This window comes from Vicia villosa, linkage group LG5, assembly GCF_029867415.1.
Source record: "Vicia villosa cultivar HV-30 ecotype Madison, WI linkage group LG5, Vvil1.0, whole genome shotgun sequence".
Taxonomy (NCBI): domain Eukaryota; kingdom Viridiplantae; phylum Streptophyta; class Magnoliopsida; order Fabales; family Fabaceae; genus Vicia; species Vicia villosa.
This window is the reverse complement of record NC_081184.1, coordinates 151,526,434-151,598,522: the sequence shown is the minus strand read 5'-3', so window position 1 is coordinate 151,598,522 and position 72,089 is coordinate 151,526,434. Positions and strand designations below refer to the sequence as shown.

Genomic DNA, 72,089 nt, shown 5'->3' with positions numbered 1-72,089 from the left:
AAAATAATTGGAAAACTGATTTTTGTAAACAAGGTGTTTGTTGAAATGCCACAATGAGTTTACTTATATTGATTTTGAATATAACTCGATTATAATTGTCGTACCAACCAAATTCAAAGCAAACATCTACTACGAGTGTCTTTGCATCCTTATTTTGAGTCTTACAAATCTTTATTGTTTTTTGGCCTATATAGTAGTGATGTATGGACTTGTGGATATATGGATATATGGACAAATGAGATGTCCAAACTAAGGGAAAAGGAAAAGCTTCAAATTCAGAGTATTCATTCTACTGGCTCCATTCAACATGAAACTAGCCAAAATACCAAGCTTTAAGTTGCATAAGTGTCTTTTTTGATAATTCTGTTGCGAAGAATCAGTAAAGCCTTCTCCCTGCTGGTCCCATGCTGCAGAGAAGTTCTATGAAATAAGGTGAGATATTGCTCACTCTTCTAAATTAAGAGCATAATCTATTATATCTTAATATTTCAAAATTGAATATGGTTGGCCTACAACCTAATTTGATTGAAACTAAAAATCAAATTGAACTCTTGCGATATATTCGGCTGTTGATTTGTTAATGTTTATTATCCTTAAAACAACTTATGACCCTGCTTGCCTAATGATCATCATGTGTAGTCCGCGTGCAAAAGCTTACTCCTTCCTTATCCAAACGCTGCATTCAACATAGATATTATAAGCTGCAATCGATAATATTCAGCAAGATTTGTTCCTAACATTCAACACTACCTCTCTAAAAAATACTACTCACAAAATCCAACCTTGATGACCTATAATATAAATTCTGACATAAATGTGCCCCTTATTAGTACCAGTGAATGTAATAATATAGATCTTGAGATCCCACAATCACTGCAACAACCGTAAATTTCATCTCTTTCATTACACTTTACTCTTCAGACAACAACAACATCACACACAGACACATACACACTCTTTCAGTTTCAGCACAACCTTCAGATTCATCAATCTTAATTCAAGGTTTATTCAATACCCTTTTGTTTATCTTATTCAAAAGTTTAATTTTTTTGTTTTTGTTACTGTTTCTGGATTAGTATTGACTTGGATTTGTATGTTTTTTTGAACGGGGCCTTGTTGCTATTATTGGATTAGGTGAAAACATGTGGGGTTACAAAAAGATGTGTTTTTTTTCTTCTTTTTATGTGATTAGATATTTTGGGTGTTGAAAAGATTGTATTTTGATTAGTTTCCTTGAAGCTCACAAGAGTTGAGTTATTCAATTTGAATCCCAGTGTGGTGTGTTGATTAGTGTTTCAAGGTTTTAACTTTAATTCAACTGTTCTTGTGTTTTTGTGTGTTTGTGTGTGATTTGAGAGAAACCTAGAAGTTTTGAATTTCACTTTTTGAATTGTCTTGTACTGCATAGTGAGTGGTTCATCAGTTTTCAATTTTCCATCTGTTTTTTTTTACCAGGTTTTATACCCCGATTGTGATACTAGAGACATTGAGAACCATTATGTTGCAGCATAGATAGCTGTCTTTAGTGTTTGACAAAATCTATATAGTCTTTGGTGTTTGGCGAAGTGGAAGGTACGGCGCAGCAACTTAAGAGGTGAAGGTATAAAATGGAAGCTACGAGGCGTTGGTTTAGTAAGTTCAGGTCGAAAAATAAGGAAGCTACAAGCAAGGCGAAAGAAGGGTCGAAACCACCGATCAATGAAGATCCGCCTTCGAATGCAACTCAACAGAGAGTTGAAGCGGCGAAACATTACATAGAAAATCATTATAAGAAGCAGATGCAGAGCCTGCAGGAGAGGAAAGAAAGGTATAACTTATATTTCGGGTCATAAACCGTTCTCTTTGGTTACAGTTAATGCTTATAGTTATTACTCCTCTTGCTGTCAAAAGCTTCAAGTAGCGGTACTGAGTCTTTGGAAAAGCATAATTCTAGCTTTTTTGTAAGCACATGCGAAGAGGATCGGTGTGTCTGTGTCCCTCCTCCAAGTGAATGAAGAATATCTTCAAATAGCAACTCATCACAAGGTATAGCCAGAGGACCACTCTCGTTAAATCCATATCCTTCATATGCTTGGTCTAGCAGTTGTTGAAGCACTGGATGATTCAGGTAGTCAGCTCTTATCACAAACCTCCTGTTTTCCTCTCCTACAGTCACAGCCAGGTGACCTCTCGGTACATCTGACGGTGGTTTCTTCCAACTGCAGGCATTCTTGCGCCATGTGCATGCCATTTTTTATCAGGTAGTGTTAATTTTGAAAATGAGGTTCTTAGTAGTGGATTATACTGCACATCTTGATACAGTCTACACTCTTATATTAAGCACTTTATTTCTCATCTGACAAGTTTTGAGACACCTCGTGTGGTTTGGAAAACGACCAAATCGAATCCGTAATGTTTTTTTGACAAAGGTTGGGTATAGTAGTTTGTTGTAGTCCTTTTTGTTTCATGCTTACATGTTAGTTGCATTTTTCATTTTTTTTTTAGACCTTTAATATGCATTTAATGAAATGAAAAGGATGTAGCTGCTCTTAATAAGTGTGTTTGTTGGGTATGCCGGTCAACAAGAACCCATGTCCACCCCTTCTAAATTAAATTATTTTATACTTCTTGTTGAATTATATTTCCAGCATCTATGTTTGTTTAATTTCATTTGTTAATGCTGCTAGTTTTGTTTCGTTTTATTGTTTTAAAAAAATCAATAAATTGTGTTAGTTCAATTTTCTTAGGTCAGTTGATTGATTAATAGGGTTTGTGTTGTGTTTTTTTCCCAGAAGGAAAGGTAGTGAAACTTACGCATGAATCTATTCATGTTGTGCTTGGATTTGCTTCGGCAATTATAAGTGAGAAGGATATCAGGGCAGAGTTTGTGTACAAAATGGTGAGCTTTTCCCAGGAATGTTTTGGTTATATATGTATGTTGTTTTAGTATTCAGAAGTGGTGATGTGTGGTTTTTATTTTTGTAGAAACACAGGCATGAAGTGTATGCGAGCAACTCTCACAAGCAGACATGTGATAAAGGTTGGAACCACAATACAGTTTTTGGCCAAGAGGTGACATACTCTTAAATTGACTCAAATAAGATTAGATTTGTTCAATGCATCTTTTTGCCTTAGTTTTTGGACAAGGGGAATGTTATCTGATGGTATGATCTATTCCATACAACAAACACTATATTATCTTATCGCAACTTAACAATTCAACATTTTCCTCTATATGCAGGTTATGGACATTCTTGGTCCAAGTTTGTGGGATGTATGGTATACCTCAGACCAGTGATTAGTATAAGCTTAACTGATGCGGGTCATGATTCTAAGGAAAAGGTTTTGACGATTCATCCTACGAGTTCCGAGAATTTCTCTGTATGTCTTGTCTTCTCATGTCCTTTTATCTGCAGTTGTTCTTTTCATAATATGTTAGATGGAATCAAATAAAGTTGTTTTTTGTGATTAATTATTTGAACCATAGAAATGTTAGACAATTAGGATTAGGAGTCTTGTTAAATAACAATTCCAGTAATTGAAGCTAAGTATACTTAAACATAACAATATCTATGTTCATAGTTAAGTTAGTATTGGTAATTATTTGACTAACATTTTTCCATTTTTGCATAGAAAAACTAAGTAGAAAGCTGAAGATGTTACCGGTACAACATGTGCTTTTGTCTTGGCAAATCTCAGCTGTGTTAGAGTCACAATCTTGATAGTTCCATATACAAATAATGCAAGATCATGTGTTAAGGGAGGCTATGGTAAAATCACAGAGTGATTTGTGTCACAACATTCTTATCTTCAATTAATTTGACTTGTCGGGGTATGAACTATTCCATCAAGTGGAGCCATACATTAACCAGGTTCAGAAACAACTTTGACTTTAAAGCCTTTGTTTCCATAGAGATTTATGTTAGATTACCAATTATCATTTTGCATCTCAAGGGTGGTTAGCTGAAAATGCAAACGGTTCATTCTAGGCTACCTATTTTGTAGGTTTTAACTTATGCGGGTATACTCTGCTCTATTTTGTTTATTGACACAATGAAAAAATGTTTATGAAATGATGGTTTATTATTGTGTCTTACCATACAATATTAGTATTTATAATGAGGTTTGATGCTGCAAATTGTATTTACTATTGTTATATTTTATACTCATAAAACATGTTTGTGTGTGTATACTGTACATAGTTGAAGTGGAATAAAAGAATACAAGTTATTTTGTTTATTTGATATCATTAATTTTAATCTTTTATGAAGTAATTTTGATCAATCTTTTTCTATTATTTAAGGAAAAATTTAGATGAGTTTAGATGCTGAAACATGAAAGTGAAGATTCAAGAACATTGAAAGTTGTGGATAAATTAACATATGTAGGAATTTTATATTTTATATGAAAATTCAATATAAAAAATAGGAACATGGAGTTTGATTTATAGTAAGATATTGATTATATGATTTCTTTTGTAATTATTATTTTTTAATATAATATGAAATCAAACTTTATATGTTAAACTATATGAATTTATTTAATAGAAAATGGTATAATGGTTTAATTTTAGTTATTTAGCTTGTCTTGGTTCAAAATGCATTGTAAAACATTTTAAATGAGTAAGTTTTTTATTTTAATAGTAATATTTCTCAATTATATTAAAAATTGAATTTATATATTTATTATATATTTAAATAATAAAATTATATTAATTGAAGTTATAGTGACGGCTAGAAAAATCTGTAGGTAGAGTTTCTATTATTACATGCTAGTATACAGTAACATTCACTGTAACTGTAGGAAAATGTTTGGCCGTAGCTAAAAACTACTGTGACATTCAATTTAGTGTCACACTACGGCCCCTTAAAGTTGACGCCAAAGGTGGGTGTCACTCAAAGTCCAATAGACATTTACCTACATATTATTGATTTTTAGTGACATTTTTTGAGTGTCACTGAAAGTCAATTTTCTTGTAGTGATAATTAGAACCTTGTTTGAGGTTGTTAATCTCAACGCGCAAGTTTGAGACACGAATTTACTCATCTTTCACAAAATGCTCTTTGAGATCATTCCACACACTGAAAGCATTTTCCAAGAACACGATTGTTTGAGCAAATGGAGCTTTGACGGAATTTAGAATCCAATAATGCACAAAACAGTTGCATCGTTCCCATGCAGAACGATTAAGATCAAGCAAATTAGGTACAATAATGGAGCCATCAATGACTGCAAGCTTAATTCTTGGCTCAAAGGGAACGTTGCATTGATCTTGACAGAGTTAGGACCTTCACTATGATGAACATAATACACCGAATTAATATCACAATTGATAATTCGATTTACAGCGGGATCAACACGTGGTGGCATGTTGGAATTGGATCAAAACATAGATTTGCAAGTGATCATAGAGAAAGATGAAGATGAATCATGAAAATTTTAAAAACTAAGAGAAATTGGATCGAAAACAATGATAGTATGATACCATATTATGATATGAAAGTTAACATGCAGAATATTAGAAAATGGAATAAGCTCTCATGTATTGATAGAAGTGAATGTGTAGTTTATATACAAAATGAGTTACATGCAAATTGCTGAGAGTAGAAAAAACTATCTAACTAACTAGAATGTGAGAGTTAAGTAACTTGTACATTGATAGCTAAAGTGCGGAGTGGGTTTTGGAATGTAGCCTTAGAAAAAGAAGACCTTAACAATGCTGAGAATTCCCAACTGTTAGAACTATCTCAAGTTCTTTTGCATGTGCAGCCGGCGGTAGATCTTGAAGATTCATTCATATGGTGGAAAGGAAGTTGAAGTTAAAAAAATATTTATCACAAAAAATAAGTCCGTTAAATAGATCTATGAACCTAAAAAAATGATCAGTCTCTAATTTCGACTGGGATATATGTTATACAACAAAATTAATAAGAATGGTTCAATTAGATAATAATCGAAAAAGGATTGAAAAAAAGCTGAATAAATTGATTCATGATAAACAAACATGTTGCAAGATGTAACAAAACGATCAATATGAATTAACAAGGATTACAAAGAAAAAAGCACTATTAGATTGAAATTTGAAACAGCAGATAAATTAATATTTGATGATCCAACAAATTTCTTTAATCAAAGAAACACAGTTGAAAAAGATAAAGAAAGTGAGATGAATCTCATAAATCCTCAACTATGATTTCCTTGATTAATAAAATTCAATGGATCAAAGTTAATACCGATACTCTAAATGCTGAACAAGATGAATATTTTTTGAATCGCAGGTAGAGATGTATTTATATGATGATATTAGGGTTTTGCTTTTAAATAGCTAGCTGGAACCCATAAATGGGTTAATGGGTTGGCCCAAAACCTGATTATATTGAGCTTAACTAAATATCTATGCATCCAGCTTATTAAAATAATAATTTATTTTTATAGAAATATGAATTACTCTTGTATTGTTTTTTTTAATCTTTTTTTTCCTAATGACAAAATAATACATCAAACACATAAAGTGACTAAAAGACTATCAAGGATACAAATGAAAAATTAGAAAACAACAAAACAATTAAAGTAGACTGAAAAAAGCAGTCAAACAACAAAAGACCAATTCGGAGAAGTTAGGTTAGACCTCATACTACCAGAATCACTATTAATAGGTTAGAACCCACCAAGAGAAGACAAAACCACAAACCAAAATCTACCTCAGAACTAAGGCAAACACTCTATACACTGCTATTGGTTAGGACAGAGATATGATTTTGAAGCCAGTGAGAAAAAAATAATTGAGTTCACACATGATCTACCTAAAAACCATTTCCAGGATAAAAATAATATATTTCTCCTCCACCTCTTTCATAGTTTTTGAAACTCTATTAAATATTACATCATTACGGGCTCTCTAAATGGTCTTGGCTACAACATTGCAAATCATAACAAAATCACTCATAGACTCACTACAACCTAAAAAAATGTAAGACTCGACAAAAGGTTATGGTATCTATATATGAAGAATCACCTGCCAATCCAACCACTTAAAGATCTTATTCCACTAAGATACTACTAACTCACAAGTGACAAAAAGATGAGAGATCGATTTAATCAAATCCCCACATAAGTGAAAAGAAATTCCACCAGGATCAACAATCTCTCCCCTTTTAGATAGGTTCTCTCTCTAATAAGGAGTATATCTTAAAAAAGCTACAAAGAGAAAACCAATATCTTAGAAGGAGTTTAACTAACTCAAATAAAGGAAGGGGTCAAGTTCTCACATGAAATAGAGGCAAAGAACCAACCAACTAAAATGGTAAGCAAAGGTAATAGAGAAAAAGAAAAAAAAATTCTCTAGAATGTTTCCAAATTAAATTATCCTTATTCAATGAAAGAGTAACTCTTCTGAGTAGAGAAAGAAGATTATCAACCACAAGTAACTAACGAAGAAAAAAGGATCTCTTCCATCTGAGGTCTTAAACTAGGTTCCCTTTATCCCCCACATCTCTCACACACGCCTATCAAATTGCATGGGGTTAGAGAACATGTTAGAGAACTTAATCTTTAAGGTAATGAGTACTAATTAAGGTTTCTTTTAAAAAGTGAGTCTAGATGCATAACCCTACTTTTCTTTGAATACCATCAACAAACCAATTAGATGAGTCATCTTATTTAGACCCAAGAGGAGACACGTATTTCTACGAAGTGGATACATTCTTGTATAATGATATATGTGTGAGAGGGGATGAATACATAAGTGAGAGAGAGAGAGAGAGAGAGAGAGAGGGAGATATGTTGTATATTCCCTAGAATGAACCACACATCACCCTAAAAAAAGGTCCTTATGCTTCACAAAGTCCCCACTTCAATCTCTTGTTCATAAAAGCACACATGGGAAAAACATTGACCACACAACAAAATGACTTGTGAATTCCACACAAAAGAAAGACCCACATAAAACTTTTTTTTTCCAATAAGCAATTGATTAAAGGAAGAGCACTAGGGGTGCAACCCTTACAACAAAGATCCTACAAAACTGATCAAAAGCCTACTAAGGGAGCCTTAAACCAATCATAATAACCGTAAAAAGCCGAATCTTGGCTTGAATACAACCACCTCCAAGAGGAGAAAACTTAAGACACTAAAGAAGAAAATAGAGGTACCCTAGAGCTATGCTAGATGGAGAAAAGATCCCAAATATTTCCAACAACTTGATTAAATTATAAACATTGAAAGAGTTTTCCCAAGTAATAGGAACCACAAAAATAGGCATATCGACGAGCTATAAATAACATCGCGATATCATTTGTATTTTTATTGACAATCTGATATTTGAATGAACAATACAAAAACATTATACTTTAACAATATATGTGAATACCTTGTATAGATCTATCTCTAAACTTTAGCTCACCGTACATGATTCTCTAGGTATAAATCTAACAACACTTATTGACATCATCTAACTCCACATCTACAATATAAGAAAATCATATGTTCTGGAAAATACCATATTGTCCTTTTGTCTACAATATAAGAAAATCATATGTTCTGGAAAATACCATATTGTCCTTTTGTTACCAAATTCAGCCACGTGGATACCTTAACAATCTTCCTTTTCTTTTTTCTCTTATACTACCAACCCTAATTGCTTCTATTTTTTTTGTTGAAAAACCATCACGGGTTCTCTCTCTTCCTCTACCTCTCTCTTCCTCTTCCTCTCTATTCTGAAAAATCTTCTTCTGCATCTTCCTCCATACCCATAAATTGTTATTACAGTTTTATTTTTGATTTTAATAGGTGACTAAATCATACATCGAGTTTAACAAATCTCAAAGGTGGATCAAGTATCAGATCTATTTTTACTCATAAATATTATTTTCTCACAAATCTGTTTTTACTCACAAATATTTTTTCAGATCTGATTTTACTCACAAATCATACATCAGATATGTTTCTTCTCTCTCTTTCGGACAAGTTCGATTTGGTTTTTGAATTCAATTTTGTTGTTTCAGGTGTGGTGATATTCGTCGCTGGGTTGTTTTGACGGAGCCGTTTTCTCCTATCAGAAAGCACTAACAGTGTACAAAACTACTAAGAGTAAGAATCACAGTTCTGTTACTCTGGTGTTTTCTATAATATTTTTTTTAATTTGATCTGTTTGTCTCAGGCTCACTTAAGATGCTATGTGGTTATGAGATAGTGAAATTTGTGTGTGCTATTGGCTTCCTAAGCAACATTTTCATCATTGTTTAGGATCATGTGACAGAAAAGAATGAAAAAAAACTGGTTTGGAAAGGATATAAATTTAAGTCCTTTGGATAGGTAATATTGGATGTTAAATGACATGGATCAGATGCTATATGTTTGTGTCACTTTACACAGAACTGAAATGTATGTATTTATATCAATGAAGTCTGAACTTTTTGATTTTGTGGGTTCAATTTATGCATTTTCATTTTAATGGTTCAGTTTATACGTTTTGCATTTCATATGTTCGATGAAAGTTCAGTTTATGTTTTGCATTTCATAAAGATGTCAGTAAAATGCCATATTATACTTATTAAAATATCTATTTGTTTATTTTTGTCTTCATTTTGATACTAAAAATCTCAACTTTAGGTTATAGAAGATTTGTCGGTGTTGGTTCACGGCAGGCGACGGAGTATTCTGAAACAGGTTCGGTTTCAACTTTCTCTTTTTTTCTTTGAATGTTGTTTATATGTTCAGATTCAATGGGTTTCTTACTGTGAAATTCAAAGTGCAGAAATTCAAGAGAAGACATCGCACCTCCCCACTCTATCGGTGTACTATGGTTGGTAAACCGCGTCTTTAAAAGTGTTTTGAATTTCACTTATTTACTTTCAGTTAGAGATGAATGGCCAAGATTAAATACGATGGAGGTTAGTTATCAATTCTGTTACTCTTTTCTCTCTCTGCAATTTCTGTTTGTGAGTTTTTTTTTTTTGCAATATATGTTAAAATGGTTCTGTTATACAGATTTTTGTTTTGCTTTTGTGCAGAATTTTGGCTATGATTTGCTGTTAGTTTTGATGCGGTTTTAGTTTAAGTGCTGGTTGATTTATTTGCACTTCTCGGTATGCCTAGATGTATGAACCAGTTTGTATTAATGGGTTGCGTGGCTCGGTTTTGGTAAGGAACCGGTTTGGGAGTTGTTATTACTTATTGGTGTAGATTTTCCTGGTTTGTGGATCTGTTAATAGCATCTTTGTAGATGCTTAATACTGGTTGTTTGGAATTATATTTTCAACCAAATGGAAATGGAGATATATTTTAGTGGTTATATGGAGATTTGGTTTGAGTCTCCAAATTCATGTGCTTTCTATTTAGAGATTAGTTAGTTTAATTTTCTTATTTTACTCTATCAATTGTTATCAGACTAAGAAGAAATTACTTAAATTTTGATAGAAGAAAGATCATGAGTTTTACAAAATAATTAGCATTGATGATATTGATAATTTTGCAGATTATAAAGAGGAGGTTGTTTTAAGCTTAGGGGATCTTAAAAGTTTCGGTTTCAGAGAACTCCAACATGCAATTTAGAGTTTCAGCTCCAAGAATATACTGGGTGCTGGAGGTTTTAGCAATGTTATTGATTTTATGTTTTAATGTTTTTTTTTAATTTTAAATATTCGAAATAAATTACTTATGGAATTGAAAATTTTAATTTATTACTATTTAATGTCAAATTGTTATTTTTTATTAATGGGAGATAATGATAAATTACACCAATAATGTTACATAATTTTTTTAGATTCTATTTATTATTAAATTTTTTTAGCTTCTATTATTCACCTATTTTATAACAAAATTATATTTTTTATTAAAACATTTTATTGATCTAAATATTTTTACAGGTGCCAGACATTTTTCTATATATTCAATTGTTATTTTTTCACGGGTACCATACATTTTTCTATACATTCAATTATTATTTTTTCACGGGTACCAGAAATTTTTCTATACATTCAATTATTATTTTTTCACGGGTACCAGACATTTTTCTATACATTTAATTATTATTTTTTTCACAGGTATCAGACATTTTTCTATATATTCAATTATTATTTTTTCACGGATACCATACATTTTTCTATTAAAAAATATACAACTGAAACAAATGCGCGCCCTGTACCAGAACCCGTGCGAACGCACGGGTTTGTTACTAGTTTAATTTTATAAATAATCATGTCCTTCGAGGCATAACCATGAGTTACCATTGGTTTAGATGTAAAAGAACCTTTTGGCACCTTATTGATCCAAAAGCCTAATACAAATATAACTGACATTAAGAATAAGATTAAAGATCAAATATACTTGATAGATAAATTTGGGCATAACACAATGATCACATCAAATATATAATTTAATAAAAGTAATAAATGTGCAAACTTGTTGAAATATGTCTTGATTGGGTTCTTTTAATTTTTCTGTTCAAATGCTAAAATAATTTCCCTCAAAGCGAAGTTGGTTGCTTATAATTTGAAATGATTTTTAAAACTGAATTTTGTGTTTCTAATAAAAACTATTCTATGAAAAACTAGTTGGTAGAATGAGTTATTCTTTTGGAGAATCATGCCTTAAGCCATCATATGTTTTTAGGCCAAATTCGATGGGAGAACTACAGATATTTTGCAATCTTAAGTTTTGCACCATCATTTTGATTTGTGTTGTACAAATATTTTAAATTGAAAGGAAAATTGTTTAAATTTAAAATGTTGGATAACCTCATAACTAGCACTTGTTTGATGTCATTAGTTTGACACATTATTATGAAATTTAGGGTAGATCAAATTACATACATGGACTAAGCATGGTGCTTGACCAATTTAATTTTTACGCCATTAGCTTGGATGATGGCACCTGACCCTAAGTGGTGCTTCCATTTATTTTACCAAGGCTTTTGTCTAATTAGAAAGTAATGCTTTGTCTATGCCATTTTTCCCCTTTATCAAACTAATGGAATACTTCCTCTTGATAATGCTTTTTGATTGAAAATTTATTTTTTTCTTTGTCATTATTCATTCTTGCAGTTTTCGTTTACCATAAGAGGAACATTTAGACCCTCCTAGATATCCATTATCACAAAATCAACTCGGAAGGATAATGTGTCCACTTGTTTTTTTACATTTTCTTAAACATTAGTTGGCCGTCTAATGGAGTTTTCTATGAACTGAAATACTAACCTCGTCTCTTTAATCTCTAAACAATTAAGCTTTTGGACACTAGGTTAATTCTTGATCCTAAATCTATAAGAACTTTCTGAATATCCATGTTCTCAATTGAGACTAGTAAGGGGCTCTCCCAGGATCATGTACCTTCTTTGATTATTATACTATAATTTCCTTCTATCTAGACAGGTCTATGTTCAAGATATGAATATTTGTGCATGATGAAATCTAAGAGCCTTTGTTTCTCCTTGGTCCAATTTTCGTTAAACACCTCGCCAGAGTCTTCAACATGTTGATTTTGTTCTGTAACAAAAACACCATAATGAATTAGTGTATTCTACATATAGGCCTCAACTTATTTTTATGTGCTTGACTAACTAACCTATTTGAATTTCCAAACTCCTCATATAAGCCTCAACTTATTTTTTACAAGCCATAAATGTTTTTGATGAATTGATTTAGAATATTTTCCAGCTTCTTTACCGTTATTGGTTAACTTTAATAGCTCTGAAATTGTTATCTGTTGAATGGTCCAACGTCCTGTCTCCATCGATGACCATAATTATTTCCTCTTGGAAATTATTGTTTTTCCCTAGTAAGGATTTTTCCTTTGGTTGTTCACATTATTGATTTACTCATCACTAAGGGGACAATATCTAATTGTTCACCTGCTCACAATCAACAAACATAAATTTGTTTGGTCTTACAAAAAAATTATTTTATTTATTTGAATTGTTGTGGAAGTTTGGATCGTTGCTTTGATAGTTTCTCCATATTTGCGTCAATAATTTGTTTTGTGGAAGTATTGCATAGTTTGTATCCAACTATAATATCCATGGTTTTATTTGACTATTGCCTCAATTGTATTAACCTTAGTGGTTACTAAATGACATTCTATCAATGGTATCAAGTGATTCTTCAAAATCTTTGGCATTAATGAACCACATGTGGCATCTAGAAACCAATTTAGTTGTTGTAAAAGATCATTTCTGAAGATGTGGATCTGAATTAAGTCATCAAAACTTTCATTTGGGTAATTCCTTAGCATTGACGGGTACCTTTCTCATACTTTACACGGGATCTCATTTGCACCTTTTTAAAAGACTTACATCGTTGTTCTAGCTTCCATAAATTTATTTTTAAAGAAAGAATGGTTAAGAAACTTGTCTTTCAACACATTAATTTGTCTTAGATTGTGTAGCGTGATTAAGGTACTAATCCTTTGCCTTCCCTGTGAAAGATTGGGGAGATAACCTTACAAACAATGTTTATTTTTTAAAAAGCTGAAAACACTTGAAATTGCGGGGATGTTATACGTCCTCTAAACAAACTCAAAAATTTTAAGAAAATATTGGTTCATAACTTTTGTCAAGCACGCAAAAATTGGTTTTGAATATTACCAGCACTTCCAGCACTTGGGTATCAATTCCTTTCGGTGAATCAAGATACTGAAACTTCTTTTCCTTATTATTGATAACACCTGGGCACCAATGGATATTATGTTGAATAGGTACAAATATCTGGATATAACAACAAGTCGGCAAAAAATCAGATCAGAGCTAATTGGTCGTAAGCAAAACAAAATTTGTTAAAGCTTCACAAGGAGTAACAGGCCCCCAATTCTTAAAGAATTAGCTACATAATGTGAATTTATTTTTACTAAAATTTATAGTAAGTAATCATGACAAGCAATATTTTCAATCTTCAACGCAAAACATTTGAAGGTATTTTATTCCAAAAAATTCTTATCAACAGTGTGTTGCTTTCCATGAAAGCTGAAAAAGTTTTACAAAACATGTCTCCAAACATGTTGGCCTTATATCAGTTCGTCCCAACCAAATGAGCGTGAAGCGTTAGATATGGAATTCCATCTTCTTAACCGAATCTAAACATTCTCTCAATCACAAAATTAGGATTTTGAACTTCTCACGATTCCAATGATGAAAGAAACCAACGGAAACAACAGTGTTGAAAAGCCAGATCAAGAACAAGATCTAGGTCTCTATTTCCTAGAGCTCTGTCGCAGGAAAGTGAAGGAAGAATTGGAAGATTACGACGGTGATGATGAGAAGGAAGAATCTCTGATTGAGCTCAATACTTTGAATAGTTCGGGAGGTTTTGTTTTGGTGGCGACGAATACGCTTTCAGGGAAGTATGTGAATGTTAACCTTCACGGTCATGATGTTGGTGTTATTTAAGCTAATAGAGTTGCTCTGATGAAGTGGATTGTTTACTATTTTGAGATTACTATTAACTAGTAGGGGTGTGCAAAAAAACTGATTCACAGGAACCATTTTCAAAAATCTGGTGCACCTATTTTAAAAATCCATATTATTTAACTTAAAAACTGATCCAGATCCATTTCATTAAAACCACAAAAAAAAAATCAATACCCACTTTTTAAAACCAATATATGAATGGTTAACCAATGTGCTCTTCACCTTGTCTCTGATTCATGGTCATAAAATATAGATATCAAGGCAACATTTAACTACACATTAGTGCATTGCCATGAGTTTTAGCGGTGGTTTTCATTAATCCTCTCTCAAGTTGAAATCTCCCTTTATAATATTATTTTTTTATCGTGACTCTCAATTTATGGAATAATGGTACTAACACATACTGAAATGCCGCTACTTACCATCTATGCCACATTTACACAGGTTGCAGTAATTCATATTTAATTATGTAATTTTATTACTATGTCATTCTATGCATTTAAAAAAAATCTAATAAAAACATTTAGATTTTCAAAATCACAGCGCATTTTTGATTTGTTACTATGTTTCTCGCCCTTTCTTATTATTTATTATTTCTATTGACTCTATATTCTTTTGAAAATCAAACTATTGTTGATCGGATTTCTTAAATATCATAGTTGAGATTTAAGACCCACCACCGTCGAGAGGTTATTGCTTTCAAAAATGGATTTAAAACGATTCGATGGAGTTAATTAGGAAAAAGTTGTTTGAATTGAAAACTGAATTTTAATCAAAACAAGTTTGAGAAAAATTTGGTTTTAAAACTAGTCCAACCCAAAACTGGTTTTTGGTATAAACCGGTTTTGAACCAAACCAAATTAAATATAAACCAGTTTTTTAAAAATAAACCAATTTCATTAAAGTGGTTTTAAGAACCAAAATGAACCATACATTTGGTTCAATTTGGTTTGGTTTGTAAACCATGCACACCCCTACTGTTAAGAATGTTGGTGTTAAAGGTCAGGTTTCGATTGGGTTTACATCGGAGAATTTCAAGATGAGGAGATAGCCTGGGTGAGAAACTCTCTATTTCTGAATTTTTTTAGAATTTTCATTTCTTGTTTTCACCTTCAATTGCAAAACTGGTATATGTTTTTGATATAGATAGAATAAGATTTTTTGTGTGAATCAATTGGATGAGGATATGTTTGTGGTGAACTTAATGTGTTCTTGCTATGTTTACCATAACATTGTTTGTGTGGATCAATTGGATGAGGCAAAGTTTGGTTCTTGTAATATAATCGCTGTAGCGAAATTTGCTCACAAGGTGTTTGACAAAAGTTCAGAACCAATGTTTTCCTAAAATTTTCTGAGTTTGTTTAGAGGAGGTTTAAAACCCCCGCAATTTTCAAGGGTTTTTTTTTAGCTTTTTGCCAAGTTGGTTTCCATGTGGCGTGCCACATCAGCTTTCGTTAATGAAAGTTGACGACAGGAACCTGGAAAATTTTATGAGAACCATTGTTTGAAGGAAAATTTTAGAGAGATTAAAAGCGAAAATTGAGATATTTATAAAGACCACAAACATATTTAACTCTATCATAAATAAGTTAAATTTTTCCTTCTCAGGTAACAACGCTATTTTGTTGGTTTTACTTTTGCGGTATTTAAATAGAAAATATTGTAATGGTTGTACCAACAAAAAATTCTAATATAGTTATTAAGATTATCAAATCCACGTGAAATGAAAAATATAACATAATTACAATGATTAAAATTCTAAATATGAAATAAGGTTTAGTTTTGAAAAAGATTTGAAGTTCACATAGAGAGAAAAAATAACATAATATAAATAAAAGTTATGGAGAGTGTTGGTGTTAGATGTTGTAAGTAATGTTTATTATAATATAGAATATAAAAACATTATGCTTCAATAGTATATGTTAAAACCACGTCTAGATCTATATCTAGATTCTAACTCATGATAAATGATTCTCTATGTATAAATCTAACAGTACCTTTCAATATTAGTTAGATCCACATATCATGTTATAGACGATCATTTTATTTAAGGATCATTTATTCAAGGTATAACTGTGAGTTAACCTTGGTCTAGACCTAAGAGATACTCTCGACACTTCATAGATCCACAAGTATAATACAAATATAATAGGAATTAAGAATAAGATGAACTAACATATATGTTGTATAGATCAATCTAGGCATAACTCCATGATCACATCAAATACATAAAATAAATAATAATGTACAAACCAAACCCTAAAAAGAGAGAAGTTAGATACACATGGCAATTTTAGCTAGATACAAAGTGAAGAAGAAGAACCTCCATATAAGACAATATGACATTCCTAGATTGGCTCCTTTAACAAATCGTCGATATTATAACAACTTCAGCTTTCTCTCATTGATAGTTTTACTAAACTATAAACTAATACATACTATGATTTATTTATTTTTAGAAAACAAGATATCATTAAAGGGAGAACTAAGGGTTCTCCAACCCGATTACAAAAGGTGGAAACGGGAAAACCCCTCCAAAAGAAAAATTACAAACCAATTAAATTACGAGATATAGTACAACGGTTCCTTACTAAACTCGTAGAAAGAATAATTGGGTTGAGTAATTTTTCCACAAAAAGACCATCTCCAAGCTAACAACTTAATGTTCCAAACAACGTTGTTAACACTCCAAGCTTCTTTACGAAAACAAACCCCGTTCCTAACCAACCAAAGGCACCAAGTTGTTGCAAACCATATAATATTCGATTTTCTATCCAACACCAATTTACTATGGAAGAACATGTGCCAATCCATAAAACTCGATAAGCACTCTTCTTCGTAACAAACCCCTTTACCCACCCAAAACGCTATATCATTCCAAATATTTTTCACCACCAAACAACCAAAAAACAAATGATCCCTATTCTCCTTACTAATGCCACAAAAAATGCACTTTAAATCCTCCGAGGGTAAAGACATACCTCGATTCTCCAAGAGGTCCTTCGTAGGGAGCCTATTGTGAAATAACCTCCAACCAAAAGCCTTTATTTTGAAAGGAGCATCCATAACCCATAAAAGATCAAAAACTTCCGCGTGTTTAACTTGGGGACCATAAGGAATGAAAGACTTTTCGTATTGCTCATAACAAGATGCAACCGAGAACTCTCTCTCCACATTACCATTCCAAACCACGGTATCCTTGCCTACCGACCAACCATTGAAATTCTTCAAGCGGTTCTTTAAAGACAACAAAAAGCCCCTAAGGGCCGAATCATCCATCACGGAACCGGGAAGACCTAAATCCCCCCACCTCCATTCATACTCCAACCACCCTCCCATTGCCGCCACCGACACCTTTTTAAGGCGAGAAGCAAAAAATAAATCCGGAAAAGCCTCTCTCAAAACTATATCATCCAACCACTTTGATTACCAAAATGGGGCATTATATCCATTGCGAATAACAAAACTACAACTACCAACAATCGAATCATTCATACCAAGGGAAGAAAAAGATGAAGAAGAATTAATTTTTAAGATGTCTTTCCACCATAAAGAAGAGAGGGACGATAAAGGTACCTTACTATCCGATTCGGGCACCATGGAAGAGAGATCACCGTACCGCACTTTCAATACGTTATACCACAAAGAGTTATGACCTTGAAGAATCCGCCACCTCCATTTGTTTAGAAGCGCCAAGTTGAACAAAGCCAAATTCTTCACCCCTAAACCACCATATTTCCTCGGTAAAGTGACAACCCCCCCCCCTTTATCCAATAAATACATCTTTTATCTTCCATGTCGCCCCATAAAAATCTACTTTGAACACTAGTGAACAACTTCACCACCTTCTTCGGCATCTTGTAAAACGACATAGTAAATATGCATAAAGAACTAAGCACCGATTTAAGAAGAGTAATTCTACCTCCCAAATTCAAAAACCGATTAGACCATCCTTCCAAACGATTCCTCATTTTTAACAAAAGAGGTTTCCAAGTAGCTTCCTTTCTTGGATTAAATCCAATAGGAATGCCCAAAAAGTAAAAGTTACTCTCCTCCACCTTACAAGAAAGAAAATTGGAAGCCGCCTCCAAAAAGTGCTCATTAGTATTAATACCAATCAACTTGCTTTTATTATAATTAATACCGAGACCCGAGACTATTTCGAAAGCCCGGAGAACCGCTCGAACCGCCCACAAATGTTTCCAACTTCCTTCCCCCACAAGTAACGTGTCGTCCGCAAATTGGAGAATATCCACTTTGCAATTAGCATTGAAGGAGTAGTTTTGAAATTCACCCAATTGAATGGACTTCTTCACAAGACCCGAAAGACCTTCCACTACTAAAACAAAAAGAAAAGGTGAAAGAGGATCACCTTGCCGTAAGCCTTTATGCACCTTGAACTCCTTAGTTGGACTTCCATTTACTAGAACCGACATGTTACTAGAAAAAACCAACATCTCCATCCACTTCCTCCACTTTTCCCCGAACCCCATCCTATTAAGCATGTACCTCAAGAAATTCCAACCTACATTATCGTACGCTTTTACAAAGTCCACCTTGAAAAGAACACAATTACGCCCTTCTTTTCTCGCATGATCCACCACCTCGTTAGCCACAATAACACCATCCAATAATTGCCTACCGGGAACAAAATCATTTTGAGAAGGAGAAATAATAGAATTAAGCACTATTTTTAATCTTCCCACCAATAGTTTGAAAACCGCCTTATACAAACAACCCACCAAGCAAATGGGTCTATAATCATTTAAATCCACCGGATTTTTTGCCTTCGGAATTAAAGTCAAGAAAGAAGATGCAATCCCTTTAGAAATCGGTCCTCCTTGGAAAAAGCAATTGAAGAAATTGATCACATCCTCTTTGATAAAGTTCCAACAATTTTCAAAAAAAGGAAAGAGAATCCGTCGGGACCCGGACTCTTCACCCCACCACACTCCCAAACCGCCTTTTTAATCTCACATTCAAGGAAAGATTTCTCAAGATCCTCCGCCTCTCCCCTACTAATAGATTTAAAAGGGATACCATCCAAAGTAGGTCGGAAAGGTTCCGATTCGGAAAACTTCTTCTCAAAATGAGAGAACACCTCCTCCCTAACCTCTTCCACCGTTTCTACCAATCCTCTCGAAGAATTAATAGGACCTATATGGTTTTGTCTTCTTCTTTGTCTCATAACTTTATGAAAAAAGGCATTATTCGAATCACCCTCCTTAAGCCACAAAAGTCTAGATCTTTGCAAAAGCATATTCTCTTTCATCCTTACATTCCTCCAAAATCTACCCGTCGCCTCCTTTCTAAGAACGATGTCATCATCAAAAGAGGAAGGAGATAAAGGATTGAAAACTAATCTTTCATCCACAGAGTTTATGTCATGAACTCCTTCATCAATCTCAAGATCAATCTTCCTGAATACTTCTTTATTCCAAATCTTGATTTTGTCTTTAATAAGTCTAAGCTTCTCCTTCAAGATATAATCGCCTCTCCCGTGGACCACCATATTTTTCCACTCCTTTTCCACAAAAGGCACGAAAGAGTCGTTGGAGAACCATTCATTGTTGAATTTGAACGGTTTAGGCCCCCAATTGTGATTATCCGTCATAATCCAAATTGGACAATGATCCGAGATATCCCTATCACCAATCATTTGGCCAACAACATCCCACCTATTCACCACCGTACTAGATAAAAGGAATCGGTCAATCCGGCTCTTAGAATTACCATCACCGCTAAACCACGAAAACTTTTTTCCCTTGCAAGGAACATCCACCAAGTCGCTCAAGAGAATGAATTCCGCAAACAACTCATCTTCTTTGCTAAAGGCCCTAGCCTCCATACCTTTTCTCTCCCTATTATTCTTTATCGCATTAAAATCTCCTCCCATAATCCACTCCCCATCAAAGAATTTCTTCTTCAAATCAAGCAACTCGGCGCACAAAATCTTCTTCTTCACTAGATCGCAAGACGAGTAAATATTCACCACATAATAATACTCATCTTTCCACCGCACTTTTATCCCCAAATAACCTTCCCCTCTAAAACTCGTTATCACCTCCATATTATCCTTTTTCCACAAAGTGATTAAACCCCCCGCTCTTCCCACCGAATTTGTGGAAGAAAATCCAATCTCCGGATGGCTCCAACAACTAGAAGCAACCTCCTCACACATGTTAGACACTTTCGTTTCTTGAATAAGAAAAATATCCGCATTTCCTTTTTTAATAATAGAGCTCAATCTCCTCCTTTTGAGCATATTTGCTCCCCCTCTAATATTTAATGATCCAATAATCATTGCACAAGATTTGATAACTCCTTCCTTCCTTCCACTTCTAATCCTCCTCCTTGAATTCCTTCTACACCCCGGCTCCCACTATTCCTTCCCTCGACATCCACCACTCCCATAGCAACAATTGCCGCCCACAATCTATTCTCCACATCCCTTTTTAAAAACTCCCATTGTCTTCCATTGTTTCGACGGATATCCGAGTCTTCCGATTGATTCCCATAAGACCTTGAAAAACTATTATTAAGATTACTAATGTTATTCTCCTTATTCTCTACCACCGTCTCTTTCTTCTTTCCCTTGAGACCCCCCTTTAAACAGCTCCCCCCTTTAACCCTCCCCTTCTTGCTTTTTCCAGCTTCCCCACCATTTAAAGAAAACAGTTTGATTTTTTTCCTCCCCCCTTACCAAAATTCCCTTCCTTAGAACATTGCCTCACATCCTGATAGTGGCCCCCCGTGTTGCTGACATAAGAATTTCCTGCACAGTTTTCATTTCCTTCCTCACGAGGAGTAACCGCCTTAGAGTTATCCTCCAAAGTAGTACCGCTATTGTTTCCTTCGATGTGGCCACCACTGCCTCTAAGAAAACCACTCTTGCATCTTCTTTCTGTAACGTTTCGGGCATTAGAAATACAACAGTCGAACAAACCACCCTCCGCCTTGCTGTCCTGAGCAGCTGACGCCCCTTTGGCTGCATCCGCCATCACCCCAACACTGATCGGACCCTTCAGCACAGTTACATCGTTAGCCAAAAACTGCTGGATACTGTCCGAAGATTCCTCACCGCCAGCATTAGATTCAGGAACAGACGAGACATCGTGCCAAGCAAAATCAGAATCAGAGGAGGAAACGTCGTCATCCGATTGAGTCTTCTGTTTGCGAATTTCCTTCTGGTACCATCCTGCTGCATCTTCCCTAATGTACAATTTCCAACAAGAACCATCGATAATAACAGAAATAGTGTCGGGGATCGACAACGATAGGGGTATATTCACCATAATTCTTGCAACATCCAACACCTCCCGTTTGGCCGTGTCTTCGTCCACGCAAATGAATCTTCCCCAAGACTGAGCCAAGGCCTCAAAAAAATCAGAGCACCAAGCATGAGTCGGTAATCCGTATATCCTGAACCACGCGTCCCTTGACGAGTCAATCATGTTAGGCTCCCACTTCTCAATATGCGTAAACCACGACTGCCACCATCTTTCACCTTCCTTGGTCAGATCGTTTATGAAACCTTCCTCTCTTTCTTCAAGTAAACAACTATTACCACCTATCGTTTATAATGAGTCTGCACATTATAAGCGGAACCCAAAATACATACCTTCCCGACATAAGCTTTCTCAAGTCTGCCTCCTACCTCACTGTTGGATTGGAACTTAAGCACAGCTCTCGCAACCACATTATCCTCTTTCTCCTTCACCGATACTCCCACAGCTTCAGCATAAGATGAAAAGGGCATGTTCTGCCCCACAGATACCGCAACCCTCCGTACCTCCTTACCTCTCCAACCGTCCCTTTTAATTAATGATGACGTCGCGCCCCCGTTCGACCACACTTCTCTATTGAATCTGGGCAGATTAACATGGATTTTCTTGCCCTCGATCAGGATGTTGTCCAACCGAATAGCTAGAATCCTTTCGTCTTCCACCTCGGTGAATCTAGCAAAACCGAAGCGCTTTCCAAACTTTTTTCTCCTCGGAGAAATAGCAACCTCAACGACATTGCCGGAGCATCCAAAAAGTTTGAATAAGTTCTTCGCAGAATAATCTTCTGGAAACGCTGAGACATACATCGAGGTTACAGCACCAGAAGAAGCGTTCTGATTCCTCCCTCCAAACGAAAAAGTGTCCCATCTCCCTCCAGTACGTTTCGAGTAAGATACAGTTGTCCAACCTCCCTTCTGCATAAGGATAGAAAAGACGAAGCGGAAGAAAAACGAAAAACCCAGACCAAACAGAGTCAGATGCCGTTAACTCCACCTGCGTGTTACCAAAGGTATCAATCAACCCATGAAGCTGCCAGACACACACAGCCCCTCAACAAGGTCCCTGACCCTAGAGCCAGGAGTTTAAACCAAAATCGAGAAAGTTGTTGTATCCCAACGAAATCAGAGCTGACTCAAACCCATACCATGCGCAAAATGAAACAAGGAGTAAACAGAAAGAAGCACAGACAAACCGCCGGGTGAGAAAACAGAGACGCGAAGTTGGAGAAGAAGCCCCAAAAACCTCAATCGCCTTAGGGCGCACTATAGGAAATCTATAAATTCTACCAACGAGATCTCCTTTGGTTTGCTTAACTCTTAAGTCTTTCTTATCAACCACCTGTGTTTTGCCTCCTTAAATGTTCAAAGCGAGCTATAACTTCACCCAACAAATTTTCCATGTTATTGACCCTTTATGTTCTATCTTAGATTCTCTAGTCAAACTCAAATTCACTTAATGAATTCTACTTATTTTTCTAGTCATGACTGATGTTTCATTTTCCTTGATCAAGTCATAAAATTTTCAACAAATTTGACATGACTTTGACTTCTAGGTCTCAGGTCAAATGGTATACTATGGCTTGATAAGTGCCAAAATGTACTTATTTTGTGTATGTAAATAGTGGCACTTATCGATACTTTTGTTAATACCGTTTGAATAATTCCCCGTTTTATGTATAAATACGTATACTTTGTGAATAGTTGTATTTTCATATACTTTTGTACCATTTGATAGTTTTTCCTTTGTTTTTAGAGGTATTCATGCTTATTGGAGCCTTGAGGAATAAAGTGTCAAAGACACGTCTTCGATTTCGCAATTTTGGTGAAAGCCCGCTTAGCCACCATCAAGCGGACTTCCAAATACTCAAAATAAGGATGACCAAAATCATCATTTTGGTTTCCATTCATTCATTATTGGATAGAGCATTGAATAAGCTTTCCAACGCTTCGAACCGGACGCAATTCGGAGTTACGGTTCTCGAGTTATGGCGAAAACAAAATCTGATTTTTAGCAGACTCCGCTAAGCGGAGGGGGTCCGCTGAGCGGAGCTCCAGCGGAGCAAATCAGCGTCTGGAAGCAATTTTGAGTCCGCTGAGCGGAGGGGGTCCGCTAAGCGAACCTGCTAAGACAGCAGCTCGTTAAAAGGGGCCAAAATCACATTTTTAGGTCATGGTTTGGGTATTTTTGAGTCCCAACACCATCAACTTCATTCTTAGAGTAGAATTGGCTTAGAAAACAACTTCCAAGATTGCATAAGGATGATCGGGGGTGGATTGAGCGTCGAACGGAGCTGACAAACCGGGAGATTTTCGGTTCATTTCTCTTCTTCTTTGTGTATTTCTCTTTAGTTGGGTTTGTTTGTATATTTACTTGAATCTTATGTATATTTACCGATTATAATGTTATATTTAACTTGCTTTACGAATCTGTGTTGATGTTATCCTGGATTTTTGCTCTATGCTGGGGATTTGGGGTGCTTTAGAGATAAACTTCTTGAATCCTTATCTAGGATGATAATCTGTTGGTTCTGAACTCTAGAGATAGATTTAGAGCTAGCATTCACTGTTTGTATCTGTTCTTAATGCTTTCGTGTTTGAGCGGCGCGCGAGAGATCGCCGACGCGAGAATACGGATGTTCTCGCGACTTCGCGTTAGAGATAACCTTAGTTGTGAGATGATCTCATTTGTGCTCCAGAGATGGACGCTTATGTGAGAGATACGTGATGGCATAGATGAGTATCGTAGGTTGAGTATAACAGGTTGGTAAGTGTATGTTTGTGAAGAGTGAATATATTTACATTCCTGATAAGTTATTTCTCTTCTAAGAATGTGTTTATTCTTTTCCTGTCTATATCTTTGTTTACTTTTTGCTCATTCAATCCAAAGCTTGAAACCATAGAAACTGTTGAATGGCATCTCTCCATCTCTGAGGACGATAATTCCCGGATCAATATTTCCAAATCTTTTTTGTTGCTTGCCCTATACTGCATTCAACAAAATGGCGCCGTTGCCGGGGATGGTTGTGATTGCATCGCAATAGTTTCCGTAGTCTTGAGCTTTGTATATAACGAATATATTGTATAGTTTCACTTGTATATTTTCACTTGTATATGTTTACTTGTTAACATTCACTAACTTTTCTCTTTTTGTATGATAATAGTTGTTTTTGTTCCATACTTGTGCATATGTGTTGGTTTGTGTACATAGCTGTATACTTGCGTTTTCTTTTATGTTCGTATAATTGTTGTATATATTTGTACTCGTAATGTTTGTTGAGTGGTTGGTTAGGACACTTTCTTTAGGCTTGCGCGGTGAGACGTCACCGTGGCATGACGGGAGGAAGCTACTTTCCAAACACCGAAACAATAAAGGCGTCGAGCTAACGACGTAAAACAAGCGCTTGTTGGGAGGCACCCCAACGGTTGTAAATATTGTTTATATTTCTGTTTATATGGTATTTAGGTGAAGTGGAAGAAAATTGGAACAGCTGTTTCTGTTCTGATTTTTCAGGTTTTTCTGTCATCCGCTAAGCGAGCCTAGCTCCGCTAAGCGATGACAGTAAAATTTTGTTTTCTTGCTTAGTATCAGTGGGGTTCCTATTCCACTTGGTTCACTCCTTTTTCCCACTCTCACCAAGGCTAATTAGTAGTATATACTAGTTTTGTTTTTCTAATTCTTTTGTTGGTTGTTTGTACTCAAATTTTGTCGGTAATTTGAAGATTTTTGAGGTGATTTTCCAAAGCTTTAGTGTTTCAACTTGCGGATGTATGGTAGGATATTGTTTTTGAATTCGTATAATTCAAGGTACTCATTTATCGCTTTCTATAGCATAACATGTTTAAGAAACTTTTCATTTGTACAATTACCATACAATTCATTCTTTTGCATTACTTGCTTGTTGATTGAATCACTTTAGTTCCCAAACCATAAATGTGAGGAAGCTTTCCATTATTCACATATGCTGGAGGCCACAATCTTTGTTTTAACTGGATTTTATTATGCTTAATCTTTTATTTATGTTGATTTTATGAAAGCATGAAAAGGATCAAGGCATTTTGTTTCATTTTGAGCACAACCACCATAACCAAATAGTTAAATTCACCTTGTGAGTGTGTGATCATTTGTTAACCCTTTTGAGCCTTTTTATCAATGTCCATGTTGTTTTTGCTAAATGCTTATCTTTGAGTGTTTAGTTCTCATTTTTGCATGGATGATTGATTCTTTGTTTTCTTGAACCTCAACCACGATTTTTGGTATGAACTTTTACCTTGCCTTAGAAAGTAGGGAGTATTCACATGATGATGTGGTTGAATTCAAGTTGGGGAGAGAAATGGTTGTGTACTTATTTGGTTGTTGCTATGAGGTTGAAAAGAAAGAAAAAGAAAAAAAATGTGAAAAGAAAAGAAAAAAAAAGTGAAAAAGTTTTGAAAAAAGAAAAAGAAAAGAGAAGTGAATAAATGTGCTAATAAGTATTGTGATTGGTTTGAGAAACTTATGGTTATGGAAGAAGTTTAATCGAGGTTTTGTTGTTTGAATCTTTGGTGGATTGATCACTCCCTTAGGTTTAGGCAAGTTTTTGTTTCGATTAGCCTTAGGATATATCCCTTGTTTGTTAACCAAGCCACATTGCAACCTTGAAAAGTCCTTGTGATTCTTGCTTTTGTATCTTCAATGTGATTTTTGGATGAATGCATAATTTAATCTTTTGTTTGCAAGATTGTTGGATGAGTGTTAAAAGTCCTTCACCTTTGTGTGTTCTTCATCCATTGATGAAATTTTGCTAGGTGTGATTCATGAGATAGCATGTATTGGTTTAGAATGTTTTGCATGATTTTTGTACTTAGGATTAGTTTCATTTATATGTTGTCGTTGTAGTATAGTGGTAAGTATTTACTTTGTTTATACGTTTTTATATTGAGCCATACATTTGTTTTTGGTTTTTCTAAACTTGTTGATTCACAATTCTTTGGTTTATTACTTTCAATTCTTTGATTTATTTGACATTGTTTGAGGACAAACAAAGTTTCAAGTTGGGGAGAGTTTGATAAGTGCCAAAATGTACTTATTTTGTGTATGTAAATAGTGGCACTTATCGATACTTTTGTTAATACCGTTTGAATAATTCCCCGTTTTATGTATAAATACGTATACTTTGTGAATAGTTGTATTTTCATATACTTTTGTACCATTTGATAGTTTTTCCTTTGTTTTTATAGGTATTCATGCTTATTGGAGCCTTGAGGAATAAAGTGTCAAAGACACGGCTTCGATTTCGCAATTTTGGTGAAAGCCCGCTTAGCCACCATCAAGCGGACTTCCAAATACTCAAAATAAGGATGACCAAAATCATCATTTTGGTTTCCATTCATTCATTATTGGATAGAGCATTGAATAAGCTTTCCAACGCTTCGAACCAGGCGCAATTTGGAGTTACGGTTCTCGAGTTATGGCGAAAACAAAATCTGATTTTTAGCAGACTCCGCTAAGCGGAGGGGGTCCGCTGAGCGGAGCTCCAGCGGAGCAAATCAGCGTCTGGAAGCAATTTTGAGTCCGCTGAGCGGAGGGGGTCCGCTAAGCGGACCTGCTAAGACAGCAGCTCGTTAAAAGGGGCCAAAATCACATTTTTAGGTCATGGTTTGGGTATTTTTGAGTCCCAACACCATCAACTTCATTCTTAGAGTAGAATTGGCTTAGAAAACAACTTCCAAGGTTGCATAAGGATGATCGGGGGTGGATTGAGCGTCGAACGGAGCTGACAAACCGGGAGATTTTCGGTTCATTTCTCTTCTTCTTTGTGTATTTCTCTTTAGTTGGGTTTGTTTGTATATTTACTTGAATCTTATGTATATTTACCGATTATAATGTTATATTTAACTTGCTTTACGAATCTGTGTTGATGTTATCCTGGATTTTTGCTCTATGCTGGGGATTTGGGGTGCTTTAGAGATAAACTTCTTGAATCCTTATCTAGGATGATAATCTGTTGGTTCTGAACTCTAGAGATAGATTTAGAGCTAGCATTCACTGTTTGTATCTGTTCTTAATGCTTTCGTGTTTGAGCGGCGCGCGAGAGATCGCCGACGCGAGAATACGGATGTTCTCGCGACTTCGCGTTAGAGATAACCTTAGTTGTGAGATGATCTCATTTGTGCTCCAGAGATGGACGCTTATGTGAGAGATACGTGATGGCATAGATGAGTATCGTAGGTTGAGTATAACAGGTTGGTAAGTGTATGTTTGTGAAGAGTGAATATATTTACATTCCTGATAAGTTATTTCTCTTCTAAGAATGTGTTTATTCTTTTCCTGTCTATATCTTTGTTTACTTTTTGCTCATTCAATCCAAAGCTCGAAACCATAGAAACTGTTGAATGGCATCTCTCCATCTCTGAGGACGATAATTCCCGGATCAATATTTCCAAATCTTTTTTGTTGCTTGCCCTATACTGCATTCAACATGGCTCAATAGTTGATTTTTTAGATTTTCTTTTTAATCTTTCAACCTAAAAGGTATAAAATACAACCTTCATATTTATCAAAATAATTTTTATTTACCATAAATTGCAAGGTTCAATTATTACTTCATGTTAAAGTAAGTTAATAAGTGTGCCAATTTCATAGTAATAAATAGAAGAAAAAAACTTTAATCACACTACCTTCATTAAAGACACCAATAACCAAGTTATCATCCTCAATTCCTCCCAAACCTGGGACATAACATGAAAGGGGAATATTTTCACTATCAAGATGGCTCCTATTCAACCCATCCAACCAACTAATAAATACCTTGATCTCTTCAATGGTCGGAACACAGAGATACATAGTAACTCTAACCCGACCAAAAGGAAAACTCTAAGAAGAAATGTTTTTTTCATCAACCTCAACCAAAGTACAAAACATACTACCAAGACGTCGAAAAATAACTTCTCCCTATACGTTCTCTGGTGCACCCCTACATTTGAACCAAACTTTCTTGTAATTAGAAACCAATGCATGTGACTAAGGAATAAGGAACATAAAAAAAACTAACCCATAAGCGATAATCAGTCACATGGAGCTCCTACAAAAAACCTACAACCAGATAACCTGAGTATATAACAAGACGAAGAACCCTCTCAAAGAAGAGTTAGACGTGCGACAAACAAAATAAGGTGAACCTATCACAAACAAGAGAGATATTCATTTGATCTTTGTGCACCCCAAAAAAATAAGAGGATAATATAGTCACTCTGTCCTAATCAAGATGAACCCCAATCAACCTACAAGCCTCAGAGAGAGGAAGCGTAAAAAAAGGGAGGGATGGTTGTGGCCAATGTTGTTAAAATTGCAATTTAAAACTTAAACTTTAAAGATTTGATGTTTTTAGATCAACATTTCATGTTAAATTGAAGGTAAAAATGTTTTAATGAAAAATCATATCCTTGGATGATTTAAAATTATTTAAATTACTTTGAGATCAGTAAAATCGTGTATTTTATTTGTTGACCCGATTTTACCTTTTTTCGTCAACTTTTAAAAAGTTCATTTTTATATTTTGGATAATCTTTTAGAAGTCATTTTTTTTATGATTTAGTAGATAATTTATGTAATTTGATACAAGTTTATGAATATTACATTTTAGGTTGAAATAGTCTACTGGTCATGTAAGTTGGTGTATTTTTATTTTCCATCCATGTATCCCAACCATGGACACAGAACACATGTATCCCCAACCTTAGACACATAGTATTAAATTCTCTTAAGAGTTTTGCCGCTGATTATGATTCTCTCTGATTTGAGGGGTATGCAATTAATATATGAACCTTGGTACCCTAGACACACAACCCTAGACACATAGTATTAAATTCTCTTAAGAGTTTTGCCGCTGATTATGGTTCTCTCCGATTTGAGATGCAATTAATATATGAACCTTAGTACCCTAGACACATAGTATTAAATTCTCTTAAGAGTTTTGCCGCTGATTATGGTTCTCTCCGATTTGAGGGTAGAGATCCTCTCCATTTCTTGAAAGAAATGGAAGACTTCATTATTATAGTTTTGAGTATATAAACTTAAATAAATGTTAAATAAATGTCACATATCATGAAAATACGTGTTATTTATATACAAAACTATGATAATGGAAAAAATGGAGAGAGAGAGAAAAATGGAGAGGATCCTAACCCCCGATTTGAGGGTATGCAATTAATATATGAACCTTAGTACTCTAAACACACAACCCTAGACACATAGTATTAAATTCTCTTAAGAGTTTTGCCGCTCATTATGGTTCTCTCCGATTTGAGGGGTATGCAATTAATATATGAACCTTAGTACCCTAGACACACAACCCTAGACACATAGTATTAAATTCTCTTAAGAGTTTTACCGTTGATTGTGGTTATCTCCGATTTGAGGGATATGCAATTAATATATGAACCTAGGTTTGGTTGTGGCAACATCTCCTCGTTAGTGTTATCCAAGAAATCACTTTAGCTTTCTATTCACCACCTTTCCAACTACTTAACTCTTATCTCTCTTTCAAGCCCACCGTCAGTCTCAAGATAACAAGATTAACTAGAAACTTATAGCTCCTGATCCAAACATATGATAAAAGGACTTGCATTTTCTTTATATTCTTTCACACCTTTAAACTTTACAAAAACAAAAACTGTTTCTAGATTTTGCGCCGTTCCCTAAAATGAAGACATCAATGACAAAAACAAACTAGCAAAACACCTTAATCTAGACACAGACACCTCCTCGGGGAAATTCGAAATAGAATAAAACATACTCTTTCAAAAACATGGAACACCTTTCTTCAAAGAAAGCACCATCAGAACTTAAGAAAATCCAGAAGAAATCCAGAAGAAAATAACCCTAAAAGTACCAACTCTTGCATGAAAAACAAATTAAAAAGCCCCACGGATGTATGCAAAAATATATATGTAAAGTTGATTGATTACTGTCATTAACTACATTAATGTAGTGATTAAGCCACGCATATTAGCCACCCATATAAAACATAAGACTGTGGTTTTTAATTTTGGTTGACAACGGTAATTGTCGCCTCAATTGTGGTGTAATTTTGAATCACCAATGCACAGTGAATTACGTTAAACAATTTTTCTGAAATAAAAATTCTTTTTAACCTTTGCATCTGCGACCAAATTAAAACAAATAGATTAATAGCTAGAGAGACAGAAAAAGAACATAATTCATGGAACTTCTAAAAGATTCATCCATAATCTTCACCATTTATTTTAAAATTCAATGGTTCAGATTCATTCTCACATTCTCATATAAATATGTCATTCTCATATGATATGCCATATATATATATATATATATATATATATATATATATATATATATATATATATATATATATATATATATATATATATATATATATATATATATATATATATATATATATATATGTTTCATAAAAGAAATTTTGTTATCGTATGATAGATGCAATTACATTTTCTTAACTTGCTAATACAATTGCAATTATATAATTGGCACATGTTTTAAGATTAGAGAACTATGTAAGTAATTTTATTTTTTTGGGTTAATAGACATTTGCCCCCTGTCATATAGGATTAATATTTTTTTTTTTTGGATTGCCCCCTTGAAATATGAAAAGCTCTATGATTTACCCCCTAGGACCCCCTGTAAACTTGTTTTTTTTATTTATCTCCCTGGTTTTTCACTGTTTTTTACACGCTTAGGGGTACCCTAAAAATACATGGGGTAATCCAAAAAAAAAATTAATAGGGGGTAAACCGAATCTTTCCTATATGGCAGGGGGAAAATGTCTATTAACCCTATTTTTTTTAATAAGTAAAATTTGAACCTAGGGTCTGTTTGGTAAAAATAGCGGTTGACTGATAAGCTAGCTGATAGCTTATAGCTTATGACTGATAACTGATGACTTATAGTTTATAGCGGATGGTTGAGACTTATAGCTTATAAGCTCATTGAAGTGTTTGGTAAAATTAACAGTTCAATTAACTTATAAATGTAAAATGACATAAAAGATATTTAATATATAATTATTTTATTTTAAATTAAAATAAATTATAAGGGTTAAAAATGGATTTTAATTGAAATAATAAGGATAAAAAAGGAAGAAAAAGTAATAAGCTATAAGACATAAGCTAAAACGCTATATGAAATAGCGTCTGGAAAATAAGCTATAAACTAGTAAAATAAGCTATAAGCTCGTGATGAAAAGACTGTTACCAAACGGGTCTAAATTATCATATGAGCTTATAAGACATAAGACATAAGCTATAAGCTCGAAAAGTTATCTTACCAAACAGAGCCCTAGCGGATTTTGAACATAAGACCTTAAAAAGAGCACACTCTCATAAACCAGATCACACACGCGCACACAAACATAATACATATATAATATGAATTGAAAATAAGATGAAATCAGCATATATTGAATAGATTGATTTAGGCATAATGCCATGGTCACGTCAAATATATAATATAAATAATAATATACAAATTTAATCTCAACAAAACATGTGACACGGGTAGCTAGATAAAAGGTAAAGAAGCATAATCTCTCATATGAGATTTTTACTTAACTTTAAACTAACTCATACTATGTAAAAACTGATCTCAAATGAACTACCAACCTCCTTTGTTTATATATTTTCTCAGTATGGTCTCATTCGTTAAGCTAGCTATAAATTCGCCTAACAAACTCTCTTTTGACTGGCTAAACTCCTAACTCTTCTCAACCAAATTTATTTTTCCACCTTAAATTCTTTAAGTGAGCTATAATTTCGCCAAACATATTTGCCCTGCTCTTGACCCATTTGATTCTATCTCAAATTCATTGGATCGGGTTTAAATTTGCTCAGCAAATTCTAATTGTTTTTCAGCAATTATTATGTTTCATTTTCTCAGAGCCAATGATTTTAAATCTTTCAAAATAAAAGATATAAAATTGTTATTTTTAAAGAACAAAATGCGGTTGACATGGGATTGAAAGCTTTAATGCAACTGCGCTGGAATGCCACTCGAAACACATATATACTCTTTCTGAGGAATACAAAACCAATACTCTTTCTGGATTTTACAGACACCTTCCTTCAAAAGGATGTACCATTGAAAATCAGGAAGAAAATAATCCTACAAAATCAACTCTTGCATCGAAACCCAAATAAAAAGAGGCCGTATGCATGGAAACAGCCTATAATCGTGATTTGGCCGAATATATATTATTGATTGATATTTTAAAATAATTTTACAATCTCAATATATATCCTTTTTTTCTCTTTTTAGAATACCAAAACTCAATTTTCTTCTAGTTTAATAAAAATTCTTAAATTTAAACTTTTCAACGCCATATCTATCTGTGAACCGAATTTAACACCATGCAAAAGACAGACTTCGTGGAACTTCTAGCTATATTATTATACTATGATACAGGAGTAATCGTGGAAAGGGAATCTTGAAAGCTTTGCATCCAGATATAGGAGAGTTTTATCTAAAGATATTGAATTTGTTCCTTCTACTGGCATTAGTCCATTAAATGAATATATACCTGAGATATTATGTCTCAGATATGTTAGACTATAAATTATAGATTATATGTTATGAAATTTTTTAAAAGATATGTTTAGCATAATTCGTCTCACATTACATAAAATATTATCGTTCTTTAATATACGAGTAAAGAATAGAAAATTCAAACTCTAGTATTTTAATAAACCCTAGTCTTTGGATTCATCACCATACAAGATCCCAACGAATGAGTTACAAAGTTGCAAATTAATTACAAAACATTATCAAATTACAGATATCGAAGGAAAAAGATGCAGTACGTGAGAAAACAATTGAATCAAATAAACGACCATTAAAAGACCAAAAAACATAATTAGATGATCCAACAAATTTCTTTAATCAGAGAAACATAGTAGAGAAAGATGAAAGAAGATAGATGAATCTCATAAATCCTCAACTATGATTTCCCTGATTAAAAATATTCAAGGGACCAAAGGTGATATTGATACTCTAAATCGTTGGAACAAGATTGAATGTTTTGGATAGCAGGTGGAGATGCACCTATTTATAAGATGAAAATTAGGGTTTTGCTTTTGTTGAGGCTAACTAGTTAGAGATCATAAAATGGGTTAATGGGTTGGCCCAAACCTCATTATATTGAACTTAACTTAAAAATTAAACTGTTTAATTAATATTATCAATGGATTTTTATTTAAATTTAAAAAAAAAATTTAGCATTTTTTATATATTTTTTAATAGAGTAATGCTATTTAGTAAACATTTTTAGCATTTTTTAATATATATATATGAGAAGGGATCATTTGACACCGGTGTCAAAGTATTAATTTTGACACCAAATCCTACCCCTTTATTCTTAACAATTCAAAGGTTAGGATATATTTCCTTAAAAAACTCATGTGTTAGTTATAAGTGAATGTATCCTAACCTTTGAATTGTTAAGAATAAAGGGGTAGGATTTGGTGTCAAAATTAATACTTTGACACCGGTGTCAAATGATCCCTTCTCTATATATATATATATATATATATATATATATATATATATATATATATATATATATATATATATATATATATATTCATGTGTAAATTGATAATTTTTTTTAGGGTTAAATGCCATTCACCCCCTGCCATTAGGGCATGTTTCAGATTTGCCCCCTAAATCTTTTTTTTTTAAGAAGACACCCTTATAAAAGTGTAAAGCTAGTTTCACCACACCCTTTTACTACTAATGCTGACTGGACTTTGACTGATTGGCTGACGTGGCTAGTGTTGCTAACTAATATCATTAATCATTTATATTGTTATTAATTAGAATATATTACAATTAGTTATTTAATATTTCATTTTATTATTAATGATTATTATTAAGAAACAAAGAGGAATAGTTGAAACCTCAACCCCAGCCCCTCCCCTTCTCGATCGTACTCTCTCTCTCTCTCATCTTTACCAACTATCTCTCTCATCTCCATCGGCCTTTCATCTTTCTCCCAAAACCACCAAAAATCATAACACAAACCCAGAAGAAATCATGCATTCAAACCCAGACAAACCCTAATTTCCCCAAATAAATCCCTAATTCAGTCAATAATCAAGAACCAAATATCAATCCTAAGGCTAAGTGTTATTCGCGCTTACCTCTTTACCGTGAATCTCTGTATCTCAGTTTTGATGTCTTTGAATCTCCCCTTAATCCCTCTTCTTTTCTCTGTTTGAAGGTTTTGGTGTTGCGAAATGCTTCGAGCGATGGTGTTGCGAAATGCTTGAAGCTTCGATTTAGGGTCGCTGTGAAGATCGCAAAAGACTTCAATCCCCCTTCCACTCCTTCGATTTAGTTTTAATTTTAGGATTTGATTTGATTTTTAGAGTTAAATTTTTTTATTCAATTTGTTGTAAGTTTGTTTTGGATATTGAATGTAATAGATTATTGATTCAGTTGTAGAATGTTTTCCTGATTTGCGTTTGATTTTGTTGGATCTGGGTCTGAAATGAAATTAGGGTTTGAGTTGATGATGGTGGTGGCCGCCGCAGCCCAAGGTTGAAGAAAGTGAACAGGGTTCAAAACCCAAGTTGACTTAGTCAACGATTTCTTATAAATTAATAATAATATATTTTTCTTAATAATAATCATTAATAATAAAATGAACTATTAAATAACTAATTGTAATATCCTAGTTAATAACAATATAAATGATTAATGATATTAGTTGGCAACAATAGCCACGTCATCCAATCAGTCAAAGCTCAATCAACATTAGTAGTAAAAGGGTGTGGTGAAACTGGCTTTACACTTTTATAAGGGTGTCTTCTTAAAAAAAAAAAAAAAGATTCAGGGGGGGAAATCTGAAACACGCCCTAATGGCAGGGGGTGAATTGTATTTAACCCTTTTTTTTAATAGGCAACAAGATAATTCCATAAAAGTGAGTATTACGGTTCTCGAACTCGGAAGGTCAACGAACCCAGAACAACAACAAAATAAACTCATCCTATAAACAATCTAAGGGAGGGAAAACAACTCTAAAAAAGAACAACTATAGGTGATTTTACAATTATACCTTAACCACCTCCAAGACATAAATTTGATAGAATTCAAATATTCCTCAGAGCTAAAGATTCTCCCTTGAAATAAAACTGCATTCCTAAATAACCAAATGTTCTAAGGAGTAGCAAGTCAAATCAAACATAAACAAGAATGGAAGGATGACAATGATGAAGAAAATTCGCAAGATGTTGCACATTCAACAATATCTTGTCACCAATCCAAGTAGCTACAACCTTCTAAATGGAGATGAAATGAAGCAAGATTCAAAAAGATGAAGGACCGATTCTTCTTCCGGGAAACAAAAAATGCAACATGTATCCTTTGCCAACACCACCACATCTCTCTTAGCTAACTGGTCTCTAGTGGGCATTATGTCAATAGTCAATCTCCATCCAAAAATGAGAATTCTTTTTGGAGCATTAATCTCCCACAAGTTTTCCACAGTCAATCTGATATCGCTAGACCAAAACAAGGATGATCCAACCTTTGATACAAGGTTATAACAAGACTGCACCAAGAATTGACCTTCTAAGTAATTCTCCCATCTGAACTCATCTGATTCCACCTACAAAGAAAAACCAGCATCAACCAACTCATAAAACTCCTCCATAATCAGTTGATCCTCATCGACAATGCCAAAAGAAAGTAGTTCTGCCATTGTAAACCCTGCAAGAAATGTTAGATGAAAAGAAATTGATAATGTCATCATTTGATTTGTCCATCATAATGAGGTCTCTCCACCAAAATGAATCCTTTATGTTGATCACATCCTTATTACTAGTAAAAAGTTTAACCACCAGATTAGTGTATCTCTGCCGAAGTAAACCACTCCATAAAGCCTCTATATCCTTAATAATCCTCCATTTCATCAAAAGGGATTTATTAAACAATTCTATGTTTTTATCCCAAAACCTCCATTATTCACTAGACTACAAACCGTATCCCAGTTAACCCAGTGAATGGTTCTCTTATTCACATTATCCCTCCATAAAAAATTGCTTTGAATTCTCCTAATCTCTTTCAAGACTTTGACCAGAGCCTTGTAAAAAGACAGAGAGTATATAGGAAAAGCGTTTAACACAGCGTTAATCATCACCATTCTATCTCTCATAGAAAGGTTCTTACATTTCCAAGACAATAGCTTATTGCGAAGATTCTTCAGCAGGTCGTTCCACAAATAAACTTCTCTTGGGTTTTCCCGTATCATTACTCCTAAAAATCTGCAATGAAAATGACCAATGCTCTAAGACAAAAAGGAAGAAGCCGATAACATACTTTAATCACTCATGTTGATCCAAAAAATGTTACTCTTGTGGAAATTAACTCTCATTCCTGATATTAACTCAAAATCTCTCAAAATTAAATTCAAGCTCCAAATATTTATCTCGAGAATAATGGTATCATCGGCGAACTGAAGAATGTCAACTTTGAGATCCTCGTTAACAAGAAAACTGGCGTATTTTCCAATCTCCACTACTCTTTTCACCAATCGAGTTAAACCTTTCATATTCAGAACAAAGAGAAAGGGAGATAAGGGATCTCCCTGTCTAAGCTCCATTTCTACCACAAAGTCCTTAGTGACTCCACCATTCACCAACACCGACATAGAACTGCAAAAAAAAACACATGCCTTCATCCACTTGATCCACTTGGCTCCAAACCCCATTTTACACAAGACAAATCTTAGGTAATTACAACTAACATTGTCACACGCCTTTTCAAAATCAGCCTTCATAGCTAAACATCTTATTTTTTCTCTCTTAGTCAAGTCGATGATTTCATTCACCATTAACACTCCGTCCAAAATGTTCCAGGCCGCTATAAAAGCAAACTGCTCAATTGACACCAACTTACCAATCACTTTCTTCATTCTCGAAGCCAACAACTTTGCCAATATCTTATAAAGAGTCCCCACTAAGCATATTGGTATGTATTCCTAAAGATATTGAGGGTTGTTTACTTTAGGAATTAGCGCAAGCAAAGAAGCCGTACACGCTTTTATTAACTTGGCCCTAGAGTGGAAATCGTTATTGAACAACATGTTGGTGATTTTAGTATCATCAATGTATTTTGGTAGTAATGTGATTTACTATAGGCCGATGCAATTATGCGTTAAGCTTGAAATGAGTTAGGGTAGTGCGGAGTGCACGCTCGTAGAGGCAAACGTGCAATTAAATACGAATAATAGAAACGGGGGTCCAAGGGGCGGAGCCCCTGGCGGGATGCGAGGCAACGCCCTGCCGGGGTCCAAGGAGCAGCGCCCCTGGCTGGGGTCCCGCTCGAAAAATTCGTTTGAATAGTTGCACCCTTTCCCAACGACATAACCGTTTTACCAAACAGGTGTGTCGTTTCCCAACAGACATAACTGTTTTTACCGAACAGGTGTGTCATTTCGGTTTCTATTGTTGATCTCCTATATAAGGAGTCATTTGGCCTCGGTTTCGGATATGAAAAATATACTTCCTCTACATTCTGATCTGTTCTCTATTGTTAGAAACAGATTGTTCTTCGAAAATTATCCCCGAAAAGATTTCGTGAACCCAGACAAGAATAGGGTCGAAATACTTTGTTCGTAAAGTGAACGAACACGATTCTTGAAGATATCCAGGATTATCATACCAATTTCTAACACAATATTGTTGAATTCATGTGTAAATTTGCAAAGGCATGTGTGAATTGAGTTCTTACCATATATCGTTTAACACAAGGAAGTATTCAAGAAGTGATTCGGAATTTTGTTCCAGATTGTTGATAGAAGATTTTAAAGGTGGTAATACAAATTCTATCAACTTTTGAGAATTTTTTATGTAGATCATTCCATACATTGAAAGCATTCTCATGAAAATGATTGTAGACACAATTTGTTCTAAAATATCTCCCATTAGCTTCAATTCAAATCAAGAGTAGCGGGATTTCAATTGATCCATCTAACTACCATGTTGGTTAGTGAGTTCTTCAGCTCATGTGTAAATATAACAAGTATTCATAAAATTCAATATTTCATTGATACATATTTTCTATAATCTCTGGCAAATAGTATTCAAAGTCATTAGGTTCTAGTCTATTTTTCCCTTTCATGTATATCAATAGCATTTTTTCCCTTTCCTTTTCATTGTTGTGTGCTTGTGAGTCATGGTTAGTTTATTCAATTCTTGATGGCAAGAATTAGAACCAATGGTGTATGAAGATGAATATCATTTTTTCTTTTAAGATTTCCTTGATATTGTGCAATCAAAAATTACCAATTTTGTGAAAACTGCAAACAAGTTGTGCACAGAGACCTCAAAACATGTGATTGCAAGGCACAACTCAACATTCATCATTGTATGGACTCTGCTAGTTTTGAGAAGATTTTTGCATCCAATACAATAAAGGAGGCTTATGGTATACTCAATAATGCCTATGGTGGTGGAGATAAAATGACCAAAGTGAATCTTCAATATTTTAGAAGGAAATTTGAGTTGCTTGGCATGACAGATAAAGAATCCATTGGTGAGTTTTTTTTACAAGGTTTCAATGCTACAATTGTGAGAAATGGGAGCACATTGCAAAGGATTGTATGAGTGGTCAAAGGAAGAAAGGAGAAGCCTGAGAATGATGTTCATTATGCTAGATATGAAAACTCTTACTCATATTATTACTCATGGTCACCAAAGATTGTGATAAAGATAATTATGATTTGTGGTACCTTGATATTAGTTGATCTAATCATATGGCAGGCCATAAGGATTGGTTATTAGAGTTTGATGATAAGTTTAGAAGCATAGTCAAGTTTTCAAATAATAGCACAATATCAATTGAAGGTAGAGCAAGGTGGTGATCAAAAGAAAGAATGGTGAATCTATGTGCCCTCAATGAAGAACATCTTGTTAAGACTAGGTCAATTGCTTCAAAAAGGATTCTCCTTGAATATGAACCACCCGTTTCTCCAATTTTTTTATTCCAAAGGTAGACTAATCTTGGTTCGCTTGTTCAAATATAGAAACTTCAAGGTCAATTTGCAAGTGGGAAATGTAAAATATTTCTCATGTGTTATTGGTGATGAAGAGATATGGATGTGGCTCTATAGATATCGTCAGTTAAACTTTAAAATTCTACATCGATGAAGTACAAATAAGGTGTTAGGCGAGCTTCCCTCCATTACACTCGTAAAAAGTTGTGTCCATCTGTTTCTTAGTCAGCAAGCAACCAAGGAATGCTTCCAAATTTTTAATGTTTTTTAGAGCCAATATATCATTGGTAGTTAATTCATATATATATGTGGAGAAACTAAAGTCTCATCTCTAGAAGGAAACAAGCACCTTATGACTTGTGTTGATGAATTTACAAGAAAGATATGGCTATACTAGTTGGAAAAAATTGTGAATTGTTTTTTGCTTTTACTAAGTTTTGTGCCTTAAATAGAAAGTGATCATAAGTTGAAGATTCTTAGAGTTAATGGTGGAGGAGAGTACAACTCTAAGAAACGTCGTGTTGGTTTAAGTCTTAGAGACCAGTGATTTTATGATTGAACTTATATCATTTTTATTATTTGTAATTAATGACTTTTTTTTAATTATGTTTGTTTTTAAAGTATGAAATCCTTAGAATAGTTAATTCATTTAACTTAATGATAAGTGTGACTTAACTTTTTAAGACATCATTACATATAAGGATATTCTAAAAATATATGTAATTAAACTTTATCATTAAATAGGAGAATAATAATGCGTAGAGACTATTGTGTGAGTAAATTGATAATAATATCTCACCGATCATGATTATGAGATATCGAATTTTCACTTAGGTATAAATATTATGAGTAATATTTATAATGGATTATCCACCATGAATATATTACATAATGTTTTATGTAAGTTTTATAAATTATTCTTATAGTGATAGTGGTGTATGTCACTCTTTGAGTTGAAATCATTATAGTCCCTACTTAAGGAGTTGATCACTTTATTATAGTCAAATGTTGTTTGTAACAAGATATTTATAAAGTGGATTGATTGAATACTCGAAAAGTCATCTGCAGATCCTTTGATCAAGTATGATTGTAAAAAGCATGATCATGCTAAAACAAGTCAATATGGAATATTGAACTTATTTATTGTTATTAAGTATACTCAAGTATCAAGGAATATAATATTGAAATTCGTAAGGGTGGTACAAATTATGTCTTGTGTTCAATATAAATATAAGGGCAAAAGGATAATTATGCATGTGATCATTATCACATAAAGGTTATGTCAGATCATATTTAATTTTCGTCACTTAAGTAACAGTGATGTGTTGCTAGACATCACTCTCTGTTTATAAATATTGAATAAACGATTTAATATTGTCAACATTATGAAAACTTGTGGGATCACACACACAAGGACAAATTGACGAGAGATTAAATAAATGAATAGAATTCGTTTATGATTGGGTGGTGCATTCTTACGATACATTAGCGTTAATTAAAGATAAACGGTGTACTATAAGCTATGATGTGTATAAGTAGGTTTATAAATATAAGCCTTATACAAAAGTGACAATCACTTATTTAGGAATTCTAAAAACCATAGTCGCGACAAGATTGTGAGTATGTGTTTTCTCTAAGACTTTTGTGCGTTCACAACTAGCATTGTAGACATGGGAATCACTTATTGTTGATTTTGTTCGTGTGGACTGGATAAAGGCGGTGTGGCTGTCGTTCATGTTGTGCAATGAGCTTGTTTCGACGAATAAAACTTATGCATTACAAGAGGTAATCAATTGATCTCTCTCTCATAGCTATTTGTAAGAATCTATCGTAACGAGATTTTTTTTTTGTATTTTATATTGTGTTTATCGCAGTTTCCTTTTATTTCAATCTTTTAGTATCAAGCATACACGAGGTTTTAGTCCAAAAAAAAAAGCATACACGAGGTTACAACATCTTATACACCTTAGCATAATGGAATGGCGGAAAGAATGATTAGAACACTACTCGACATGGCAAGGTGTGTGATGAAAGGAAAGTGGTCTCTAAAGTCCTACTAGGGAGAAAATTTGTCTATTGTTGCTTATATGATAAATAGGAACCCAACAAGGAAATTGGGAGACATCACACCAGAAGAATTATGGTCAGATCGCAAGCCAAGTGTCAAACACTTAAGGATATCTGGATCTTTATTTTAGACATACTTTAGATGAAAGAAGAAGAAAGTTGGATAGTAAGAATTAGGCATTGACCTTGATTGGCTATGAACCCACAAGTGCATAGAAGTTGTATGATCCTCAACAACAAAAGATAATTATTAGTATAGATGTTCCAATAGATGAAAACGCATGATGGAATTGGGAAGTGAGGCCAAATAGCAATGCCACTTTTCAATTTATTGATTAGCATTCAATTGTCAATCATGACTACCTCCAAGAAATGAATCATAGGTTGATAAAAGATTATTAAGAGCATGACTCCCTTAATAAGTACGACTCAATATCACGAGGTCTTTCATGATAATGCAATCAATGATAATGTAAATTTGGTATATCTAGCATACATGGAAGACACTAAACCAATCAGTTGGCATGAGTCATCTGCACAAAGAGGTATATGGGCTACAACATCCTTGTTTTGTGAATCAAACATGTGAATAGAAAGTGTACAAGCTAGAAAATTCTACTATGGCCTAAAGCAAGCACCTCGTGCTGGGAATAAGAGAGTTGATCACTTCTTGCAGTAGGAAGGTGTTAGCAAATGTTCAGTTGAATTTGGTGCATACATGAAAGGTGCAACAATAACAACTTTCATTATGATTTGTATTTATGTTGATAATCTTCCCATTACTAGAGATGACACTAATGGCATTGAGAAACTCAAGGGGACACTCAACAGAGTTTAACATATGTGATCTACACAAACTCAATTATTTCCTTGCTTTAGAATTTCTCTATACTGTCAACAATATTGTATTGCATCAAAAAATGTACATTGATAATGTGCTTAACAGATTTCACATTGAGAGTAGTAATGCAACTGCAATTTCAAAGGAAACAAGTTTGAAACTAAGTACAAGAAAGGAAGAAAACTCAATTGATACAATAGAGACATTGAGTAGATTCGCGAGCAATCCAAACGCATCTCACCTAATAGCAACCAAGAGAGTTCTAAGGTATCTAAAGGGTACTGAGCAGTGTGGCTTATTATTACCAGCAAGCAAGGACAAGCAGATAGAATTAAAAGGGTCCTTCAAATTAGATTGGTGTGGTGGTAAAATTGACAAGAGTACATGAGGTTATTAGTTTAGGTTCAAAAATTCACCAATTCCTTAGTCATTTAAGAAACTAGATATGATTGCATTGTCTAGTTGTGGAGCAGAATATGTGACTGCTGCACAAGCTACTTATAAAGCAATATTGGAACAATTAAAGATAAAATACAAAAGACCAATTATAGCCTAGCAAATTGTTAATTAGCAACTAAATGTGTATTGACAATTAGTTGGTTAGCTTCAACCTACTGTGTTGGTTAGTTAGTTGCTAAGCTCAAATATAAATGTGACAAGCATTCAACAAAATTCAATAGATCATTAATACATGTCTTCTTTAATAAAGAGTAGTGTATTTGACATAGCAGAATATTAATATAATGGTGAATTTGACATAACAGAATTTTTACATTATCCAATTGAGCAGTTGTGCATTCCATTATGTGTATGTTCATTTTTGCGGTACTAATACCAAACTTTAAATCGAAGCTACAATTCATAGCTTTTGTGTAAAACTATGTCAATATGTTTATTGGGATGCGAGGAATGTTCTCGAACTACCAAACCAAACATGGTATATATCATTGAGTATAGTCAGGCAAATAATGCACGACTCAGCCCCCAAAGAGAGAAACCATCCATGCAGACCAAAATAAAATGACTCATGACATGGTTTTTAACTTCATGAAATGGGAAATCCACAACCACAGGATTGATCATCTTCAACAGAATCTCTGATGGCTGCTGCCAAAAAATATTATTTGAATAGAAACTGTTAAACAACCAATCTCATACCCAACGCACCTCCCGCTCAAGCTAATGAACAACTCATTATTTAAAACAATCCAAATATCTGTCACTAAAAACTCAATTGAACCAATCCTGGGATTAAACAACCCATGAATCAAACAATTTGAAAAGAAAACAGCATTGTCATCCTTTGGTGTTTACTCCCTCTAGGAACACACAAAGCCTAGAAACATTATCCTCCAAAGAAGGTTGATTTCGTTCATATTAGAATCAATAGAAAAGGCTGATGTCACAAATCTACACAAATACTTCCAGGTATGCTACAGACGCTGAATTCACAAGAGATACAGTAAAAATCTACACATGAATTGAAACTCAAAACTAAGAGACTGATGTGCAAAGTAATCTTACAATGTTAAAAGACATTCAAACACTAATGATTGCCCGAACTGCTGTTGGTAGTTGACTCAAGATCATTCTTGCAGTTCTCTCTCAAGTCTTTTAATTTTTCAAAGCTTGATTCCTAAAAGCAGCAAAATAAAATTACTCAAAAGCATTACAGAACAAAATGAAAACAACAAACCAGGGTGCAGTGAAGCCAAAGTTCACTACAACATAACAGGAGCCAAAAATATTAAGAAATGGCCAACACAGAAGCTAGGATCCATCTGTCAAGATATGGTTCCATTCCATGAATAAGCAAAAGTATCAGGATTAAGGTATATTAAGGTTTTTAATGGGTCTGTGATCCTGTCTCCAAATGAGGTCACATCAACCATAATTGAAGGCAACTTTTAGCAATATCAAGGAAATAAACCCTTGAAAACAATATTCAAGGTTTTTTTAGAAATTAAAATAGGAATGGAAATCAACATCTAGATTAGAATAAATATTGAAATTTGGAATGTTAAGCACAGGTGATGATAGCACAGAAACTCACAAGTTGCCTACTTTCATGACCCAGTATGTTTTCCATATAAACAAACAGAGATTTCCACTGATGCATAAGGGTTGATTCCAAATCGGATGGATCAGTGGCGCCTTGTTGCACGTTTATGATAGTACGAGTATCATTTATTCCAGAAACTTTTTGAACCACCAATCTTGCATCCTTCTGACTCTTCCTTAGAGCTAGCAAAAGGATTATCATAGAATCGTTAAAAAGAAACACAAACCGATAGATGAAAAATATGCCATTATAATAATTGATTATAATCGTGCAAATGCCTATGAAATTTCAATAACGTCTTACCAGTTAATCTTCCCTTGACATCCTGGTAATGAAGATCCGACCAGATATAAGCAGCTAGTGATCAGCATAAATTAACAACCATTTAATAATCAACAAAATGAGACCAAAAAAAAAACACAAGCAAAACTTCATACAAAAATATGCAACAATTTGGTTGGATTTAACTATCTGATTCTCAAGCAAAATTCAATAGCAAGTAAAACATGGCCAATTCGAATTCAGATTCTTCCAAACAACTCAATTTTAAACGTAATTCATTATCCACTTGAGCTCAATGGTTAAAAAAATGCAACATATTAAGAACACAAAAACATGCATAGAAATTTTCATGTAAAACTACCTTTGGAGCAAAAGGAACAAGTACAATTCTTCAAAAGCTCAACACTAACATCACCACCAACATGTGCATCTGAATTCGCACCACCACCGTGACCTTTAAGCCCCGCGCACCGTTCCAATCCCGGAAAATTAGAACCAGACACAATTGAAGGCTCCACCACACCACCTGCACATTTGTTCAATCCCAAATCATCCACAACACAATTTCCCCTATCATCGCGTTCAAAACCCCGATCTACAAAATCGTAACTCTGGGATCCTCCTTGACTCTTCTGACTAAACCCAACATAACTATCATTGGAATCATCAGTTCCGCCGCTCGGTAAGCTCGGTTCTTGAGACGAATTATTGCCGGAAAGAGGTAACTCGACACAGAGGCTTTTCCCCTTATCTTCTCTGTGACATTTCTTTTTGAGTAAATTCTCTACTCCGACGTCGTCGCCGGAAATTGACGATAGCTGTCTCTTTAACGGACGGTTAGTCATGTCCGTGAGAGCGGAGCGGGGTTTGATAACCGTGTCGCTGAAATTGTCTTCGCTTTCCATGGATTGGATCTTAAAAGAGTTGAAAATTGAAAATTGAAACCCTAAGAGTGGGAATCGCGTGAAACTGTTGGGGGAAAAGTGTGAACCCTATAATGTTGGGAATTGGGGGAAGGGTAAAATGGACAAAATTGGAATTGAAAAAAATGGAATAAAAGGAATGGAGGGAAGAATCGGTGAGAGGGAGTGTTACGGAGAAGGTGCCATGGGGAAATCGAAAAAGAAGAGATTGGTTCGCGGGAGGGTAAATGGAGCCCCGCCTCAGTGTGTTTTTTCAACTTTGAAATTGAATTACAGTTTTGAAAAATGCGGCGGGGAATTCTGAATGAGGGACTGAACCGGGGGATTCAGATTCTCTAACTTTCTCCTCCCTAACTTTGTCTAACTTTAGGCATTTTTTGTGGAGAGAGAATTGAAAAACAGAGAAAAAATGGAGGGAAAAGAGAGGTGAGAGAGTGGGTTGTTAGAGAGATATAGAGAGGAAGTCAGGGTGCAGTTCCCTCCACAAAGTCAGTGGATCCTCTCCCCTGAACCGGGAGCCCAATAGAACTAGCCCACCCCCACATACTCAAAAGATAATTTCTTATCTCACCCTCGTACATTTTCTCTGACACTGCACGCGAAATTTTTAAATTTTTTTTAGATATGCATCTTCGGACGCATCAAAAATCAATCTTCTCATAATAAAATTTAGAGATACTTCTCCGGAGTAATTTTAAAGGTGTGTTCGAACTATACTTGTTTCCAATACTCAACCAAATCAGCATAAAACATGACAACAAAATCAAAAACATAACATTTCAATAAATAAAAATAATCATTACATAGATAGTCACGAAATAAAATTCAACATTAAATAACCATTTCATCGGGATGTTGCAACATAATAAGTATGTCCTTGACGGATCTTTGAATCTTCGTATCCACTTCAATTAGACCTTTCGTTTCATAATAGAGAAAAATACTCCACATAACCTTTAGATCTTCATCCGTCTCCAGTTCAAGGTTGGTGAAATGGACATTCCCTTCGCTGTCAAATGAGGGTGAGCGATATTCGAGTTTGACAACTCTGCGATTTTCTGGAAAGCACAGTAGAGTATTCAGTTTGGATATCAGATCTGCGATGAATGTTTCCTCGGTGACCCTAAACGGAAGCGGTGGTTTCTGACCATTGAAATACACAAATCTAAGGAAGGGATATGAAGTCATTCTCTCTGGTATTAGTTTTTTGTTGCAGTAAATAAAGATTGAGACACACCCTATTTATATAAGTATTGGGTAACTTAGGACCACAAAATTCTTATCATGTATCAGGTAAAAATTCTGAAATGCATATCCAAATAAACAAGACGTTTTATTACAAAAAGGGTGAGTTCAGAGTCACATATCCGAATAAACCATACGTTTAATTATAAAAAGTCATAATCTTTATAAACATGCACATGCATTGTAAATCAAAAGCAAACCATAAAATTAATATGTATTAAATCATATCATATTTAATGCATACAAAAAGTGTATTGATTATAATCTAAAATGCATCAAAAGATCCAGTATCGCATAAATCTACAGCTAGTTTCGCCTTAGACGCTTCCTTATTTGATTCACTTTCAAGCTTCATCAACTTGGTGAACTCTATCATCCTCTCCCCGTAAATTAATTCGGCCAAGTTTCCGCCTTAATTGTTGAATGTGTCGTCCTCTTTGATCGATGTATCTGGAATTGGACACCCAAGTTTCAAATAAACCTGGACAAAATGTAGACCATTTGAAAGAAACCCTATGAACATAATGCATCCGACACCATTTTTATGTGGACCATTGCGTAATGGAAAAAATGTCTCTGATAACCCATGTATTGTTAGATCGATACATACTCTGTCATATGCACTTGCTATCAGGTGACCCATTTCAGGGAAGCGCATCCATTTTGAAAACGGTGTCTTGCCACTACGACAAAATAATGTGTAGGATGTAGGAAACACCTTTCCAATCGAATTCATTAATGTGGTGTCTCGATCGGTGACAATTACCTTCGGTATGTTTTCTTGATCCTTCAACAAAGTCTTGCACACTACCAAGACCCATGTAACATTTACCTCTTTTTTGGATTCCAGGAATGCAAATCCCAATAAAAAAGTCTTCTCCAACCATTTCAAGAAGCGGAAACCTATATTTGTTGGTCTTGTACGTTGCATAAATAATGAGGATAGTAGGAAATGTATCGAACAACTTGATACTTTTGGGATGAGTCTAGAAAATGTCACGAACAGTGACTTTATCATCACATACAGCGTACCTAGAAACATAGTTATTTTCATCCAAAAGTTTCAAAAGTTGTTGCATTTCGAATCTTGGACCCCTTATCGCCGTGTTGTTTATGACGCTGATTGTATACCTGCTTGATATTTGAAACACTTTTTGGGTGTCTCTGTTTCAAATCTGCAAGTATGTTTTTCGGCGCCACTCTGATTAAAGACATGTTTGAAACAATTTCCGTCTCTTCCGGTTTAAGACGACATACAATGAGATGATCGACTATCTTTATTTTCAATCGGTGGTTATGTATTCTAGAAAGCACATTAAATTTACACATCCCCTCGATGCTACAATATTTGCGCAGTTTAAACGGACAACCAAAATTTTTCGTTCTGGTGTCATCATGTTTCAACTTCCGAATCGTAGGAACATACGTCCCACTTCTCTCGCATGTCATGGTTACAAATGTTTATCTTACATTAGAACCATTATAGGACCTTCCGATTACAATGTCAAACTCCAAATTCATAGCTATCATGCAGACCTATTGAAGCATATGTTCGCGAGCAGTATACAATTATTCATTTATGAAACGTTGACAAACATCTATTTATATCACTTTAACATCATGTTTCACTTTTTCTGGTTTAATATCCTCCTTAACTTCATCTAGTTTAACATTATCCTTCGCTACATCTTGTTTTACATCTGCTTTGAGAAACATATCTGGGAACCATATTTAATAAAAAGCACAACAACATAATTTTTTAAAACCAATAACAAAAGAGTTCGAAAATACATTTTCGAAAAAATGTAGGTGAGTTTAGTTCAGAAATATATTTCATAAGTAACGCGTTCTTTCTTTCAACTCAAACTAAAGATCAATGCAAGCAATGAGGGATAAAATAAGGGAACTTTACCTAAAATTGCAGCTTATGATGCTCCTTTTGATGTGCTAGAATGCACAAAGTCTCATTTAGAATAGAAAAATTGGTTGATAATGAGATTTTTTTCAAGAGTTTTTTTGTTATATAGGTGTTAGGTAGTGTTTGAAAAGTGAGGAAGATGATCATGCGACGTGATCATATACTCAAATTCCCGCTGGACATTTTCAGAAATACATCTCCGAAATGTTTACTGAGTGATAAAAAAATTTAAGTTTAACAAATGTGACTACGGACAGGCATCTCCGAACTAAGTTTTTGGCAAAAATTGGTGTTTGGTGCATTCGAAGATGTATCTCCGAATTCACTCATGAGCATTTTTTCAGATTTTCAAAGGTGTGCCCCATTTAACAAGGGATGGGCTTAGAAATTTCCTACTCAAAAACCACCAAAAATCTTATGGGAAATGCTTATCCCACTCAAGTGTTATTCCACCCTAAGTGGTGATAAAGCACCCTAAGAAAATTCGAAAAATATCTCTCAAATTCTGAAAGTGCATTTTCGAATGCACCATTTTCACACCAACACACATCTTAAGGTTGTCCCACCTCAATTTTTTTTAATTTAGTTTGGAGATGTATCTTTGTATTCACCCTATACACACCTCTTACATTCCTAACTGAGACACACTCATTTTGATATAGATTGATTCAGAAATGCATCTCTGTATCCACCCTTAGACATGATACAAAATGCATTTCCGTATTCACACCAGACAGTAAATTTTGACTTTGCTTTATAGGTAATTAATGTAATTGACGATGTATTATAGTTATACTTATACTATTATTTTAAATTTTATATAAATTAAATCATTACACTTATTATTTTAAATTTTATATAAATTAAATCATTACACTTATTAAATAATATGAAAATGACATATATAAATACTAATACTATATATTATTAGGTATGTCGGACCCTGACCCCCCCTATTTTTCTACGTCGCCTTTTGTATTATAGTATCATATGTGCCTCCTCCATGATGGCATCAAGAATGTCCCTCGCCTCAGAGCCTTCTTGAGAGACTCATTTGTCTATACCCGCTTGTGCAATATCAATGATACATCGACATCTAGGCAACACATCAATAACGTGATTTACCCTAGCATGTTCCTCTTATAGTTTCTCTTGATGAACTGGCCTTAGTGGATCTTCTGGAACATCCAATATCATATAAGTATGTGATACCTATAACACCCTGTTTCTACAATTTAGGATTAAGCCTTACATTAATGATTTGTTCTGCAATTTGGGACTTATGGATGAGCTTTGTACTTCAATTTGTAACTTAAATTTGATTTTGATCAATAATTAAAAAATAAATCAAAATTATTTAAAAATAAAATAAATAAAACATATAATAGATAAAATAGATGAAACAAAACTATAATTCAGACTATAGTTTTTCTAAAATAGAAATAGTTGTTATTTAACAAAAAAAAGAAATAGTTGTTATTAATTACAAACATAAATAAAATCAATAAATAAAATACAGTATCAACCAAAAAACAATTAAGAAATATTAATTATGATAAATAAATTAATAAATTTAATAAATAAAATTACTAAGATATCTTTAATTTTGACATGAATTTATTTCAATAACATAATAACATTTATGCATAAAACATCAGATAAGATAAGATAACAACTTTCATACACAGACACCTAAATAATAAAAGCTTTGGAAAGCGCCAGGGTCAGATGGTTTTTCTATGGGGTTTTTTTCCAGAAATTGTGGAATGTTGTCGGGCGCAAAATTTGCCATTTAGTTAAAAAAATTGTGGGAATCATCTAGTGAATTATCAAGGATAAATTATACTGATATCTGCCTTATTCCAAAGATGAAGCAGACGGAGCATGTTAATCATTGCAGGCCAATTTCCTTGTGCAATGTGATCTACAAGGTGGGTAGTAAAATTATTATGGAGCGTCTTAAAGGAAATATGTGCAGGCTGGTGTCTCTCTATCAATCGGGACTTGTTCTGGGGCGTAGCATCCGTGAGAATATTATTGTGGCACATGAGCTTGTGCATAACATGAATAACTTGAAAGGAAATAAGGGTTTTAAGCGATTAAGGTGGATCTTTCTAAGGCCTATGATAAATTGAGTTGGGAATTCACATTGAGGGTTTTGGAGGAAATTCATTTTTCCAGGAAGATGATTGACACTATCATGCATGTAGTTATGAGCGTTGAGACAAATATAAAATGGAATGGTGCAACGTCAAAGTTTTTTTTCGTCCTAGTAGGGGGATCTGTCAAGGAGATCCTATATCTTCTTACATCTTTGTGCTATGTTTGGATAAACTTTCTCATCTTATCACTCTAGCACTCGATGATCGAAACTGGAGGGCAATCAGAGTTGGCAAGAAAGGACTGACGGTTTCTCACCTTATGTTTACAGATGATCTCCTCTTGTTTGGAAAAGCAATTGCAGCTCAAATGAAGTGTGTTACAAGCATTCTTGACAAATTAAGTAGTATGTCTGGCCAACAAGTTAGTCATGAGAAAACTCGAGTTTATTTCTCTAAGAATGTGAACAGGAGTAAGTGAGTTGAGCTAGTGAATATGTTGGGCTTTGTTGAAACCACTAATCTTGGTAAGTATGTTGGTGTTCCCCTAACTAGTAAAGCGCCAAAGAAGGAATATTATCAATACATGATTGATCAAGTTAGTTCCAAGCTTGCAACGTGGAAAGGGAATCAACTTGCTTTTGCTAGAAGAATCACCCTTGCTAAAAGTGTTATAGAAGCTCTCCTTATTTATCTGATGATGACAAAATGTATTCCTAAAGCTTGCATTGATGAATTCCATAAGCATCAGTGGAAATTCATTTGTTGAGATAGCGATAGAAACAGAAAATACCATGCCATTAACTAGAGTACAATTATGAGTGTGAAAGTTGAAGGAGGTTTAGGTTTACGATAATAGTAAGTTGTGGTGCGAGGTTGTTTGGGGGAAAATATGATAGGAATAATGATAGACGTAGCATATGCATAAAACAATTAGACTCAAGTTTTTGGAAGAATATTGCCAAAATCTGGACCATTCTCGATAGCGCGTGTACATGGTATGTTGGGGATGGAAAAACTATGAATGCTTGGAAGGATTGGTGGATTAACCTGAGTATTAAAATAGTTGACATGCATGTTAACATTCCTAGCCAATTGCAGTCGGCGATAGTTGTGGATTTTGGGATGCATGGTGATGATTAGAACTGGGAGGTTCTCAATCAATGGCTGTCGCGTGATATTTTGAGAAGAATATCTAGAATTCTTACTCCTTCGATGGATGCAGGTTCTGATACTAGAATATGCACTGGTGAAGGCAACAATTTTTCTATTGGTGCAATGTACAAGTTGTTGGATGATGATAATATCATAGTGGAAGTGAATGCATGGAGAGATATTTGTAAGTTGCAAGCCACTGAACGAGTTCATCATGATTCTTTACTTACGAACCAAAAAACCACAGAATGAGGCTTGGAAGTGTTATGTGCAAGTATTATGGAGATGTTAAAGAAGATATGATACATGTTCTCCGAGATTTCCCGGAAGCAGTGGCCTTATGGTTGTCGGCTGTCCACACTAACAAACGTGTGATTTATTTGCAAGTGATTTAAAGCATTGGATCCATATTAACATGCAGAACAATATGGGGTTGAATGACATTGAAAACTGGAAGATTTTCTAGGAAAATGCTTGCCATAATCCTTGGAAATGGCATAACAATGAGGTGCATGATAAAACTTATCAAAGACCCACTTGTATGACATCCTACATCAATAAGTGTATTCATGATTATGATAATGCTAAGGCTGCTAGTCATCTGTCCGGAACAATGGTCTTAGCTTAATTAAGTGGGAAGCCCCTCATACGGGTTGGATTAAGTTAAATATTGATGGAGCGAGAAACAAAGATGGTAACTCTGGCTGTGGAGGAACTATAAGAGTTTCAGAGGGGGAGTGGCTTAGAGGCTTCTCTAAATCTATTAGTTTGTGTTGTGCTTATTGAGGAGTTGTGGGACGTGTTTGAGGGGATTCAGCTTGCTATTAACTTGGGTTTCAAGTATATTATTATTGAGATCTATTCTCAATAAATGGTTAAGAATATCCGATCATAAATCCTAGTAACATCATGGGCAGAAAACTGATATTCAAAATTCAGGAGTTAAGTTGTCAAGACAGGGAGAATACTCATCGTCACATCTTTCATGAAGCTAACATGTGTGAAAAGGCGTTAGCAAAGAATGAAATCTTACATTTGAAGATAATGTGTATCTTTAAAACGTGTCTTACCTTCATTTACCATCTTTTAGATAGCAATCTGTTTGAGAATCCAATTCCCTAATTAATCTCGTTTTAGTTCTTTTTTATAGGCTTTTGCCCTCATTGTAATTAAAAAAAAATGTTAACCAGTGCCCTTGAGGCACTCTTTAAGTGATTAAAGTGGTAAGTTTTGTTAAAAATACATGTATTTAATGCATTGAAAATGCATTGGAAATTGAAATATTGACTTTTATAAAGAATATTTTTTTATTTAGTATGCTTAAAGAGTGCCCTGAGGGCACTCGTTAACAAGACCAAAATAAAAGGTAATTTCTTTACGGACCCTCTAGCGGTGAAAACCCTGCTGGAAACCTGAAAATATCCTTCGGAGATACATCTCCGGAAAAATTGAAATTTTGATTATTTTGGAGATGCATATTCGAAAACACCAAAACAAAATTGGAATTTCGGATATGCATATCTGAAAAAACCTCCCAAAAAATGGTCAGAGGTTTTTTCGGATATGCATATCCGAATTAATCAAAATCTTAAAAAATTAAAATTTTTGAGATATTGATTAATTCAGATATCATAAAATTGATATAATTTATAAGTTATGAATAATGATAATTATACGGTGGATATTTCAATTCTAATTCCAATTATAAATTGAAAAATAAATATAAAAAATATCATCTCATAAATATAAAAATATGAGATTAAAATTTTTCATATTGATACATAAATATATATTTGTCTCATACATAAAACAAGTACATTTAACTCAAATTAATAAAGAAACGCAATAAAAAGTATCTTTTATTTGTATATATGAATAAAAAATACAAAATAAATATATCTCAGAAACATATAAAAATAAACATTAACATACATGAAAATTATAAACATTTATAAATTGATGTTGATAAAAAAACTATAGTTATATTGACTTTTACTTGTATTCAATTATATAAAATTATAATATTTTATTGAATTTAATTACTTATTGAATGTCAATAGTTATTTTCAGGATATTACCCACCATATATCATTTGTGGACACAATCATTAATATGATTTTTAGGTATTTCTTAGTAAATTCCTTTACATTAAAAAAATATTTCTAAAAATTCAAAAATAGTCTTAAAATTACATTAATAATTATTTACTATTTTATTCATATTTTAATATAAATTTAGAATAAGGTGTTGATTTAAATATTTATTAGACTAATATTATTATTATATCTTAATTATAATGATATATATTTAATAATATATTTTAATTAATACAATTAATTATACTATTAATTGTATTGATTCACTTTGATTTTAATTTTTTAATTATTATTATATTGATTCACTTTGATTTTAATTTTTTAATTATTATTGAGTTTTTTCGGATATGTTTATCCAAAAAATTACAAAACCAAAAATTGAAATATTTCAGATATGCATCTCCGAAAACACCCCTTCTAAAAAATGGTGTTTTTGGAAGTGCATCTCCGAAACCACTATTTTTTTTTCAAAAAAATAAGGTATTTTGGGAAGTTCATATAAACCATATTTTTTTCATAAAAAAGTGACATGCACTCCAGAAATATACAAACATCCAGAAATATACAAATATTATTGGAATTTCGCTGCGGATTTTCAAAAAGGTTGAGGCTTATAAAGAAATTCTGAAAAAAAAAACACCTAAACAATACATCGATTTAATTTTTCTTTTAATAATAAATTAAAACGGTCGACAATCAACTGAATTCATTGTTTACATAGGTAGATTAAAGTGTACACCTTCCTCAATAACAAGCATTTATCTTTAAAAAATTACCTTTTGTTTTCTTACTCCTATATATACCATTATATACTTACTATAAAAATTAATATTATTATAATAACCGACAATAAATAGACATAAATCCATATGAGAAATAAAAATCATAAATTCTAGATATGGATAACAAAAATAGAAATCGTCATAACAGAATTCATAATCTTCCTAACGGTACCGTAATCATCACGGATTCATTAATTAATTTAATCAAAACTGTAATCCAAAATTTCAAAACTTTGATCAATTAACAAACTTTATACCCAATTCATCAATTTTCAAATTAATTATATATTGAATGCTTCTTTGTAACCAAAAATATTTAAACCATTCTCTTCAAGTTTCATTTCACACATCAAACCAGAAAAATGCAAACTCCAAAATCAAAATCAAAATCCAACGACGAATCAAATTCCGAAGCAGAACGACGAATTTCCAGATTATCCCTACACCTAAACCCAACTCCTCGTTTTGCAGAAGAGACATGGAACCAGGTGGAGATGGAAAGTTGCAGTCGTGGGAAGAAGCTGAGCGTGGACGCGAATTCTCTGACGGATTACATGAGGGGGAAGCATAGAGATGTTCAAGAGAAGGTTTTTGAATATTTTAATGCTAATCCTCAGCTTCAGACCCCGCTTGAGATCTCGAAAGATGATCATAGAACGTTGTGTATGAATCAGCTTTTGGGGCTTGTTAGGGAGGCTGGGGTTAGGCCTTTGAATTATGTGGTTAATGATCCTGCTAAGTATTTTGCTATTTTGGAAGCTGTGGGGAGTGTTGATATGTCGCTTGGAATCAAAATGGGGGTTCAATATAGGTACTTTCTTGACTTTGTTTCATTTGGGTTGTGTAAAAATTGTTTCTTTTTGTTTTTTTTTAATCTATGAAGCACGGATACCGAAAAGACGACACAGACACTAACACGCCGATACCATTAGGAATTTGAAAAAAATAAATATATTAAATGTAATCACAAGTGTCAGTATGAGTTTTGGACACACCTTTAATTCAGAGGTGTCGGTTTTAATGAATTTTTCTATCTTTGCAGTCTTTGGGGTGGTTCTGTTATCAATCTGGGAACACAGAAACACAAGGATAAGTACTATGATGGTATTGATAGCTTGGAATATGCTGGTTGTTTTGCTATGACTGAGCTTCACCATGGTACTTTTTTTTCCTTGTCCAATTATTGTGTGAATTGATTTATTTGAGTTTACCTGTTGGCATAAGCACTTGTGAGAATGTTAGTTTATTTCACTTGAGCTTATTTTATTGAACTCTTTTAGATAAAACAGTTTATAGGCTTAGTCCATGTGAAAAAAATTTAATTTTATCTTGTCTTATTTTGTTATATAAATGATTTATACATAAGCAATAGTATGATGATATAAGCATTTGATTAAGGTGTTTATTCAAATAGAGTCAAAGTTATTAACTGTTGTGAACTTTGTATTATTATGTTGAAGCAACTTCAATAGGGTTGGGTTCTTAAAGGGTTATTAAGGCTTTTTATTAGGTTCGCTGTGTGAGTGTTTACATGATGTTAGAGTGTAGAATGAGTTCCTATGTTCTTGCCGGTTCTTATACGAACACACTTTTTTTCTGAGATGTTGATGCTACAGAGGTTGCAACATCATAGTGGAATTTGGTAGAGTTTTTAATAGTGATGTTTAAAATGGGTTTTGAGATGCTCTTAGTGTCACTTTTGAAAATTTTGGTGCTCTGCCATTGATGAATGTTTTATTTGTTTTCTCAATTGGGTTTCCACTCATACATATTACTGCTTAGCACTTACCCAGTGGGTACACATTTCTAAACTACTGATTACTCTCTTTTTTTGTGCATAAAAAGGTTCAAACGTCCAAGGCCTTCAAACTCTGGCCACCTTTGATCCGATCACTGATGAATTTGTTATTGATACTCCAAATGACGGTGCCATCAAGTGGTGGATTGGCAATGCTGCCGTGCATGGCAAGTTTGCCACTGTTTTTGCTAGGTTGATGTTACCTAATTATGACGTAAAAGGAATTTCTGATATGGGTGTTCATGCTTTCATTGTTCCGATAAGGGATATGAAAACTCATCAAACACTTCCTGGGATTGAGATTCATGATTGTGGTCATAAAGTTGGTCTTAATGGTGTTGATAATGGAGCTCTAAGATTCCGCTCTGTGAGAATTCCTCGAGACAACCTTCTAAACCGTTTTGGAGATGTTTCCCGTGATGGGCAGTACACAAGTACCCTTCCCTCGATCAATAAGCGGTTTGGTGCAACTCTTGGTGAACTTGTTGGTGGAAGGGTAGGCCTTGCATATTCTTCGGTAAGTGTCCTCAAAGTTGCTGCCACAATTGCCATCAGATATTCTCTACTCCGTCAGCAATTTGGACCTCGAAACCAACCCGAAGTAGCTATTCTTGACTACCAGTCTCATCAGCATAAGCTTATGCCCATGCTGGCTTCAACTTATGCATTTCATTTTGCTACTACAAACCTGGTGGAGAAATACTCTGAAATGAAGAAGTCTAATGATGAAGAATTAGTTGCAGATGTCCATGCTCTCTCGGCCGGTCTGAAGGCTTATGTAACATCTTATACTGCAAAGTCACTCAGCACCTGTAGGGAAGCCTGTGGAGGCCATGGTTATGCTGCTGTCAATCGGTTTGGTTCCTTGAGGAATGATCATGACATTTTTCAGACATTTGAAGGAGACAACACCGTTCTTCTTCAACAGGTTATTGCCTGAACCCAAATTATATCAACTCTCAAAGAGATTGTTATATTACAACTTTAGTCTGTCCATTGTGTGTGTTTGGTTCTTTGTATTCTTTTTATTTCGACAAAGGTAAGAGTAATAGATTATAATTTTTCTTTTATGAATGAAGGTTGCAGCCGATCTATTGAAACAATACCAGAAAAAGTTTAAAGGAGGGACTTTAGCAGTGACATGGAATTACTTGAGAGATTCCATGAATTCTTATCTATCACAGCCAAATCCAGTTACTGCTAGATGGGAAAGTCAAGACCATCTAAGAAATCCAAAATTTCAATTGGATGCTTTCAGAGTGAGTTTTATCTTAATTCCTTGACTTCATGTTAAAAATAGTATGTGCTGACACAGATAAATCAATTGCTTATTTTTTATTTTCAATTTTGTAGTACCGAACATCTAGATTACTTCATAGCGTTGCTGTACGACTTCAAAAGCATTCGAAATCTCTTGGGGACTTTGGTGCATGGAATAGATGTTTAAATCATCTATTGACACTTGCAGAATCACATATTGAGTCAGAAATTCTTGCTAAATTCATTGAAGCTGTGCAGAGGTGCTTTCTAGTTCCATTTTCTAAGATGCATCTACTTTTTTATTTTCACAATTCTAATTTGCTTATATCTGCACCAGCTGTCCTGACCCAAGTGCTCAAGCTGCTCTGAAGCTTGCCTGTGACCTTTATGCTCTAGATCGAATATGGAACGACATTGGAACCTACCGCAATGTTGACTATGTTGCTCCCAACAAAGCCAAGGTACAAAAAAAATTCATAGAAATAAAACATATGTATCTCTATTCAATGAACTTGAAAAAAGAATCTGCTTATGATATTGACTGAGTAGAATAATTTTGAAAAATAATCAATGCACTGGTGAATACAAAAAGTAATGAACCATTTCTTAGTTGTTCTTACAGATCTTAAAAACTCTTAATTATCAAAGAGATAGTAATAGGTTCTATGAGGGACCATTCTTTGAAAGCAGGAATAACAATAGTAAAAACCTAGGTAGGTAATGGGCCAGTGAGGCACAATTATGATGGCTTTCATAAAAGATACACTATGTAAGAACTACACTTTAATGCAAAGGACTTGTATTATTTAGCTATGAAGCTACCAACAAAAGCAGGGATATAAGAAATAAAGAAAACACTTTTTCAAACTTCCTTTTTTAACATTATAATGTTAAATAGTGATATTTTCTTTTCCATTTCCCAGGCAATCCACAAACTGTCAGAATATCTAAGTTTCCAAGTGAGGAATATTGCAAAGGAACTTGTTGATGCATTTGATCTTCCTGATCATGTATTACGGGCACCTATTGCCAAGCAATCAGGAGCTTACTCTCAGTACACACAAGAAGTTGGATTTGAATAAAATATCGGCCCCGAAGAAGATGAATATACTTGTAGCAGTGAATATGAAAGATCATTTTAGCTCATTGTTGAAATTGGAGTGTAATAGTGGCTGCATTGACCAAAGAAACCAATTAATCAGTTGCTTTATACTGAAGATTTGAAATATGGTTTGTTTCAGTAAGAGATTATAGGTGGAATAAGTATTAAACAAAAATAGTTTCAAGACATGCACCATTTTTTTTTTTCATTTTCTGAATTCACTCATCCATTTTCTGAACGCCCAGATATTTGCTGATAGTATCAATAACTTACATATACTTGACCAATCTTTATCTTACAAATTTCCTTTCCAAACAAGTAGAGGGAGTTAAGTCAAGCACCATGTGTGTTTACAAATTTTTTTCTCTTTAAGGTGTTTTCATATACGTTTTAAATCCAGAACTACAAACCATACAACAGCACAAAACCTGTAATTAACATTTTTCAGCCCTGATAGTTCTGCAATTATAATATGCAGTTCGAGCCACTTCACTTTTCTGCCTGATATCCTCATACATTTTTAATGATGCTTCAGAATATTTGGTCAGCCGATCAAGAACCTTGGTTAAACTTGCATGTATGCAATACAAATTCGCAGATTCACCTTCATTGTCTGCATTTGTTTTGATCTCACTTACTGGGGTGCTTGCATTAGCTGAATTCTGCTTCTTAAGAAATTCATCATTTTGCTGCTCCATCAGATTGTGAAGATCAGACAAAAAGTTTCTTATTGCATCACTGAGTTCCTCAGAGGGTAAAGCATTGATCCCAGCACACCAATCACGGCAGAGAACAAATATAGGCGGAGCCAAGGCTCTGCGAGGGGAGAACGGTCTTCTGTTCCTAGTACGCTCCCTCGGTTGAAGTATACAGTGTTGCAGCCATCCATTGAGAGCTTCAACATATGAGGTGTGGCTGTTAATCCAGTTTGCAAAACTAAGACCAAATAACTCGATTTCTTCTAGCAGACGAGTCATTATTTCTCTGCGTGCATCTCCTTGCAAGGTTCCTGTTGTGTTCCTTGAATGATATGCCAAGGAGATGGTGATGTATTGTGCATGATGACACTCAAGCATAGCCTTCCACATCTTGACCAATCTGCATCATCGATAAATCAATAGTTATAGCTTTAAGACTCGATTGACAAAGAATATATTTGTTTTAACATAACATATAGATAGTAAAGCTTCAAGGTGACATAAATATAAAATCTTCAGAACTCTCTACATACCCTTCTGTTAATTCCAGAAGTTGTGGATACAACTCTTCATCCCTCATTTTTTCGATTCTTTTAGATATTGAATCAACTGAATAAATAGCCACTCTTATCCGCGAATGCAAATCCTTCACAACTGCCCTGGTCTTGTCGATCACATGAGTGCCTTGGTCTTTTGCAAATTGATGCCTCAGCTGGAGACATTTTCGATCATAGACCTTCCTGATGGATTCACTAGCCTACAGATAACCCAATAGGAGGTCACAAAAAGAGTTGAAAACATGAAAAATGAAGCTGGAGATGCAATACATTTTTCAAGTAAATCTACACACTGATGATCAACAGGCTTATAGTATTACCTTTACTTCATCATAGAGTTTTCGCTCCCATGCATACATTCTATCAAGGGTTGATGAATGGCTTCCAGCAATCATGCAGAATTCTTCAACAAAGTCACTTCCACTATCATCAAAATCTTCCCTTGATTTTGAAGCCAAAGGGTTCCTGGATGAGGATGATTGAAAAGATGTTGTCCTTTTCCAACTTATGATTTTTTGTACAGGTTCTATTTATAAAAGAGTGACAAAATTAGTCCATGTTCATACTTAGGGTCAAAGAAATATCAGGCAAATGAAACAGTTAAAAACTTAGATCAAAATCTTGCTAGAAATGGAAAAACAAACCAACAAAGATACAATGTTTAACAAATAGTGTCTGTTACAGAATTATGTCACAACTTACCCTGGAAAACAGGTGAAGTCTTTCTGCGGCAACAAACGGGCTGGATGGACGTGATCAATGCGATTGTAGACGACTTCCCTATCAAAAGACTGAAGCAGATTAGTAATTAGATTTAAGAGTAGAAAAATACAAAACTAACAGATTGCATTTTATATGTTGAGTATCTGAATTTTACAACAAGCAATTACCTTTTGCCTCAGAAAATCCAACTCTGATTTTGTTTGCCTCTAACAGCCTTGAAACATCTCTACCAGATTCCGAAGCTCGAATGAACCTATGCTCTATATCCTTAATGCTGGAGAGAAAATCTTTAGCTCTGTGAGTGATGAACTCTGAAGGATCCTCTCTTTCTGTGCACACATCTTTCTCATCCATCTGCTTCTTCTCCTTCTTCGAATTTGATCTTCCATCACCACCCTTGTCAGCCACATCAATATTTATATCACCATCAATGCTTCCCGGTGCCGCCTCTAACTGTTTCACTTTTCCATCAACCAATTGTTTGCAACCTTCAACTCCCCTTGAAACAACAGAATGATCATCTGAACCACTTTGAAACCACTGATCCCTGCAATCTCTAAACTCACTACCATTCACAACAAACCTAAAGCTCTCACTATCCTCTCCAGGATCAAAGAAATCCCAAGATGCACCCAACTCAGGCGGAGGAGGAGGTGGCGGAGGCATAGGAGCAACCACATTGGACTCATCATCCAAATACTTATTACCAAAAGCATCAATTGTAACAGTAACAGAACCACAACCACTTGATCTCATGTAACTAAGAGAAGGAGCAGGTGTTGAAAAAGGACTCTCATTATGTAAAGGTGAATCTGAAGCCTCAACCTCAGCAACATTCAACGGCGAAGAAGGAGAAGGGTAACTAGTTTGAGAAGGGGTTTTATCAGAAATCGACAAAGAAGACTCTACAAGCACCTCAGCTTCAGCATATCTTCTCAAAGCTAAACCAACATTTCTAAGAGACTGAATGTAAGAAACATGTGAAGCAGCTAAATCATATCTAGAATCAATAGCCACCTTGATGAACCTTTTTCTCTCTTTACACATACTCAAAGCTTCATTCTTTTCACCTTTCGAGTTAGTAGCACCCATTTTCTAAATCACACTACTTCACCAATCATTCATAGAAAAGACTCAATTTTTAACAACCCCAGAAACCCAATGAGATAAAAATGTGAACTTTATGATTCAGAGAGAGGAAAACAAAATATAAACTTAGACCCATGTTGCATGGTGAAGCAGGGAGTTTGAAAGTGAAAGAGGGTATGCAGATAAAGGTTGGTAGGAAAGGGACATGACCCTTGTAAGAGAAATGGGTAGGTGAGGGTAATAAAATCGAAGGGATGAAGAGAAACCTGAAACAGTAGCAGTGAGGTTAATGCTATTGGGTTGCAGAGAGGGTGGTGTGTGAAGAAGGGACGACAAGGATGGAAAAAAGTGTAGTGAAGGAAAGAAACAAAGAAATGGGAACGGGTAGGAGTAATAAAGAAAAGTGTAACAGTTATTGCTTACTGAGTGAACCTCGTTTTGTGTGTGTGACTTGTTAGTTTTTGTCATTTTTCATTCATTTCATTCCACTGACCATAAAGCACTCCACTTATTACGAGTACTGTTGAGGAAGAATCAAAGCCTTTTGAACTTGACATCAGTTCCCTCGCACCTAAAGTAAATCACTTTGCATTAAGGAAATTTCTCTATAGACCTCCCAACCTTCTAGTCCACCTCTGGTAAAAAATCCAAATTATCCCTGACTTTGGAAGTTCATTTCCGAAATGTAAGAAAAAGGCGTTTTTGGAGATGCATCTCCGAAAACGCTTTTTTTTTTTGAAAAAATTGTCTTATTTCGGAAGTTCATTTCCGAAAATAGCATTTCGGAAGTTCACTTCCGAAATACTGCGCGTTCTGCAGATTTAACAAAACACTCCCCCTCCCCCATTCATTTACCCTAACTCAAATCAAAACACAACCCCTCTTCAAATTTTCTGCCAAAATCAAGTGTAAGATCAAAGAGCATTCCCAAGTCTTCTTCCAAACTCATCATCAAACACTAATTGGTAAGTTCTACATTGTTTTTTCAAGTTTTAGATCTATTTGAATAAACTCTAATAGGGTGTTTAGAAACTGAAAAAATCACATTAAGATAGGTTAGTACTGATATTAGGATGTTTAGTAGGCATAAAAGTAGTTTTGGTTTAGGTTTTTTGGGTCTGCCATTGGAGGCTGTATTGAAGGTCTGCGCAGGGGTGTTTCGGAAGTTAATTTCCGAAAACACCTCCATCCCAGTTTTCGAAAATGAACTTCCGAACTGTACCAGAAGTTCTTTTTTTTTTCATTTGCCTTGCATATTAATCGATTTCGATTGTTTACAGAAACATGTCAGGCAACCAACCAGCACACATCAGACAGGGGAGAGGGTCCCAGACTGCGTCGGCTAGACGCGAGCGGGCGGCGGCGCAGCTGGCGTCGACCCAGGGACGGGGGCAGGGCCGGGGACGCCGTGTGCGAGTTCCCGTGGACGTGGAGAGGGTACATCTGGTTCAGGATCTAGGAGTCGGCTGGCTCGGGCATCTTCTTCCCGCCAGCGAGAGGAGGAGGAGGATGAGGTGGTGGCAGTGACTTACCACGAGCCGGAGGGGGTACCGGAAGTTGACCCTCCAGCCGGGGAGGAGGATGAGCAGGAGGACGGCTATCCGGGAGGGCCCTTTGACACCTCTGTGCTGATTCACTACCACGATCACGTCGCTCGGCGGATCTGGGAGGGAGAGGTATTTTTTTTAATTTAACCGTTTAATTGTCACCATTTTTTATAGTTTAACCGTTTATTTGTCGCTTATTTAATATATGTCGCTTATTAAATATATGTCGTTTATTTGTTTTTTTTCAACAGGAGCGAGAGCCGTTGAAAATGGTGATCCACGCTCGGAAGATATTTAGTCTGTTTAAACCAACAGCTGAGTGGTTTAACGACCATGTGCGAGGTTCAGGGCTTTGCGGGCTCTGCATGACGGGTTACACCACCATCAGCACCGGCATGCAGGGGGCATTTGTGGAGCGCTGGCACAAGGAGACGTCCTTTTTCCACCTGCCGGTTGGGGAGATGACGATCACCTTGCACGACGTGCAATATCTTCTCCACCTGCCTATTAGGGGGCCACTGTTGCACCACTCCCGGATCCAGAGGGTCGAGGCCATTGAGTGGATGACGCTCTATTTGGGCATGGAGCACGAGGTTGCTCACTTTGAGTGCGTCACAACATCTGGGCCTCATGTCCGGTTCACCACACTGAGCACTTATTTTGAGCACCACCTGGACGCGGCTGCCGAGGCTGAGGGTGAGGGTGACGAGCTATTCGCACAGTATCACGGCGGCTGCGCTCTCCGGTGCTGGTACATGCATGTGGTAGGCGCTGCATGCTTTGTGGATAAGAGTGCCAGGTACGTCGACGTGACCTACCTCCGCTACTTCATGGACCTGGATACCGTTCACCAGTGGAACTGGGGGGCAGCTACTCTGGCATACCTCTACCAGAAGCTGAATGAGGCCTCCAACTGGAGGACGAGGCAGTTGGTCGGATCCTGCACACTACTTACGGTACATTTTATTTTAACACATTATCGTATTTATTTATTTATTTATGTTTCGTATTTATTTTTAATACATTATCGTGTTTCTGTTTCAGAGCTGGATCATCTCCTACTTCTCCCGCATCCACGGCTTTCACATCGATCCTGCATACGTGGACGCCATGCCCAGGGCCGCCAGATACGCTCTCCAGAGGGGGAACGATGCGGTGGGACCATACCGTTTGTACTTGGACCGCACGATGCACGACGACGTCACCTGAAGGCCGTTCGCCGACTATGCTCAGATTGTACCCTTTGACGACATTGCTTTATATTCAGGCTGGTTGGCATGCGGGACCGGCATCATGGTCCGGTATCTCCCTGAGCGGTGCATGCGTCAGTTCAGATTCGTGCAACGGATACCCAGGTCACCCTTTGAGGCTGCTCCCGACACTGTGACCCGAGTGCAGGTCACTGCCATATGGGAGGACTGGCAGCATCATGTGGTACCGCAGGAGTACCGTCTCACTCGGGTCACACAAGACTGGCACAGTGAGGAGGGGTACGTCACATGGTTCTACCGGGTGTCCCATCCTCTGCTGAGACCCGACGTTCCCGGCGCTCCTAGGCCAGCACATGAGGAGATCCTGGAGAACCAGCAAGCCGAGGATGACCACGCCATTGATCTCCTGCCGATCTGCCAGCGGATAGAGATTCTTGGGCGGGACGCGTTGGATCGAGGTGTCGTTCATCAGGGCGGTGCAGATGCAGTCGCCGTGATGGAGATGATCGTCACTGATGCGGGTCGTGCGGCGGGGTACAGGCGGCAGAGGAGGGCCCAGGGTGAGAGGGTTAGACACACCCAGTAGTGGTCGGGTTTATTTATTTTTTGTTTTAGGATTGTATCTTTAGCACACTATTTTTATTTGTTTCGGTTTGTATATATTATTTTCATCGGATTAGTATTTTTTTTTGTTTATTTATCATATTAGTATTTTCAGTTTATCTATTGCTTATTTTATTTGGCGTTTACGTTTAATTAAAATGCGAGACTGTTTTAAATAAAACATAAAAAAAAACACAGTTTCTGCATAATTCAGAAATGAACTTCCGAATTAACCCTCCATGAGGTGTTTTCGGAAGTTCATCTCCGAAGACACCCCCCATGAGGTGTTTTCAGAGATGCACTTCCGAATTATGGAAATTTTTTTAAAAAAAAAAGCGCTTCGGAAGTTCATTTCCGAAGCAGGGGTATTTTGGGATTTTCGCTGGGGGTGACCCCCATAGGGAGGTCGCTAAAGAAATTTTCTTGCATTAAAAATTTGTGTTCGTTTCTATGCTATTTATATCTCTTTTGTATTGTCGGAGTCGATCGATTATATTTGACGATGGTGAGCGCTTTGAGTCACTAATGTCTTAACATGCATGTTTGTGGAGTGTGTCTCATTGTAATTGGGCTATATTGTCCTTGGGCATGTGGTTGGCCTAAAACAGTTACCACCAAAAAATGTCATTGTGTAGGAATATCAATACTTTTTTGAGCACTGGGTTGTTGTCCCATTCGACTAAAGTAGAATATAACCTTGGGAATATGTGCATTAAATGCAATTCTTGTCACTCTAAATATTTTGCAAGGATACTCATACTATGTCATTTGGCCCTAGACTCCTATGGTAGGGGAGATGATGCGCTTTATGGTGCTTAAGGGCACTCAAGTGTCGTTGTGATCCCAAGGTGAAACTTGTATGTTGATTTTTGCTTGCCTCTCTTTCTTTATTCTAGATCGTTGATTTGCCTCCCTCATTTTTTTATTTAAAGGCATATTCTCTTATTAGGTTAATTTCACCTTTTGCGTAAATTTTCTTTTTTCTTTGTCAATTCCAATCATCCTTCTATGAACTCATGACGACTTGTTTAGATTATTTTCCTTTCCTTTTCGAATTTCATAACTCCTTTGGTTCCTCGCGCTTCAAGCGGTTTTCATTGTAACTTCAGCTTCACGTCTTTAATCTTCTTCAAGTACCATTTTTCCCCCTCCAGTCTTGTTCAATGTAGTCACTTCCTGCTCTTTCTTTTAATAATGACCCACTTAGAAGACGAACCTATAAATACTATAGATATACCTAATATTGATTATGTAAACGATGCTCCATCTCATATAGAGGTGGTAGACCCAAAAGTTCAGGGTATTGTTCCTTTGATGGGTAAACACCCTTTGACTAACGTAATAGTCCTTCATGACAATTTTGAGTCTTGGGAGGGTTATATTAAAAGTGGTAGTGAACCCATGAATCTCCATTGTGATGGAACCATAGATAACCTTGTTGGAGGAGTTGGAGGGGTAAATTTGGATCTTCCCAGTAGTAGAAAAGCCAATCATAGTCCCCTTTATTTTGTGTTGCCCGTGACAGATCTTTAGTCTCTTAAAGCGTGTTAGAATGATTTGAGGACTCACTATTTCATTAGGGTTTTTAACTCTTTGTATGGTCAGGAACCCGGTGGTAAGGAAGTTAGGGAACATCTTAATTTTCAAGGCCATTCCAGAACTTATGACAAACGTCTTCTTTTTGTTGACATTGGAGATGAGATGGTTACCAAGATCTAAACCTTAAAACACCTCTTGGCATTAAATCGATCCATAAATCATGTTATAAACATTCAAATCATGTTTAGGCATTAAAACATTCATCTTTAGTCTAAACTTGAGAGCGCCTCTCGACATCAAATCGATTCACATGTATGATACAAATAAAATAGGCATTAGATAAAGTTATAAAGATTAAAATATGTTTCATTAACTAAAACGGGTATAACGCCTTGATCACATCAAATACATATAGGTAATAATAATGTACTTACTTAACCCCAACAATAAAGAACTTAGCTATTCATTATGATGGTAGCATGATAGAATGTGTAGAAGTTGAATCATATAAAATGATCTCTTAATTTGCTCACTCCACTTTGACAAGCCTTCAGCTCGATGAACCCCTAAGTTCTCTATCATTGTAACGACAACTAGAATATAAATAAAACTAAAAGTTATATATAACTATGTACAAGATGATTATGCATTTTTAAGTTTCCTTCGGCCCAAAGCAACCCCTTGAAGCACCTTAAATTTTATGCGAGAAATATGGCCCGCCCAATAAATTTTCCTTTTCTTTCCATTTGAACTTCCTGCCTCAGATTTGTTGAATAAAGGGAATTCGCCCAACGATTTTTTCGTAGCTTTAACCTTCAATCATTTGGTTATCTTACTACAGTTGGTTTGGATTTTGATAATTCTATCATGGCTTTTCTTCCATCAAACCTATTCCATTAAAGCATAAATTATGGTTTTTATATATAACTTTATCAATAAATAAGCAAATAAGTGTGTGGAATAAATGATGAAAATCAGGTAAATTTCACACATATCAAAGATATATATATATATATATATATATATATATATATATATATATATATATATATATATATATATATATATATATATATATATATATATATATATATATATATATTTATCTCTAGAGTTTAGTTTTTAACAAATTATTATCCTGGATCTAGACCTAAAAATTATTTCTCAATAACAATTTAAATCCATTAGCTGGGTTATATACGAACAAATCATAACAAGCATTGAAAACAAGGATAAACATTGACATGAATGATAAAAAAACATATCTAACACCATGATCAAGACTAATACAACAGAATACAGTTAGTTACATCAAACTCCATTATGAAATAGTTTAGATACTCATTATCATGGTAGTTGTAAAATGAAACAAATGAGATGAATCAACATAAATAAAGATTCCTCACACTCATGCACGTATGCACCTCGAACCATTCCAATACTCCACTTTTAGTAGCTCTCGACTACTCTATATGTCTCTCTTTGCAATTGCGGTAAAAAATAATAACATAATACAACCTTTGCTACTACTCATATCTATTTATAGTAGTCACACAAATCACAACTCATTAATAGTAGGAATAGAAAATTAAAATTTCTTTGGCCTTAAGAAAATTATGAACCTCTTTGAACTCTCTCAGTGGGGGATTATTCTACTAGCAAGTATTTTTCTAACCAAATGTTTCTTTGACTATAGAAATTTCCTTGCTTTTTCAACCTATAAATTGTAACTTCTATTTGCTAAATGAGCTAGTTATCTCTTAGCGAATTTACTTGAGTTCTTGATTCCTTGGCTTCAATGTTCATTATGCATTGATCTTTCATGACTGCATACTTCCATTTACCTAGTACACAAAACAATGTAAATTATGACATTTTTATCTAGTCAGAACAATCACTATTATGTGCAGGAATTAGAGGAATTGTGATAAATTTTTGTTCAAGAAAGCTAAATAAGTACTTAGAAACATGTAAGGTCTTCTAATAAATTATGCACCTATTAATTCTTCCTAACTTAGAACTTTATTTTCCCTTAAACAAAAGTCTCCACAAAATTTAAATTCACAACATGGTTTATCAATATTTAAGTTCTTAATGAATTTGTTTAAAGTGTTCAAGTTAATCTAGCTTGCTTAAGCTGTTGATAGACGGTAAAAATGTAATATTTCTTGCTTGTTCTACCTTTTAACTAACGTGTTTTTTCACCATTCTAGTTCTTTTTTTACTCATTTTGGTGTCCTATGTTTGTTTTCAGGGAATAAGAAGTTAATGGAGCAAATTAGGATGATAAGGGAGAAACTGCACGAAGCAGGGCATTTCCAATGCAAATTTTCTAAGGAAAACACGGTCTGGCCATGTCCACTGACACGGGTCGTGTTGCCCCTTGAAGCCCCCTCCATACATCAAATCTGAGGCTGGCACAACCAGCCTGTGTTTCCTAACACAACCCATGTAAGCACTTGTGTAGTTACGAACTTTTGGTTTTTGGGCAGTTTTTGTGACTTTTTGGCTTTTGTGACTCCCATTTTCTCCATGACTAGTGTTAAGTACCCATTAAGCACGAAACTTGTGCAAATAATTAGTGACTTTGGACTTAAATTAGTATAAATAAGGGCCTTATGATCCTTCATTTTCATCACTTTGAACTAAAACTTCTTGCAATACTTGTTATTTTTTGAAGTCTTTTAGCTTTAAGCTTGGTTACATTGTAACTCTGAGAATTTTATAATATTATTATTATATTCGTCCTTTCATCTTATTGCTATTTTGTAATTTACTTTTCATCCAATGGTTTTATTATATATTATTGTTGTTATCCATCTCACCACGAGTGAGTAAATTCTGGGAACTGATTGTCTAACTTTCAGGCGGGAAAGTTAGAATGACTTTGAGAGTTTTTTGTCTATTGGATTAATTGAAAGGTGCTTAATATGCCACGTGCCTTCTCTTTCATTTTGTCTGTTTTGAAAAAATGCTATGTGTCTGACTATTATTTTGAAAAAAAATCACTATTGCCATCTCCTATCATCGGCTACCTACGCACCACTGTCGACCATCAATATATGTTGTTTCCTTTTTCTTCAATTTAATTGGAATGTTTATTTTCATCAAAACAATTATCTATAATTTACTTTAATGGCTAATATGGTGTAAAAGAACAACATCAAACCCTCCAGCCTCATAAAAGTCAAATAACATAGGATTTGCAACAAAAAATTAAAATAATTTCAGCAGCAACAATTTTGGAATTGGAAAATAATTAAAGGAGAAGAGAAGATTGCAGATCTTCTGTCATGGATGCAAAAATTATCATATTCGAATAGCGGCAAAGAAAGTTCCATCGTTGGTGGCAAAACAAACTCTGACGTAGGCGGCAAAGTAAGCTTCAGCGTCAACTGCGTCCCATAGAGGATGGGTCGTGATCGGTGGCGTATCTTGAGAAAGGGAACACCTGATTTTCGTTTTTAATTCTGGAAATAATCGATGGGTCAAAGAGATAAAATGGTGTGTGGCGGTAATGTTAGTAAATGGCAGTAGTGGTATGATGGATGTTAGCTTGGACCGGAGATAATAGTGTGTTGAAAGAGAAGATGCAGTTATTTAAAAATGATGATTACGTGGAATCATTTTGAGCATTAGATTGATCCAACAGTGTGGAAAAAGTGAAAGTTAGAGTAACTTTGGCGCTATAACGTTAGACAATCCAGATCCGTAAATTCATAGGGACTTGGGGCTATGTGATTCCATCTTATGATAAATCTCTACTAAATCCATGTCTTTGAAATTACGAGATGTTTAGGCTTTACTTATTTTAGAAATCGAGTACCATTTTTACGTTTATGACATTGGCGAAAGCAAAGTAATTAGGGATGATGCTCATGTATCAAAAAATAATGAATCGATATTCGAAAGTGAGTTGTTAAACAACTAAGTTCGAGGTGCCATTGAAAAGGCGACTTGATCTCAATTGAGAAACAATCAAGATGTGTCGTCACGTGACAAAACGTAACGCTCTTGATTAATTTACTTAGTTGTGCCTGAAACATGTTCAGATGCGCATGCCATGAAAGTAGGTGACACACATATTTATCTTATTTTCTATAAAAATTGCTTAAAACTTCTCTTAATTCAAAGCATACACAATCGTAGGGGTGAGTCTAGTTGGATGAATCTTAATTCCTAGTTCTATTTTATATTAACTGTTAAAACTTTATTTTTCAATCTATAATTAAACAAACAACTTGCGATCACCTTATATAAGCATAGTTGTTATATATATTTTGGTAATCACACATCTCCCTGAGGGATCGAACTTTTGTATTACTTGACACAACCATGCATTTGCAGGTTCACACACATCAAGTTTTTGGCGTTGTTGCCAGGGAGATATCATAATATCAAAATTTATTTCAACGCTGTTTAAACTAAGGTACTTTTATTTTTTATTTTGGCGACGTTGGTCATCCATAAGAAGGATGGAGGTACATTGATTAAAACCCCCAACCGGCCAATGCGAGGGTTTTGAGATTGTGAGAAAGTAAAGGGAATCCCAAACAAAAATTTCCCTTTAGTGATAACTGGTACAACTAGACATTTTAATGTCTCTCTAATTCTTATTGACAGAGGTAGTTCGTGCGATATCATGTACTATGAGTTGTTTGAGAATATGGGCCTAGAGAAAGAAAGCTTATGGTCATACGAAGGCTCAGATCTGCATGCATTCCACGACACGACAACATGTCTATGAGGGTACGTTGAGTTAATGATATTTGTAGAAGAAGGGAGAGACACCCAGTCTTCCAG

At 34.9% G+C, this 72,089-nt stretch overlaps 4 protein-coding genes and 2 long non-coding RNA genes across 18 annotated transcripts in view; 3 read left to right on the top strand and 3 right to left on the bottom strand.

Annotated features, from left to right (window-relative positions):
* Nucleotides 1-4,524, top strand: part of LOC131603214 (uncharacterized) — a 4,986-nt gene extending 462 nt beyond the window's left edge. For 2 of the 7 annotated variants that reach the window (XR_009284266.1, XR_009284267.1), the window contains exons 3-8: nucleotides 198-432; nucleotides 1,456-2,240; nucleotides 2,772-2,878; nucleotides 2,965-3,051; nucleotides 3,221-3,360; nucleotides 3,613-4,524. This is a non-coding gene — a long non-coding RNA (uncharacterized LOC131603214). Of the gene's footprint in view, nucleotides 1-194; nucleotides 433-1,455; nucleotides 2,241-2,771; nucleotides 2,879-2,964; nucleotides 3,052-3,220; nucleotides 3,361-3,612 lie in introns of all 7 variants that reach the window. The other 5 variants (XR_009284262.1, XR_009284264.1, XR_009284263.1 and 2 more) reach the window with 4 other exon arrangements.
* Nucleotides 4,525-8,645: 4,121 nt separating this feature from the next.
* LOC131607802 (uncharacterized) lies at nucleotides 8,646-10,670 on the top strand. 4 transcript variants are annotated; one of them, XR_009285415.1, is made up of 5 exons: nucleotides 8,646-8,804; nucleotides 8,982-9,066; nucleotides 9,589-9,645; nucleotides 9,734-9,869; nucleotides 10,454-10,670. It is a non-coding gene; the product is annotated as an uncharacterized LOC131607802 (long non-coding RNA). The 4 variants fall into 4 exon arrangements; XR_009285414.1 differs by having other exon boundaries at nucleotides 9,990-10,670; XR_009285416.1 differs by having other exon boundaries at nucleotides 9,734-10,119.
* A 6,269-nt stretch (nucleotides 10,671-16,939) lies between these two features.
* On the bottom strand, nucleotides 16,940-18,870 carry LOC131605745 (uncharacterized). The gene is made up of 2 exons (XM_058878066.1): nucleotides 18,159-18,870; nucleotides 16,940-17,781 (listed from the first exon to the last, which is right to left on the bottom strand). The coding sequence occupies exons 1-2, from the start codon at nucleotides 18,868-18,870 to the stop codon at nucleotides 16,940-16,942; spliced, it is 1,554 nt and encodes a 517-aa protein (XP_058734049.1).
* Nucleotides 18,871-43,276: 24,406 nt separating this feature from the next.
* LOC131603213 (uncharacterized) lies at nucleotides 43,277-46,312 on the bottom strand. Of its 4 annotated transcripts, none has more exons than XM_058875498.1 (5): nucleotides 45,303-46,312; nucleotides 44,963-45,016; nucleotides 44,651-44,841; nucleotides 44,122-44,233; nucleotides 43,277-43,701 (listed from the first exon to the last, which is right to left on the bottom strand). In XM_058875498.1, the coding sequence occupies exons 1-4, from the start codon at nucleotides 45,844-45,846 to the stop codon at nucleotides 44,144-44,146; spliced, it is 879 nt and encodes a 292-aa protein (XP_058731481.1). In that variant the 5' UTR covers nucleotides 45,847-46,312; the 3' UTR covers nucleotides 43,277-43,701; nucleotides 44,122-44,143. The 4 variants fall into 4 exon arrangements, with proteins under 4 accessions (XP_058731481.1, XP_058731480.1, XP_058731479.1 ...); XM_058875497.1 differs by having other exon boundaries at nucleotides 43,277-43,704; nucleotides 45,303-46,311; XM_058875496.1 differs by lacking the exon at nucleotides 43,277-43,701 and adding an exon at nucleotides 43,949-44,039 and having other exon boundaries at nucleotides 45,303-46,310.
* A 9,084-nt stretch (nucleotides 46,313-55,396) lies between these two features.
* LOC131603210 (acyl-coenzyme A oxidase 2, peroxisomal-like) lies at nucleotides 55,397-59,445 on the top strand. Its single transcript, XM_058875493.1, has 7 exons — nucleotides 55,397-55,970; nucleotides 56,202-56,317; nucleotides 57,005-57,885; nucleotides 58,037-58,216; nucleotides 58,311-58,477; nucleotides 58,555-58,678; nucleotides 59,141-59,445. The coding sequence occupies exons 1-7, from the start codon at nucleotides 55,522-55,524 to the stop codon at nucleotides 59,297-59,299; spliced, it is 2,076 nt and encodes a 691-aa protein (XP_058731476.1). The 5' UTR covers nucleotides 55,397-55,521; the 3' UTR covers nucleotides 59,300-59,445.
* Nucleotides 59,446-59,596: 151 nt separating this feature from the next.
* Nucleotides 59,597-62,398, bottom strand: LOC131603211 (protein ALTERED PHOSPHATE STARVATION RESPONSE 1-like). Its single transcript, XM_058875494.1, has 5 exons — nucleotides 61,465-62,398; nucleotides 61,277-61,354; nucleotides 60,895-61,100; nucleotides 60,551-60,774; nucleotides 59,597-60,417 (listed from the first exon to the last, which is right to left on the bottom strand). Exons 1-5 carry the CDS (start codon nucleotides 62,387-62,389, stop codon nucleotides 59,754-59,756), a joined length of 2,097 nt encoding a protein of 698 aa, XP_058731477.1. The 5' UTR covers nucleotides 62,390-62,398; the 3' UTR covers nucleotides 59,597-59,753.
* Between the last annotated feature and the right edge of the window lie 9,691 nt (nucleotides 62,399-72,089).

Bases quoted from the DNA above. Each gene is read 5' to 3' on its own strand.
- LOC131605745 (XM_058878066.1), bottom strand. From the start codon at position 18,870: ATGGGGTTCGGGGAAAAGTGGAGGAAGTGGATGGAGATGTTGGTTTTT. The intron at 17,782-18,158 runs GTATTTATTGGA...TGGATGATATAG, and splicing joins CGACATGGAAGATAAAAGAT to TTTTGAGAGAGGCTTTTCCG.
- LOC131603210 (XM_058875493.1), top strand. From the start codon at position 55,522: ATGCAAACTCCAAAATCAAAATCAAAATCCAACGACGAATCAAATTCC. The intron at 56,318-57,004 runs GTACTTTTTTTT...GTGCATAAAAAG, and splicing joins TATGACTGAGCTTCACCATG to GTTCAAACGTCCAAGGCCTT. The intron at 58,679-59,140 runs GTACAAAAAAAA...TCCATTTCCCAG, and splicing joins TTGCTCCCAACAAAGCCAAG to GCAATCCACAAACTGTCAGA.
- LOC131603211 (XM_058875494.1), bottom strand. From the start codon at position 62,389: ATGGGTGCTACTAACTCGAAAGGTGAAAAGAATGAAGCTTTGAGTATG. The intron at 61,355-61,464 runs GTAATTGCTTGT...GTCTTTTGATAG, and splicing joins TGGATTTTCTGAGGCAAAAG to GGAAGTCGTCTACAATCGCA. The intron at 60,418-60,550 runs GTATGTAGAGAG...TCGATGATGCAG, and splicing joins CTTCTGGAATTAACAGAAGG to ATTGGTCAAGATGTGGAAGG.
- LOC131603213 (XM_058875498.1), bottom strand. From the start codon at position 45,846: ATGGAAAGCGAAGACAATTTCAGCGACACGGTTATCAAACCCCGCTCC. The intron at 44,842-44,962 runs GTAAGACGTTAT...TCCTTTTGCTAG, and splicing joins TGTCAAGGGAAGATTAACTG to CTCTAAGGAAGAGTCAGAAG. The intron at 44,234-44,650 runs GTGAGTTTCTGT...TGCTGCTTTTAG, and splicing joins GTCATGAAAGTAGGCAACTT to GAATCAAGCTTTGAAAAATT.